The 60948-nt window shown below is 42.7% G+C and overlaps 2 protein-coding genes across 2 annotated transcripts; one reads left to right on the top strand and one right to left on the bottom strand.

Annotated features, from left to right (window-relative positions):
• Positions 1-3980: 3980 nt before the first annotated feature.
• On the top strand, positions 3981-12005 carry LOC142879561 (galanin receptor type 1-like). Its single transcript, XM_076012927.1, has 3 exons — positions 3981-4779; positions 4905-4970; positions 11336-12005. Exons 1-3 carry the CDS (start codon positions 4105-4107, stop codon positions 11654-11656), a joined length of 1062 nt encoding a protein of 353 aa, XP_075869042.1. The 5' UTR covers positions 3981-4104; the 3' UTR covers positions 11657-12005.
• Positions 12006-19927: 7922 nt separating this feature from the next.
• Positions 19928-30595, bottom strand: LOC142879559 (DEP domain-containing protein 1B-like). The gene is made up of 11 exons (XM_076012925.1): positions 30431-30595; positions 28491-28756; positions 28197-28341; positions 27468-27595; positions 27039-27169; positions 26907-26954; positions 26444-26584; positions 26173-26339; positions 24419-24595; positions 21852-22034; positions 19928-21763 (listed from the first exon to the last, which is right to left on the bottom strand). The coding sequence occupies exons 1-11, from the start codon at positions 30476-30478 to the stop codon at positions 21599-21601; spliced, it is 1599 nt and encodes a 532-aa protein (XP_075869040.1). The 5' UTR covers positions 30479-30595; the 3' UTR covers positions 19928-21598.
• Positions 30596-60948: the final 30353 nt, after the last annotated feature.

Genomic DNA, 60948 nt, shown 5'->3' with positions numbered 1-60948 from the left:
ACTTGAGTGATTGTCACTCAACCATTGGTTGACAATCATTTTTTGGGCCTCTACTAATACTACTAATTTGTCCACTACAGCCACTACGGTGGGGATGGGAAAGGACAGAAAATGTTGACCCAGGCCAAACCCCAAGAGTCAATAAAGGGTCATTAACCATGAAGAGCCCTTCCCTAATAAATCCACACAAGAACAACATGTACAGTAAATGGCGTATGCCTCTTTGGACTTTGAGAGCCAGGAGAAGGTTGATCTCCTGCGGTATCGACCACAGATTTTGTATTTTAAATGATCTTCCACACTTCCTCTACTTGTTTTGTATTTTTATTGTCATGTGTGCTGATCATGGACAGGTGACCATAATTAATTACTTTAAAATAAAAAAAATTGATGGATTCTTGTTTTGATGTATCCACTCTGCTTTCTGCCAGGCATCCTCCCGGCATTGTTCTGGGGCTGCTCTCATGGGCCCTGAAAGTTTAAAACCGTGGAATTATTCCATCTGGACGTATTCACTCCCACGCATTTCATCTCTGTCTGCCACTGCCGGCAGGGTTCGAAGAAGCAGAACCCGAGTAATATGTTCTCACTGAGCCGAGTCTAATGGGAGACAACCCGACATAAAGGATGTCAGTAGAGGGAGAGGAAAGGCAAACAAAAAGAAGAGAAGTGAAGGGCACCTCCTGACATACAGGCAATGCATGTCCACAGGAAAACATCAACCCATTCCCATCCTCTAATTCCTAAATGAAACATTGCTCACTCCTGCTTTAATCACTTGTACGTGGCCAGAAAAAATAATTTTCCAAGTCTGTTTTTAGATATGCCTCTTATTGGGTTTGCTTCATAATTATCCCAGCAAATACAAAACAAATCTAAAATGAAATCATAATTAATATTGGCTCCAATAGTTCATGGTTCATAAATTCACAGTGGGTGGTGTGTTTTATACACTTTGATATTGCTCAGAATAACTGGCAATGATAAAAAGGAAGAAGAAGAAGAAGAAGAAGAAGAAGAAGAAGAAGAAGAAGAAGAAGAAGAAGAAGAAGAAAGAAAAACAAAACAGCATCATGAGTAAAATCCCTGAAGTGACTTAAATGAATAAAGCACAACAACTAGTGTGACTGGCAGAAGTGGGTCTAAACCTCTTTCTTTGTTTTTCTTAAACAGTTAAACAGTCTTTTTTGACAAGTATAACATTGCAGGATTAGTAATAAACTGCAGTACAGCAGTTGGTGGGACAAAAAAAAAAAATCAAAGTGAGGTGGCAAGAAACACTGCCAAATCTCACAAATAATTGTAAAAAGTACTTAATAATTCTGACCAGAGATGTTGCTTTAGAAAGTCAGGCATGGTGCTAATTTGTTGTACTGTGTAAAAAGTAACAACAGTAATGAAATTATAAAAAAAAAAAATAAAAAAAAATGATGCTAACCTGCCAACTGGTTCAGGTCATCAACTCGCGCTTGACTGATACAAGTGAAATGCTCCACTCTCTACAGCCGCCTCTCAAATTTCCTCTATAATTTGGCTGTCAAGTTAAACTCCTCCCTCAATCCTCCCTCTGCTATATGTCAATGCACCGTTGCTCTGCATTAGCATTCAGCACTGCACTTGTCATTTCAGCCCCACCCCCACCCCAGCATCCACCTGCAGGCTCCAAGGTTATGTGTGAGTTCCTTGTCACTCCAATACATGTTAACGACAGGGCTCAAACACGGTTGTGTTACATTGTTATGTAACTTATGTGCAAACTATTTATCATCTAGGCACAATTTTGAGGTTGTAGTCTTGTCAGCAATTACTTTGGCCCAAATTTGCCAAAGCAGAAAGACTAATCAGTTGTTCGTGTCCCAACAAAGTTGCAAAGTGAAAATGAAATGAGGGAAGAGTGCCTGAGTCAGACGTGCGCTAACAGGTGTTAATGGCTTTTTGTAGCAGAGCACTTATCCAGCAAAAGCATGAGCGCAAACACATTTTTCATAAACCTGTGCACTAATTTCCCACCTTTCATCTGACACTTTAGAGATTAGATTATGAATAGACTGAGATGATTTGAAAGACAGTTGCACAGCTGTCCCAGTAACGCGGCTTCGTGATTGCGGAGATATTATTGCTGTATTAGTCTGATGGGTTTTTTGGTGAGCTGTGTTGAGATAAGCTTTTCCTTTTCAGTGAAAAACATCTGAAAAGTTCAGACAGGGAAACATCATCAGCAACTGTTCTGCTTGGATCCCAAATGATCCCTTTACTCCACTGGGAAATCAGCTCAAATGGGGGGGGGGGGGTAAAAAAATAAGCTCACAATTTGTTGGCAACAGATAAAATGTTGTTTCAAAGGTCCATATTAGCTTTTTTTTTCTTTCTTATGTTTAACAAAATGTGTCTCTGGTATGTCAGTGAACTTTCCAGTGGAAGAGTCCACACTTGGCTGTTTTAATTCCTCTTGTTTTCTGCAAACAAGTGCTTGTTTATGTCAAATCCTAAGAAAGAAACATTTCTCATCCTCCTGTTTTCACAAGCTGTTCCAGAATTATTTCTACCTATAGATCAATATAGAAGCACGGGTTACAAAATTGGAATTCTTATGAAAATGTTTCTGTAAGACAAACACAAATTTTTGGTACTTTTGTGTTTTTGATGTTACAAGAACGCAGGGAAGGACTGAAAGACATATTTTTGGTGGGGTGTTGTCTCAGGAGAAGCCGATCTTTTATTTAGAAATATCCAACTCATTTTTCTAGTTCTTGAGGTTGCTTAGTAGGAACAGCGGTTGGTTTCTATGCACTGGCCACTTTATTATGTACAATGTTCAACTGCTTGTAAACACATATAGCTAATCAGTCACTGGCAAAAAAAAAAGGAATGTTTCGCTTACAATAAGGGCAATATTTGGAAAATGGCAAAGTAAGGACTGGCTACATAAAATGCAAATGCTGGCACGCACACAAGAACAATAATACATATTGATTAACCAAAGCAGTGTATAATTGTGTATAATCGCATCTTATCATCCACAACACAAAGATTATGACATACTTATGAATTAGGTTACCATTAATATTCCAAAGTCCATATACCCTCACTGGCCACTTGATTAGGTGCAATGTTCAACTGCGTGTGAACACAAATAGCAACGTCATTCAATCACACTGCAGCCACTCAAACACGTTTGAGGATTGAAGACTTGTTGAAGTTCAAAGCGAGCACCAGGAAGGAGAAGAAAGAGACTTTAGACATGCATGGTTGGTGGTTGACTGATTGGTCTGAGTATTTTACAAACCCCAGATAATAAATGTAATAAATCAAATAAAAATGAAATGATTATTTTATCATCAAAATGACCTAAATATTGGCGTTTATGATACATATCTAACCTTAAGCAGGGTTTCAAACTCTCTCACACACTTTGTTTTCCCTTCATGACATGTTCATTCATTCATTCTTTTGCCATCCTGGGTCCGTCATTGTCTTAACTGAGAATCAAACTCAATCAAGACAATCATGGCAAGACTGCAGACTGCTGTTAATTGCCAAACGTTTTCTGTTCATTCAAGGCTGAATCGACCCCCGACAGGCGCCCTGGAACCGAAAACATGGAGTCAATAACCATATAGAGATGCGCTACGTTTTTGTTTTTTGTTTTTTTGTTTTGTTTTTTTTCCTTCAAACGCGTCTCGGGAGGGGTTGAGTTCGGGGTTCTGACGTTAGTAGCGGAGCCCAGCCCCTGATAAAAACGCGGGGCGGGAGAAGTCCAGCCGCAGAGGAAAACGGCTACAGGCTGGATGAGCTCTGCCAGTGCGCAGAAGCATCAGGTGCGCGCAAGAGAGCTCCTCCAGCTGCAGAGAGCTGCGCGCAGCGCGCAAGAAGCGCCGGGTGAGCGAACACTGATCAGGACTTTGGAGCACAGGTGAAGTGAAGTGAAAAGATTTTTTGGTTGTCTTTCTCTCTCTCTCTCTCTTTTTTTTTTTTTTTTGTTAAGAAGAAGAATGGATAAAAGCGCTGACAGACGCGCAGAGAAGGCGCACTTACTCCCCTAAGGTGATCTCGGGCAAAGTTTGAAGTTGAGCACAAAGAGCAGCGGGTCAGGGTGGGGCAGCAATGAATGTGTCAGAGAGCGACTGGCAGGCGGGGGAGCAGTGGAACCTGAGCGGAGTCCAGCGGCAGCGGGAGGAGAACGAGAAACTTTTGTTCGGCATCGGCACGGATAATTTCATCACGCTGCTCGTCTTCGGGCTCATCTTTACGCTCGGCGTGCTGGGCAACTCCATGGTGATCACGGTGCTGGCCAGGAGCAAACCGGGCAAGCCGAGGAGCACCACCAACATATTCATCCTCAACCTGAGCATAGCGGACCTGTCCTACCTTATCTTCTGCATCCCCTTCCAGTCCACCATCTACATGATGCCCACGTGGGTCCTGGGCGCGTTCATTTGCAAATTCATCCACTACTTCTTCACCGTGTCCATGCTGGTGAGCATCTTCACCCTCTCTGCCATGTCCGTGGACCGCTATGTGGCCATCGTGCATTCCAGAAAGTCCTCGTCCATCCGCGTGGCCAGGCACGCGTTGATCGGCGTGGTGATTATTTGGATATTGTCCCTAGCCATGGCCACGCCGGTCATGTACTACCAGAACATATTTCACGACGCGGAGAACCACACGTTCTGCTGGGAAGTGTGGCCGGATCATAACCAGAAGAAGTTGTACGTGGTGTGCACGTTCGTCTTTGGCTACGTGTTGCCCCTGCTGCTGATCACGTTCTGTTATGCCAAGGTGAGCGCCGTGGTTTCACATGATCAGTCATGCAAAAAGAAAAATAGAAAGAAAAATACATGTGAAAAAAAAAAAAAAAAAAAATCAAATCAAATATATGTTTCGTTTATTTCCATGCGTTTCAGGTTTTAAACCACTTGCACAAGAAACTGAGAAATATGTCCAAAAAGTCAGAGGCATCAAAGAAAAAGGTAGGTATGTCTTTTGTTTAGCCTGGGCACTGGAACGACGCCTATATATAGGAAACTTGTCTGGCTCCAATCAGCAACCTTGAATAAACACCGGAGAGCAGACGCAGGTCTGCCTCGCTCTTGTCTTGAGCTGTTGCTGGATAACACGGATTTAAGACCTGAAGTAAAGGGAGACGTATCCTTTGAATTTGCCCTTACACAATGTCAATATGCACATCTTCTAAGCAGAGGAAATTTAGTCTGTATTCTGACTAAACAAAAGCCTCAGCTTTTTTATTTTAATCCTCATACAAAGGTTCTTTTTTTTTTTTATGACTTTAAGCGTGTGTTCTGATTGGTTGTGATTGTTTCTATAACTGTCATGACGAGATTGATGGCAGTGTTTAATGGGTAGAGTAATGCTGGAGCCTTTTTCTTTGCGCCAGCATATGGTCCAGTTCAAAGTAGGGTGTGAGAGTGGTCCCGACCCGAGTGCTTCACTTTCTCACTTGCATTTCGTTGGACAAATATACTGAGGTCCATATTCTTTCTCTCTGTCTACACATGCTGCACAATTCCATCCAGTTATGCTGTTTTGCGGAAACTTCCACCTTGTCTGGTTATCGTAATGTATGTTAATGCTGAGATTAGAATCGGCTAAATTAGCTGTAAGGTACAGTGCCAGATAGAAGCACTCAGCCTCAATGTAGATGATTTGGCTTGAATTCATTTTTTTTTTTTTTGCCTTTATGTTTTTTGTCACCAGGGGGTGCACTATCAGTGACGGAACGGCAGTTTAAATGGTAGCAAAAATCTTCATTTCTGCTACCATACTATTACCATGGAATACTTTTTACTTCATCCAAAGCCAGATTAAAACAAACAAACAAACAAACGAACAAACAAAAACACTCAGGCATGTTAGCAGAGTTCAGAACGTGATCCGTCACTGATAGTTGTCCCCTTGGAGACATGACACATGAACAATTCTTCTAACAAAAGGCAACCCCTCTGGATGTAGGGTTGTATCCAGAATAAGTTTAGCTAAGTCATCATTCATTTGGGGCATGTGTCATGCTATTTGTAAGTTAATAACAGTGGTAGGGCAGCTGTTCTGATTGGCAGGAGGAGGGCGAGATTCACCTGTGCTAACACGCATTAGCGGCTGGCCTGGCTTTGTAACGAAGATAATAGAAGGGGCTTGAAATCAACGGACAGAGAGGGTGTGTGATGTGATGCTCTACCACAGATGAAATAACACCACTTGACCTTCACATACATATGTTTGATCACATTTTTATCATTATATCTGACAATGGTGAAAATGCCGTTTTGCTCATTTAAGTACAAATTCACTGTATCTTGAAGCCAATTGTAGAAAGTCAAGTCATCAATAACTTCCCTTTTTGAAACAAAAACCTTCTCAGGCAATTGAACCAACGAGCAGATTTAGTGCCTTGTTTTTCTGTCCACATTGTGATAAGAAAAACTGGTCATTTTCGCGTTCAGGCAAATGCGGAATGAGTCAAAGAAAAGGGAGCCGGATCAATTTTACTCCATTGTTATGTTGAAAATTATCCCGCAAAATGCATCTCTGAAGGAAATCCTTTGGGCTGTTTTTCCCTTTTCTTGTGTGTAATTAAAGTGATTGTGCTATTGCTCCAAATCAGTGATGTTGGACAGGCACTCTGAAAACTCTCTCCCAGGCAGCACCCTGAGACGCTGTCAAAGCCGTTCTCACCCTGCTGTTCGCAGCAGGAATTAACTCAGTGCTAATCACTCAAATCAAATCGATCTAATTCATGCAGTTTCAGTCGCGACCAGGCGGCCACTGTTGACTGACATTAACGTGAGACAATGGGGTACAACGAAAGAGCGCTTCAGCGCTACAACCCAGCAAGGTCTCAGAGGAAAGAAAAAAGATCTCCCGCGTCGTTGCCCGCAGCGAAATGGGGCGGAAAATTAAAAGCATAAAGCGGCATTTTAAAAATCGAAGCATGCTCGTGGGATGAGACCGGCCATCCGTTGTATCTGAGTATCTGCTTGTCCCAGATGCCTTTAAATATGCAAGCAGACGGAAAGTTCCAACCTTTGGATGTAGCTGAGCTGGCTGTTTTTCAGTCGTCGTGCTTAGCAATGCAAAAACTCTCCTGTTTGTCGGTTAATGTATTCCAAACATTAGAGGTTACCTGTCCAAATATGACACTTGGTGCTGTTTGAGACTTGTTTGAAAACACCGGGGAGCACAGCATCTAATGCAAAGGGTCCAGTATTAATATTCAGTGCCAATATTCAAATGAGTGGAGATCTCCTGCGGCCTTGGCAGAAATCAAAGAGAAAATTGGGAGTGATGGCGGGTGACGAATCAATAGTTAATGTCGTCCACAGCAGTCTCCTCACTATGTCTGTGCTGTGGCAGCTGGGAGAAGCGAGGTTACTCCCACTGCTGTTGTGAAACAACCTTTTCTTGTTTGCTTCTTATCGCCTATGGCCAGCCACAACTGGAATCCAACAGCCTGTCAAAGGCCCCTCAAATGAGACAAAAGGGCAGATTGGAAAATACAAAAAAGTCAGGAAGGAGGAGTGCGTCTCCCGTCTTTCTTCCGCGAATCCAAGACAATGTGCCACAGTCCCATTCAGGATAAATTTGTTTTGGAAATTCAAAGAGAAAATGAAATATTGATTGTGTGAGTTCATGGCTGCTGGCTCACAGTCTTGAGAATACCACAGCTTTGGAATTCATTTTGCTTGGCAAGCGGCAGTGTTTCAGTATGGGAAGTCTGGCGCGAACCGTTGCATTGCATGAGGCGCTTATTGAGCGTTCAGACGGAAACGCACAGCTGGTTGTGGAGAAGATGAGTTTGGCCAAGTCACCTTGAAATTAGCCTGACGGCGTCTGCAAGCTGCCTGCGGAAGGGATTTGCTGCGTTGCTCTCGGGATACATCTGCAGAGTCACTTAGCCTCAAATAATGTCCTTGCAGCTCCTTTCATACTAATGTCTTTTTTATCTTAACTGGCAGCCGCATCGCTTCAATGATCATCCATCTTGCCAGCATCCCTTACGTAGTATTTCTTCTTTAGAGGCACCCCAGTAGAATGACCTGTTGCTTTCTCTTCCAAGTGGCTGTCATAACACAGGAAGATGCCAAATCTCGCAACCACACACCTGCTCATGTCACATTTGGTGTCGGGTAACCTGCGGCCATTTAAGTTTTTCTTAAGCTGGTTATTTTAGTTTTTTGTAATCCAGAAAAAAAAGAAGAAGTTGAACTCCTAAACTGTCACTTTACCCCCCCGACTGATTTTGCTGCCGGGATGTGTAACCGCCTGCCATGGGGTGATGACATGTATGTAGCTAATGTTGCCACATGCACTCGCTGGGAACCTTGAGCCCACAGCAACAAATCTGATTGGCATCCCGCTTGGACGTAATAGCCAAATAGTTTGCCCAATCACCTTTCGCCTTTGAATTCCGAATTTGAGCATGTTGGGAAAACTCCCAGGGGATTTATGAAACGTTCCAGCTGGTGTGTCAGCTTTGAGCTTTAGAGGGCACTCATCGGCATCGGTCGTAAATTTGAAATTCAAATCCAACAGTGTCATCGTGAGATATGAGAACTCATTTTCTTTTGGTTTTTGAGCAAATTTATTTGGTTTTGAACATTCCCACGTGATAAAGGATTGCTTCGGACCAACCAGAGTGTCCAGTTTTCATGTCAGTGCATTATATTATTCTTTGTACATCACCTGAATGGGTGCACAGTTGTGGAGGATGTTGAGTTTTTTTTTTTTTTCTGTCAATCTCAACTGCAGCAGAACATTTCTGAGGGCAACACAAAGAGCTGTGTCTCACGTCATCCGTTACAAAGTGAGGAACGTTGCCTTTCACCTTGCTTTTTTCGTGGATTTTCTTTTTTTCTTTGACTGAATAATACTGTCCAAATGTGTCCGAAACTCCTCCGGCTTTGATGTTCGTGGCTTTGACGCATTAGGTCCCGATACCACAGCACTCAAAAATGAGCCGCATGGGGTTTAGTTATTCACAATGCGTTGGGTGACCATCCCACAGCTTCAGCGACACCGGGTAACAAAGAGAGGTGGTGCGGCGGACGGTCATGGATTTATTAGTTTTATCTTCCTGTGGGGATGCCGCTGTTTATATTAGTCTGACCGAGGGCTCTCAGGGGGTTGGCTGATGAAGATATGAGTGTATTATAGAGGCTATCCAAACAGGCATGACCACCATTCCCCCTCTGGAACTGTGGGAACCTTCCTCTTCTCGGCTTCTGTCTGAGTTGCTGTTTGTGCTCCCCCGCTGAGGCCGACCTGATATCTCGGGCTAATATTGACAATTCAAATTGGCTCTGGTTCAGCCACTCATGTTGATTTCCCGCATGATCAACACAGTTTTACTCCTTTGTCAACCTGAGGGTAGTGCCATCGGTCATTTGTATGATCTTCGCCAAACTATTAAACTTACATTTACAACCACATTTGCTCTGACGAAACAGGTCGATTGGTCAAGAGGCATCCCCATGAGTGCCGATGTGTAGTGTAAGATATTTTTACTGTCAGCTGGCCTGTAGAGCTTGCAGAAAAGCAATGTCACACTCCACTTCATGCTTTTACGCCCTAAGACAGCTGGGATAGACTCCAGCAGACCCCCGTGACCCTGAGCTCGGGACTAAGCGGGTATGGAAGATGAATGTGTTGCGTATGAATAGATGACGATGTCCCCTATATCCCTCTACATCTGTAACCACATTCAGTATTGCAGCACACCCTGCTATTGTTATCAGATGAATTGAAATGAAATATAATGCCATCTTTGCCTGACTCCCCCAGCATGGGCTGTGACCGCTGTAACTATGAGTGCAGGACAAGCTGGGACAGAGAACGCATGGACAGATGATAGTACACGACGGACTAATGTTGTCCAGCCTTGATCTGCAGTGAGAAGCAAGCAACTCAGAGTGGTCACCCAAATGTAACACTTGAGCGTCTCTCCATCCCGCAGAACCACATAGCGCCTCTGAAACTTGTTGGAGGCGTCATTATCTCTGGAGGGACACACAGAAACGTAGCTTCCCGTGCCTGGAAAGTCATATGTCGCTATTTCGCTTGTCATTTTGCTATTCCTCCAACAAAGCGTCGGGACATTTGATTTATGCATCTTTGTGCTGCAAATGCAAAAATGCATTTTTTTTTAATGCTCAACCAAAAGTTAAAAACACTATGAGTAGGCGGATAATATTGGTAAAAGTGAAGTTTCAGCTGGTACCCAGGGAGTAAATGTCATTAGGACAACGTGGGTCATGTTTATAATATTAACATGGATGCGTGTCACTATATAAGTTGTAAGTGTGTAATAATAAGTGTACCATTATGTTTTCTGTGTTGGGAGCTGACACAAAAATACTGTGGCGGTGCAATTCAGGCAGCACTTCATTAATCTCTCTTACTGATACGCTCCACTATGGCTCTGGGACTTTACTTACAGGCACACCCAAAGCGATAACTCCCACCGCTTTTCTCTAAGGGACAGCTCGGAAATAATCGCCGCCATTATTGCTTCACTAAGAAGTTGTTTTTCTTTCGAATTCAACTGACCCGTCGTTTTTTTAACCAATGAATTACAGCTGTGTCTCATTAATCTGCTTTTTTTTTGTTCAGCCAAAATGAATTGGAACTTGAACTTCAAATCGTTACCTTTAAATGTCAAAGAGCATCTGACTGTGAAAGAGTAATGGTGCCATGCAGACGTAAGACGCAAGTCTTGCCACTTAGCGACCATCCCTGGCGACGCCAGCAAAATGCCCAATAAGACCAGAGCCATGTCTAAATAAACTGGGCACGATCGTAACCACGTGTGAGTGGCGTATAAAAACATACATACATTATTAGCAGTGACATTAGGTACAAATGAAGTCCAAAAAACATTGGACTTTTCACAGAATCTGTGCCGGCCATGGTGAAAACCTCATTAGGGACATGTTTTTTTGGACATTGATGCAATACATAAGCTAATGCTTTGGCTTGCTATTGGATACAAAACTAGTGTTAACGAACTCCCCAGAGAAATTCTATACCTGTCATCAGTTGTTAAAAGTCAATAAACTAAACATTTCAGTTCGGCTGAGACAATGTAGGTGATTGGCTGTTGGACAAAAAAAAATTGGGGTATGTCCTGGATCTCTCCGTTTGAAATAATTGGAATCTTCCACTCAGTTGTTTAGTGGTAGAGCGTCCACCGTGAGACTGGTAGGTTGTGGGTTCAATCCCCAGCCGAGTCATACCAAAGACACTAAATTCTGTAAAGTCAGTCAATTTTACTTCTAGTTAACCTACAAAACTCTACTCTCTCCTCCTGACTCGTGGCTCCCAGACGGCTCAGACGGTCCTGGTGGTGGTGGTGGTCTTCTGCCTCTCCTGGCTCCCGCATCACATCGTCTACCTGTGGGTGGAGTTCGGGACCTTCCCGCTGAACCAGGCCTCCTTCGTGCTGCGGATCACCGCACACTGCCTCGCCTACAGCAACTCCTCGGTGAACCCGGTCATCTACGCCTTCCTGTCGGAGAACTTCCGGAAGGCCTACAAGCAGGTGTTCAAGTGCCAGATCGGCAGCAGCGACTCGCCGCTGAAGGACGTCAAGGAGATACGCAGCAAGGCGGAGACGCCGCCCTCCACCAACTGCACCAACGTGTGACTGGCGAGGTGGGCAGGGAGGTGGGCACGGAGGTCATAAAAAGGAATGTCGGCGACGAGCTCGCTGAAACTCGTTGCACTGACGCTGTGGAGAGGGTGAGTGGGGCTCCCCCCCCCCCTTTTTGTTGTTTTTTGCGAGGAAAACCAAGACTGCTCAGTTTTGCAGGTATGACTGTTCCACATCAGCGCTGTGCATCATTCCTGAAGGGAGGAAGCTGCTGCGGCTGCAGGACATTGTCAGTCCCTCTGTCTGTCTTTCCTGCTTCATGCTTTTTCATAAAGAAAATTCGAAACCAAAACAAAACCAATCAAAACAAAACAAACAAAAAATATATATTGTGTATATATATATATACATATATATATATATATATATATATATATATATATATATATATATATATACACTCGCTGACAGAAATGTATTGTTTTATTTATCGTATATTGCAGATTAAAACTGTGGCTCAATGCTTGAATAATATGTCACTGCTAAATGTATATAGTCTTCATGATGTCAATAGACAAGCATGTCCATTTTGAAATGGGTATTGCCAGTGGCCAAATGCACAAAAAACAAAAACAAAGCTATATATATATATTTTTTTTTTTTTTCCCGTGCAGGATACATTTGCAGAGAACTTTATCAAATCGACACAGCACGACTGTCATATACATGTACAAAAAGAACAGCCTGCCAGAGTGATGACACCAAAATGCAAAAATCGAAACTCTAAAGCATGAAAAAGTGTTCCGTTCTATTTTTACTGTGTGGTTTATTGTCTAATGAATATTACATCAGAATTCACTTTCCATCTGGCCCCCCCAAAAAGTCTCACTTTGGTTGGTTGAATATTTTATGATGTAATATCTCAAATCACTTTTGACTTTGAACAACAAGGAATTTGGCAAAACTATGGCAGAAAGATGTCAATTAGAGGGAGTAACCTTTTTGGAGCATGGTGTGAAGAACATTAGCGTGAGCCGCCAGTCACAAAGTGATGAGCAGTAAATGTTTGTTTGACATATCGTATTGGGATAAATGAACTGACCTCATAGGGGGCGATGTACTGAGTTAGTTTACCAAAGGGCTTCTTTTAAACCCATCAGGTGTCAATGTAATGTTGTATATTTTAACACAAAATATCATTTCATCAGTCTAACATCAATCGAAAAAGTCAAAGAAAGAGTGAACAAGAAAAAGACAATGTTATGAGATCGAGCTGTGTCGAATAATCTGTGTGGCCTGCAGACTTACGTACTCCTAAATCAACTAAATAAACATTAACAAACAACAAATTTGGACCTTGTGTAATGGAGAATTTGAATTGGCAAATTCAGCAGCACTGAAATAAAAAATACAACTGCCTCAGGGGTTTCATTTTATCTCCTCTGAAGTTAAATTCACATAGCAAAGTACACGCCACCATTTCTGTTCGTGCATCTTTTGAGTAAGAATTTTCTGACCGAAAAAAAACAAAAAACAACAGTGTGTGAAAACATGGTGTTCCCGGTCGGAACAGGTTCTGAAATGGCGCCTAAATGAGGCAGAATGAGAGCTTTTCATATTAAGTAACATGCTTTGGGTTAAAAGACCTACTCTTGTAATATCACGTTATATACCTGGATGATAAATGAATGTAACTCTGAATTTGACACCTGCACCCGCAAGGCCCTAAACGAAATACCTGCGATAATGTGTTGACCTTTTTAACAGATTAAGTGCCAGATGGGTGAATTTGATGTTGTCTGTGCAACTTGGAAAGCATCAACCCAGCAGCTTCACCTTGGCATCCATTTACATCATTTACTATATTGGACAATATGGAAGCCTGCAAAACTTGGATGGAGAAGGGACGTTGTTGACAAGACAGCCTACTTGACTTTCAGTCTGACTTGGACTTCCTGTGGAGGGAGCGTGGCTGTTAACAGGGGTTCATCATTGCAATCAGCTCTCCTCCCTGTCAGCCAGGGTATCTGCGTGGACGTGGTCGTGAAGGATTCTGAGTGTGCAGAGTTCAGCCGAGTACTGACTGAATAGATTGAATATTATCATTATTTCTACAAAGAATGGACTTTCAGTATAAAATGTAAATGCTGTTGTATTGCTGGAGCCGTGAAGAGCACATGAACAATAATACATATTTTGTAATCTGACCATGCATCTTATATTTGCGTAAAACTCTTCATAAGAACCCACAGATTACTATGTGCTTAAGCATGATGTCATTAATATCCCAAAGACCATAAATACTCACTTGCCACTTTATTAGGTACAATCTTCAATTGCTTGTTAACACAAATAGTTGATTAGCCAATCACATGGCGGCCACTCTGGAACTATAATGTGATTTTCACACTGCAACAACTGTGTGTTGGGTTTACAGATAAAAAGAAAAAGAAAAACAACACAGGAAATAACCTGTGAGTCGCAACTTTAACTCAAACAACCACTGGCTACGACCAAGGTGTGTAGAGCACCATCCCTGAATGTACAACATGCCCACCCACTTTACTAGATACTATGTACTAAGCTGTACCCAACAAGTACAAGTTCAACAGGTGATATGTCTGTGCAGTGTTGAATTTCACTGTAGGTAACAAGATGGGAAAATGGCAAAACAGCTAGGATTCCTGTTTAGAATGGGCAACATAGGATTGTATAATGTAATTGTAGAGCACTACTTCATTCATAGTTTTAAATACTGTTATAGTTCAGGAACAAATCTTACTCTTTGAGGGGTATGCTAAGGTTGTTGGAAGCGACAAAAGTTGGCGCTCGTGCTTAAATCTAATTATTCTGTCTTATGTTCTGGTGCTGAAGCAAAGTTATCCAGCTTGTCTTATGACCGTGCTATTACCTTGTCTTGCAATACCTCTTTTACCCTCGCGAGGCAGCAGCGTGTTTGTAGGCTGTAAAGTTTGTGGATTTCAGGTTAACAGATGCTCTAACCTGACAGCATGATACAGTTACTTAAAAACAGTTTGCCTTCATACGCTTCATCGTCGTTCAACTTTAATCACCTTTGATAAATTGCACTTTATTCACATTCCACCATGACACATGTATCGACGATTCCCTTGTTTCAGTCTCCTCCTAGTGCGTGTTTGCCTTCACCACTTCACCCGTCTCGTAAACCACCCCTGGATGGAAGCGGCCTTTGTCGCGGCAGTGCTCAGCGGCCTCATCCGTGTTTTCGCATATGATGTTGACAAAAGCTCATGATGTAACAGCCGGCGCTTTATGACGGCACTGACCCAGGGTCGGGTTAAAGTGTTGTGTCACATGTGCTTAATTACACAGTCAACATCATGATGAGCGGCATTAACCTACTTTCCTTGCCAACATTGCAGGCCTCTTATCATAAAACAAGCGCTCTTAAAACGAAAACAAAAGATCATTACGACACCTTGATGTTTGAATGTACGAAGGAGTTTAAAGGGAAAGTTTATTTAAAAAAAAGAAGAAAAAAAAAGAAAAGCATTTTGATCACATTTTGTATTTTCATTCATCACTTACCACGTCAAAAAAAAAGCAAAAACCAAACGTCGTGGAGGTGCATTATGCTATTTCTTTAGCTCTTTATTTATATAGGAATATGTGGACACCACACTACCATACAGGAAGCAACCAAATGAACCAACTTGCCATCTTCACAATTCCAGTTAATGCCAGCAGAGTGTCTGCCTTGAGACTGGGAGGTTGTGGGTTTGATCCCTGGCTGGGTCATACCAAAGACTATAAAAATGGCCTCATTGCCTCATTGCTTGGTATCAAGGGTTGGCAGGACTTGAACTTAATCGGATACTACTAATTTCCACAATCCATAATTAACTGTTCCAAAAACAAAAAAGACTACTGTAATATCTGAATAACAAAAGGGAGTAGTTACAACGACATAACAAGGACATAAGATCAAAAGAATAACGTCCTGTTCCGGACGTCTTTATGTACGTTTCTGTTAGTTGAAAACAAGGTAACTCATTTAGTGATGACAATGTTTGTACTGAAAATACATCAAGGTAAAAGCTGAAAGTTTTATCAGCGAGTCAAACATGCACTTCACATACATTTTTTAAGTTACAAAAAAAAACTCTGAATATCAAATATATCTGTGTGCTTCTGATTTACAGTAGCATTTGTCTGACATCCTTGTGACTCATGAGAAGTTGGTTCCAGTCGAAATCTGGCTCTTGATTCCCATTCCTTTTAAGCACAGTCATAAAAAAAAAAAAAAAAAAAAAAGGGATTTTATTAATGATGTATTTATGATATGAAACCATTTGTACAGCTTGGCAGTGTGTAGTCACGTTGTGAGTGTGTCTTTTTCAGCCCTCGTTTGCCGTATTATTCAGACATGCAATCCAAACCAAAGCAGAGTTTGGAAAAAAAAAAACCAACATAAAAAAAAACAACGCGTGTGTGATTACACTTTCTGTGTTATGAGGTGCTTGATATGTGGTTTCATATTTTAAAATGTATCAAGGCTTTTGATTGTATCTTTATGCAGTGGAAATTAAACTACCATAATAAACTCTCCAGCATCTCATCGCTCTTTATTTCATAAAAACAAAACAACTTTGCGTGATCTCAAACTTGCTGTGCTGTTGCAGATTGAAAACAGCCCTCACTGTTATAAATGGAAATTTATGGTTTCTTTGCTGGTATTATTTTTTTCTTCCGAAGGTTAAAATATTCAAGTAGCGTTTCAAGTCTTAGGACAAGGACAGTGAAAAGACTGACGCTGGCAATGTTTTCTGCATAAAATCGACTCTGAGGAGAAAAACAAGTCTTGTTATCTTATTGAGGCCCAGTGGAATTTGCAAGAAGATGTATTTTTCATTGCAGTCCGATTGTTCTGGTGTTTTCAAAGGCAGGAGACTGACGGGAATGTCAACTGTGTAAGCTACACCACCAGCCAGCTTGCCCAAAAGAAAATCACCATGTCCACAGCTGTGTCCACATGCACGCACACACACACACACACACACACACAGGCTGTGAAGTAAAGAACGGCTTCACTAATTGCCTGTGACAACACACTGAAATTGATCTAGGTTGAATATTAAAGGGTTGAATACTTGCAAGCAGAACATTTCCCACATCCAACCTACATTTGGAAAGGGGAGGCCCACTCTGAAAACAAGACAAAACAAAACAAAAAAAAAACAGGCCTGTGATTGGACAAATCATGTCCATTATATTCAAAATGGACCAGACAGATTATTCACTGTCCGCATACGGCATACTGCTACAAAGCGAGTTTGCAGCAGTATGATACTTCCAGTTGGTGTGAGGGGCAACACATATTTCGCCATAACTGTTCCTCGCAACACAATGCAGACTGTGGTTGAATTTCTGATTCTGCTGTTGGTCTTAATGAGTCATTGCAGCCATCACATTTTTTGCTTTAGCCGTGTTGCAAGAAAAGCCTCCTGTGGTGCTGCGAAGTTCATCTCCGGTTTATTTGCACCGTATTACACACCCGTCACACACCGTGCTTCTTCCTCTGACGAGTGGATGGGAACGTTCCCTAAATCTGTTGATTGAGAAAAGAAAAAGACAGAAATGTCCAACAACAAGATACCTTTTTGAAACAAATGACGAAAAAGACGTGGGAACAACGTCCTTCATCACTTTGGTGGCGCGGGTGCTACAAGCTATTGCTAAAGTGTCATTCTTTGTTTCCATTTTCATCAAAAATTGCTTTTCTGTCCAGAGTCAGTAGCTTGTTACCGAAGCTGCGAGTCCTTTCTGAGAACAGCACCATGGAATCAGCAGGGTCTTACCAAAACTGGACACCGTGGCCCCACAAAGCCCCATGACAAAAAAAAAAAAAAGACTCGCCAGGTGGAATGTTTCTCGAATTGGTGGGATTTTTGTGAGCGATTCCAAATGAGTCCAGTCAGAGTGGAAGGATCCCTATGGCAACACTGGAAATGTGCCAACTCAGGTAAACTGTGATTTACGGACATGTTTAAAGTTTTGCCAAAGGCCCACGGGGTAGACATGGACTTTCAAGTGCTGTTTTTGTTGTTGCTGTTGTTCTTAATCTTCTTAATGATGAAAAATGAGTTTCCAGCAGTACTGTGGGTGGCTCCCAAGCTTGCAGTAATTTCCTTTTATTGTGTGACGGCTAAACCCAGGCTGTGGCTGCGCCCTCTTCGCCCTCAAATGACTGGTCATCGTGTAGCACTCCAACCAGCTGCTAAAGATTCAATATTCAAGACCTTTATTTGACTAAATTTGTTCTGCTGCTGTAGCTTTCAAAACAACAACAACAAGAGAATGAAATTTACAAGCGCAGCAGTCCCAGAGAATTATAATCTTAGTTATTGCAGTGTATTCATTTTGGATTATTGTTTTATCATTAATAATATTTTATGATAATTATTATTCTTTACGAAATATTATTTATTTGTTTTAAGTCAGTCCCAGAAAGGAATTGTTCCTACCTGTAACGTGTGTCTAGGGGGACATTTTATGTTGAAGGAATATATCTGGGAGCTCGACATGTGTTGATGAAAAAGTGCCAAGTTCTGGCTACTAGCTACTCGCTCGCTACGACAAAACCCACTGCAGCTCGATTAATACCCATGCTCTGTAGCAGCAAATTTGCAGCTTTGTATTCAAGGCCAGGTTCAAGACCACCACTGGGGACCCCTGATGGTGGACTTAATCCTTCTCGCCTCCACTCCTCTCCTAATTACGCCTAAATGGAACATGCAGAGAGCCCCTCGCACACCCACAGGTGAGAATATGAACTGACAGCAGAGCTCAGCTCTCCGTGACTGTCCACCACTGAACCACAAGGTCACTCCTTATTTTCCTCCGACTGTCCTCCCCATCTTCAAACAGAGTTGATGTGACATTTGTTGCTGAATGCCCAGCTCTCCCCCACCCCCCCCACCCACCCCCCTGCAAATCGACTGCTGACAGAGTTAATGTTGGTCTCTCCTGCACCGCACGATCATATCAACTATTCAGACTCATGAGCAGGACTCCAGGCCAGAGCTGGGGATCGATAAAGCCGGCAGTTTTGTTGAAAGGCTTGTCTCAGTAAAGGAGTTAGGCAGCGCAGATCAGAGATGGGCTAGAAACAAGTTGACGTGGAAATCCAGAGAGAGGACGGTCAATCTGGATAATAGCTGTAGAGGCAGGAGAGAGCAGCTGGTGCCTGGCAAAAACTCTTAATGCTTTGACGCTTTTGTCTTGCTGCTGGAATTCTGCTCAGTCTTCTACATGTTTGATGACAGCCTCAGATGGCGGTGTTGTCACTGACCTTTGTGACATCCCAAAATGCCAATTCCCAGAACATTTGGGCTTGAAAGGTCCAGTGTGAAACATTTGGCTTGATTCTTGAGTTTTATATTGGTAAAAGCTTTACATATTGCCCATAAATGCATTCATAAAAGTGTATCCTCGGAGTACAAAAAAAGTCATTTGGTTTTCCCATATATAACTTCCATATAAGGACATACATGGAGTAATGTGGATCTTGCTCCTTGTTAGCTGCCATCTTACACCGTAATCTTTTAAGGAAGCCTGCCTGACGGTGGCCTAATTCCGAAACATGTCAGACGGGCTTCCTAAAACTTTTTACGCACTGGATCATCATCCTGAAGGAACGAGTGGAACTGGTGAGGGGATTGTAAACCTCCATCTAACTCAAACTGCCACCCAGTTCACATTTCTTCCATAAGATATTGATAGACTGTGAACAAAGAGTGACCCGCGAAGGCAGTGTGACTGAGAAACATCACAATGCACAACGACACTATATGCACTTCACTTTTTGTAATCGGGGACTTCTAGCCATAGAAACGATGACTGGACGTAAAAAGTTGAGACCGGCAGAACTTCTCTCTCCACCCACATGTGCACCTTCACAATGTGAACCGTCTCCTTGACAAATCATGCAGGTGCCAGCTGCTGACTCGCACCTCTTTTGCTGCGTCACATTAAAAGCACGGCTCCCCGCTGATGACAGCTGTACCCCTCGGGGACACCTTAAACACTGCGTTCCGTCTTCCTAATTGGCTGCCATTAGTGAAAGTCTTTGCTTGCACACAGCGAGAAAAGTAATTGGCTGTTGTATTACCACTGGGTAAAAGTTTGACCTCATGCAGGTGGATTCTGACAGCAAAACTGAATCTTCTATAGTAATTATACATTTAGATGTTGTCAAAAAAAAAAAAAAAGACCTTTGAATGTTTGCTAATTAAACATTTCCCCACAAGACATACCAAGAGGTTCAAGAACACAAGAAACACATTTTCACGTTAGAACTTTTATAAGAAAATCAGCATCGTCAAAAACTATTTCACTTTTTTTTTTCCAGCATTCAGCAGCGATTCAAGTGTAACAGTTATTCCAGCATTAGGTAAGTGAGATCATTAAGAAAAGTCAACTCATCGAAACATTGTAACATAATCAATGCAAAAGTAGAATACAGGAAGATACATAGATATCTGAACAAATGTACAGTGCGTAAAACAAAAACTAACGAGACAGAAGAGCAGGTGACAGGAAATGACAAGAAACATTAAAATAAAGGTTGTTTTTAAGACATTAGATGTGAGATATGTACCCATCAAGAAATATATCCAAAATAAAGAAAAGAAATCCAGCAACATGTGAAATGAGTTGTCAGAGTGCAGACACAAGTCAAGTACAGTGGTGTTGGGGCTCCATAAAAGAAAAGATCTAACTGTTTTCTTTTTTTGTTGTTGAAAAAAACAAAAAACAAAAAACAAAAAAACTTTCTTTTTCCATTCCTGAGAGAAAGATTGACTACATCCAAGTTATAACACTTGAGTTCAGCTGTGCTACACTTTAGATTAGTTTGTAACTTAAAAAAAATATAAAAAGAAATGTGGACATCATTGAGTCAAGCCCATCAAGAGCATTTAAAAAAAATATACATAAACGTTTACTTATAAAACGGCAGATATGTTTACTGAAATATTGCGTTGATATAGAATGCCCCAAAAAAGTATGCGCAGAAATGATGAGGAAGCTGCAATACTAATTTGCTGTGCGAGTGTCACACATTTTTGAAAATATACAATCACCTTAAAGAAATGTAACCTCCTCCAATGTCAGATGGTATTTAAAACAGGATATGATTTGATCATTTGCTCCTCAAATCGTTACATCATTCATGAAATGCCATCACATCAAATCAAAGTAAAGCACAAAAATAGGGATGTCAGCCAGCTAAGATCCTTGCTTTTTAGACCATGATGATAAAATTAGGAAATTTTCATAAGAGTAGAGTCACGCGCACGCAGTCATTAATGAAATACTTGATTACAGTTATGCCTGGAATGCAAAAAATTTCAGATCATTTTTTTTAAACCAAGAGCAAAGACTGCGGAATAAATCACCCAAAGCTCAGTACAATAAGCTCGTGGTGAAGTAATACTACATGTCTAGTAGTGTTAAGGCTCTGTTTATGAAGAGAAAGGAGAGCCAATCTGCCCAGTTTGATAAAAAATGCATGGTTCTGAAAAACCACCAGTGCAGCATTCTGTCACAGAACAATATATCACTACCATTTCATCCTGTTGGACAAGTGCATGAGGCAAGTGAATACTTACATTTGTAAAAAAAAAAAAAAAAACCCAAAAAAACGTTGTTTTGAACATTACAGCTAGAAAACTTTAGAATTTGGTAGTTATTATTGTTTCCTATATTTTTAATCTAACATTAGATTAAACTGTTTATTCAAAGGGTCATTTCAGCAACTTAACCAAAGACTCTTGGTTCAGTACCAGTGAGAAAGTCTCATTATTATATCCAGATAACGTGTTATCTTGCTTTACCAGCGCTACACACAGTGCTACTAATTAAAACTCAGTATCAAAGATTAATTTGGGCTGTTGACAGTTCGCAGCCACAGTAATGACGCAGTGCCCCGGTTTGTGAGTAAGTGGTCGCACGTCAGGCTCTGAAACTCCAGCTCCTCTGGAAGGGCTGCAGCGGTTTCTTGAAGTTGAACAACTTGAGAGGAGGTTTGAACCGGAACGTCTTCTCCGGCACGGCGGCAGCTTTGCTCTCCTCGGTGGGGAAACGCTGTTGGTAAACCTCCGGGTAGGATCTCTGGAACTGAAACGGACGACACATTCAGAACGCTGTCATTCTCATCTCTAAGCAGCGGCCACCCCCGGAGACACAAAGCTGATAGGACGTTCACCTGCTTGAGCCTTTTCTTCTTGTCCTTGGCAGGAAGTTCCTTGTCTGCGATAAGTCCCTCCAGCAGCTCAGGCAGGGGCGTCTGGGTTCCGATCACTCGCTGCTCCTCAGACTCCAGCTTGCGGATCTGTTTGCAAAAGGCTGGAGACGAGCTAAAGTCTGTGTCTGATCCAGCGTATTTGATCTGAAGGAGAACACAAGAGAGACACCAAATCAAAAATAAATAAATAAATATATATATATATATATGTATACATCTTTGATATGGAAATGACACTTCAGGCTTTGAAAAGTACTTTTAAAGGTTAAGGTTAGAGATTTTGAAGGAGAAACAGCGACACCAAGTGGTTGCACTTTAGATTGCAGTGTCTTTCACTCTCTATCCCCCTCCTGAGCGTCCCAGTGAACTACGGTTGCCTGCACACCCAAACCTGGATACTTGGACCTGCTCCTTCTTGTTCTTCGTTGGTTCATTTGAAAACGCGAGTGTTCATCCTAAATACAAAACGCTCTGTCAGGCAGGCTGGATTGTCCACACTGGGCTTCCTTAGAAATAAGGCGCACAAAACGGCAACTAACTGGGAGCAAGACCCTTATGCTCTATTTATATTGTTAAGAACTGTTCTATCGGTAGGAAAACCATATAACTTTTATTGTACTGCGAGTATACATTTTTATTAATGTGTATATGGACAGTATATTAAGATTTTACCGATATAAAACTCATAAATCAAGCCAAATATTACACACTGCACCTTTGAAATTAATATGCATTTTACACCATTTCACAAATGATCTGATGAAAAGGAAATTTATGAAAAAATAACTAGCAACAAAGGTCTTTCAATTTACGACTTTAAATATTTAAATGTGTAATTCAATGTGGTTGCAGTTAAAACTGTAAGTAAGTAGTATAAACTAAGTGAGTAAGTAACAGCATATACTTGTTGGTGCGCAGGAAATCAATACCACCATGTTTCACAATGAGTTAAGTGGCCACGACAAGTAAAACACACTGCGCACAGAGGAATGAAACCCTCCAGGGTACGCCAGGAGAACAGGAGGGAAATCCGAGGCACGACAACACTCGGCAATTTGCAGTTGTATTTCTGAATAGCTGCTCTACCCTCAATACCTCCGACTGCCCCATGCTTAAATCAAAAAGCTGAGTATCACTCTGAATGACAGAAAGAAATATGGGCCCATTTCTCATATTTCTCACTACACTGTGTCATGCAGTAATGGTGAAGAAAGAAAGAAACACAGAAATGCCCGGCTCTGGCATGTCTGTGGATTAGCCATTATTAAATACAGCATTAGACATGCCACTTAATTTTATGACACTGATGATTAAAATAATTCCGCGTTAATGCGACAATTAGGAGACGTCTTATCTCCTGAGGAAAATGTGTTTCTTTGCATCATCACATTGCGATAATGCTGCTAAAAAGCAGCTTTCATCTCAAAAAGCAGTTTCGGTAACAGAAGAAAGGTTGTTTGCCAGATGGGGCGATAAACACGCAATTAAATGGAGGCTTTTTGGAGAGCCTTGGGCAGATGCAGGAGAAGCGACATGCTCTCACATTAACGCAACAATGACACGGCTTTCCACATTTTATGCTCCTTTAATTAAAATCAAAACTAAGCAGCTACTTTATGGCATGTGTGCAGAATTATCGAGAACAATTTGGCATACTGATTGCAGGAGGTAGTAGGTGTGGCATGCGCTGCAGACAAAGTGTTGCAACTCAGGTTGCCAGCGAACTACGTCTCAGCCAAAGTTGCCATTAGTTTAGGCAGGATTTAGTGTCGTTTACCACCTTGTCATAAGCGTAAGACACCAAGAGACTGCTAATAGCGTGGCTTGCACACCTGTTGCACAGTAGAAATTTTCAAGTCGTTGGGAGACAATTTTGACAGATTAAAATTAAAAGTTCCGGTGTGTAAAATGTTTAAGGAAGCCTGGTAGCCCGCCTGACTGAGCGTTTCGTATTCAGTGCACTGTTATGTATATTCTTATACATGGAGCACCAATACGAAAAACATAAATTAAGCCACATTTTACACACTGGACCTTTGACTTCAAGATTTGCTTTTATTTATTCTTGAAGGATAACTTTGCAAAGGAAAGGAGAGATTTCTCTTATTAAGAAAAATTCACTGTATGAATGTTTTCTTCCTACGACGTGAGAAGAGTCCATCCTTTACTGACTGCTTGGTTTGCTGCTCCACCTTTCAGAAGGTTTGAAGTGGAAATATGCCTTTTGTGATGTCACAAAGCCGGACCGAGAGACGACACATTGCCCCTTTCCAAACATGTGGAAGGCAGAACAAAGCACCAGCTGTAATGGGAGGCTGGTAATAGAGAACTCCATATGCTTTTTTTTGTATTTTTTGGGAGGATTATTACTTGCATAATACTGCTCCATTCAATGCCACGAAGAATGCAAAAAAAAAAAAAAATCCTACACACACAACTACAATAAATAAAAAAAAATAAAAAAAACATAACACAAACTGTTCCATCCATTAACGCCCTCCAGTGGCATAAAAAAAAAAGGTGCTGACCTGGACCCTTTTAAGGTGGGACAGATGCTCGTCAACCTGGCAACGCAGTTTGGAGGGGACCTGGAAAATGGTGCTGTGGTGCTCCATCATGAAGGTCACAAGTTTGGTGGCGAGCAGCTCGTCCAGATCCATCTCGTCGGCCGAGCCGAGAACACAGGGTGAGAACATCTGGACCATCTATGCCGAGGCCACACGGAGAAGAAGCATTTAGAGGTAATCACGGCGCACAAGTGTAATCAACACGGGTACGAAATGAATGAGGCGGTAATCAACTAGGAGCACTTCAATGGCCTACATCAAAAAGAACTCTGTTCAAAAGGAGGCACATATCCAAAAAGAGTTAGAATAGTTTTTGTTTTTTTTGATCATGTGGAATTTCTCTGCAAAGCACCAGCAAAGATATATATATTTTTTTTTATCTCAAGTACCTGCACTTTCTATATAAATGCGTGCAAGGCAAGAAGCGCGACTCTGCACAATAGCCCTCCCTTCCATTAGATTCAATGACCTTGCTGGGGGCGAGATATATTATCAGTGCGGCGGGACTGTGTTCTTTTGAGGGTTCAAGTGAGTGCTTTAAAAAGAAACGCGGAGGCCTGGAGCTGCTTTCATTTGCAGACATCTAAGAGGTGTGTATTCAAAGTAATCTAATGGGCCCAAGAGTGGATGGAAGGTAAAATACGATTTGCTGGAAGGAAGGGAAAATGACGCAAGGGCCCAACTTTGTGTACCAACCGACTCAGACTGGGCGAGGTAAATAAGGTTAGCATGGGATTAGTTTGGACACTGGCAGGCAACTTATTTATTCATTTAAATGATGATATAATAACACGTAACAGGCTACAAAAACATAAGGGTGAAATGAAAAAGTCTGGACGCTTGTCATTTTAACTGAAGCCGAATAAAATTCAACTGTTTGCTCTTTGCTGGAAAATGCAACGCCTCAATTTTCTTCCTAGGCAAACTGCCAAGGCAACACCGTCCACAGTGGCTTAGGCAGAGAGTAAAATCGCCCCTAGTAACATTAGGAAAAAGAACAAGGGTAATTCTCCAGGACGCACGCGCCAAGCAGCGCTGCAAGAACAAGCTGGTTTTGAACCAATTTGTCGAGGCTGCGACGGCGGCATTCTAAAGGTCTCATTGTCATCAGCAAGTGTGGGGGACGAGTAGGCGGCAAAGATCCAGGAGAGGGTGAGAGTGCAGCTGATTCCTGCCGCTTTAATGCTTCTCCTTTATGGTGCCGGCACTAGCCACCTGAGTAGGTAGCAATTATGCACTTAATACTGTAGATGTTTTCAAATTTAGCAGAGTCAATAATGGCCCGCTGACCATGTCATGTTTCAAAGTGTAAATAAATACATTCTGCGGTACACTCAAATTAATTGCAGAGTCAAAACGATTTTTTTTGCACTGAGTGTAACTCACAGTGCAATCTGATAGAAGTCCCTCTTTGTGTTGAAGTGTTCCTTCGTGTTTGCATTGTGTTGGACAGCAGAACATTTTTGAGAACAGCAAATGTGTTCTCACATCTACCTGGGCTTTGAATATTTAGCAATAACTGAGCAAACAGCAAATTTTGTGTCGAGTTTAGTGAGTGTTTGCCCTTACAAAATAAAATACACAATATTTTTTCAACAGTTTTAAACAATACCATATGCTGTGTTAAAGCATTGCCGCTTGGTTAAGTGGACGTTAACTGCAAGGCCCGGACAGGAGTACCAGAGAGGAAGTACAGGGAGTCCAAGCTACTGTACCAGTGTGCGGGTTGCGATGGAGTCGTTGAGCGGAGGAAGGTGGGGGTTCTGGCAGACTCGGGCCATCAGGCGCAGCAGGAGCTGAAGTCGTCGCCTGTTGGGCGGCGGCAGCAAGAGGCAGCTGACTTGAAGAGCCTCAGTGGCCACGTCCTGCTCCTGGAGCAGGCCTACGGAGACGGAGGGGAAAGCGATTCGCGAGGAGAACAATCTCAAATCCGAGGGGGAAAACACGCGGCGAGTCGCTGCTAGAGCCGCACCCTGCGCCACTCACTCAGAATGTTGACGAAGACTTCATATAGATGGAAAGTCAGCAGGGGTTCCTTGAGTCTCTGGAAGTAGTCCCCCACTGTTTTGAGAACGTCCCGCTCAAACCCTGGGTAGACCGGCTGCCTGCTCTCATTACCATTTGGCCCTTAAGCACAAGAGAAATCCAGAATTTTGTTTTGGAGCGTTACAGTGAATTCTTCATAGGAATCACAACAACACAAACAGTTGATGCGGAACAGCAGACATGCAAGCCATTTGAAAAACGTGGCGCACACGCCACAAAAAAAAAAAAAAAAAAAAAAAAAAAAAAAATCAATTCCAGCTTGAGTTGACCCTGGATTGTGTTATTTGCCGAGGGCCCCGTGTGTTTTACAAAATACCAGCATCGACTGCATGTGACATGAGCCAGCGAGCAGACCGTGATGGTTTCCGCATGGTGCCCCGTGTGAGTAAAACTGCATACTTACAATTGGCGAGGCACTTCATTGCCGACACCACCCAGTAAGGCATGTCCTCTGGTGATGCAAAGGCAGATAGCGTGAGTCACGACATTCTACCAGAAGACAGATGAACTGTTTCCCTGTTGGAGCAAGACACACCTGCTTTGTTCTCCAAGACGACTATTCCCGACTTATTGACGCTGAACACGTTGTGGACGATGTGCTTGCCGCTCACGTGGGTCAGATTTAAAACTCCGTCAAATGAGTCGAGGCCCAGTACCCGCTGCAAACTGAGGAGAAGTGTAAATGAATCATTCAGAAAAAAAACAAATAGTGTTGGTTTACAAGATTTAACATCAGTATTCATAGGCAAAGAGCAAACATTTGAATCTGCAGGTTGCGTTGAAGTGTGGCTGCAGCTTTCCACATCCTGGCTGACAAGACTGTTATGTCCAAAGTGGCAACATAATTTATGAGTACAGCTCTAGAGTGTCTTAAACTACACTTTTAACATCAAAGATACTTTTTTTTTCTAAAAAGTTTTGATATTAAACACACCTGAGGCATTCAAACAAAACATTTACATACTGCGCAACTGTCATTGACTTCCAGATGTGGTCCACTTGTTTCGATGTGATCTCCTTCCTCCGAATAAGCTTGCACTCGTGCACATCCCCAATGGCGACGCTGTGCCTTTTGTTCCACAAATCCGAGGTCTTCAGAAAAAAAAGAAAAAAGAAAAAAACGAAAAGGGAGACTTGGGGGGAAAAGTTCCTACACACTCACACCAAGCCAATAGAAACTTCTAGAAAATATTGGAATGCGGGATATTTCAGGAATATACTCGCTTGAGGCAAATTTCAGTGTAACTACCTGCAAGCGTTGCACCAGTGTTGCGGTGGGACTGCTGTCAGTATCCACAAAATTGTTGATGTGCTGATCTTCATCTGTAGTTGAACTCTTAAAAAAAACTCTACAGTCTCTCCGTTGTTGCGGAACAGCCTCGAGTAGGTTTGACTATAATTTACGAACAGGCACCTGGACTCTAATAAGCTGAAATTAAGGGAGCCTCGACATTACGATTCACCATGGCAACAGAGTACGTAATGAGGTCTGCGCGCTTTATGCCTCTCAGTCTCAAAGTAAAAAACACTTCCGCGTCCACAGAGTGAGTCTGTAAAGATTTCTCCTGGTACACAACCCTGCGGGGTTTTCATCACGCAGCAGGAATTCATGCAAAGTCGACCTTACTTAATTAAAGCGCAGCAAGATTTGTAAGCATAGCCGGAACGGCATTAACGTATTGTTTGTTCTCACCAGGACGGAAGACCTTGAGGGTGCAATGTTTTCCCGCTGAGGCAGTTCTTCATAGTCATCCCAGCGAATGAGCCTGGGCAAATCACTGCCGACCTTTAGAAGAGGCCTGGTTGGGAAGGACTTGAGGGGAGACTGCGAGGGAAACCTGAGAGCAAAGACACCACAACTTGGTAACAGTGGCCTCACACTCACTTATCACTCAACATTACACAAACTACGCAGTCATTCTTTGTCTCATACAAACCCCCGGCTTATAGCGTGAACTGGTTTATGACGACACACAAAATATCACACCTGTACAGATGACCGTTGTCTTCAAATTCCTCCGTTCCATGCCGTCCTTTGATGTCTTCCACGACATGAGCCTTTAGGAACTTCCTCAGGAGCTGTAGAGTCTGGTAGCGAGTCACCTCAGGACCAAAGTTGTGGTTGCGTCTCAAGAGATCATGGAGGTAGTCCAACGCCTCGGATCCCGTGAAGCTCCAGTCGTAGCAGCGGAAATGTGCCCAGTGCCTCCTGAGCGGCATGCCTCCTCGGAAAAGTTTAATCGTTTCATTCCACTGCAAAAAAACGGGGAGACATGCACAGTGGTGTGACAGACGATACACAGCCTTAAGGTACGAGGAACAGACTCGCAATAAACCGTTGCTGTTTTTAGGGTTCAGTCAAGTGTTTGCGATACGTAGTTTTCTATGAGGTTGTGATAGAAAAACCCTTTCTATATGTTTGAATCCTCAAAAAATGCTTGTGTAAAATATTTAATTGTATCTTTTTAGAGACAAAATCGGCTCATTTGAAACCCGTGAAGAATGAGGAATGTCATTAAAAGAATCAAAATGCACTTGAAAGAGATGCTGCTCTTGGGCAAATAGGAAAAATTACAATAACAATGGCCCCGTCACATCGTATCCAACTTTTAATTAAAAAGAGTAATCTTATCTTGAGACAAACGCAATTTACTGTAAACCCTTCCGGACATCAAAAATGTCTACACATAATGTGATACGTAGGTAGGATAAAAAAAATAAATAAAAAAAACAACAAAAACGGAAAACACCTAAAAGGTGAGAAATACTCTGTAACATTTCAGTATCATCTGCTTTTCTCCTCTCGTATTTCTGCAGAGTAGCTTGGAAAGAACTGCTGTGAATTCACCGAGGACAAGCAGCTTTTCTACAGGGACATTTTGACATTAAGCACAAGGTGCTTGTGGCAGTGGCAATGACAAAGGCTGATTGTGTTTGGCAGGAATTTCAAGGTCCACCTGTTGCATGACTACTATGTATCAGAGCACAAAGAAAGGAGAGCTTGAATTTATAGCCATGAAAAAAAAAAATGACAGAACACATTTTCTTTGCAAGGATAAATACAAAAACCGTAAACATAAAAACAAAATGTTGCTATTCTATACGCACACCTTATAGGTGACAGAAGTCACTCAGCTCTTTCATTGCAATCCTGTGTACACATAAAAAAAGCAAGAAAAAAAAGAAGCTGTGACGCAAAAATAAATAAATGAATAAATCAAATGGATGGATGGGTGACCATAATGAACTCCGATATTTCATGTTGCAAAACAGATATCGGAAATGCAAATAAATGACAGTTAAAAGGGGTCAGGGTTCCAAGCCACAGCCAGAGCTGTGCATTAGTACAACCTCGGTAAACTATAATGTGTAGAAGGAATTAAATGCATTTCTGAAAGGGCATTTCATCAGGGCACATGGAGGCAGTAAATGTTTTCAGATTTGGTGGGCTCTGGCATTAACCTTGATGTAGCCACTGGGTGACATATAACGAGGCGGCAATAAATGGCATGCTAATGCACCGTGCCGACGTAATAACAACAAGCATGCTGGGCGGATATTTACTTTTAACAACACTGCCAGCATATTCGGGACAATAGTTTAATTTGACAAACACTAAAGTGTGCTTTTTGAGCCTCGCTATTTCCGCTATTAGAAACTCAACGCACGCGCAGCCGACTGACGCATCAGAAACTAACTGAACTTTAAACTTCTCCTCGTCATTGTGGGAAAAATCGGGGGGGGATATAACAGAGGGGTGATAATGGAAAACACAGATTGTGACCAAGTTACTAAAACACAGTGAAGAGGTGAAAATTAACTGAACATATTGCTAATGAAACTACTACTACTTTTACATGACTGGGTTAACACCGTAACTTCAAAAGTTAGCACAGCTCTGCCATGAAACTAGCGCATATTTCTCACCAGTTTGGTCGCCCTGTACGGTCCCGTTCCGATAACTTCTCCCTCCATTCTATAACCTTAAGATGAACTCACGCTTGCGAAAACATTGAAACTTTTAATCTATTCTTCGGGAGAGGGTGACAGCAAGCGGTGCGTGGTGATGTTGCCAGAGAGACGTTGATGCCAACTTTGAATCTCCGCGTCACGTCATTTAAACGACGTGATTGGACGGCTACTCGCGCACGTGACCACAAGGGTGCCACCCACTGAACGTTCCAGAGATTGCAGCCTGTGTTGGCCACGCACTAGGTAAACGTTCGAATTTAACACAGCATGTAACCGGTTGCACAACATTTTACAACGTCGCCAATAGTATATGGAATTTATTTAATCATCATTGCATTAATGAGGCTTATAGTAAAATGTCAATTCTTTATGTGGGGAGGGAGACTTTATATATCTACTACAAACAGCCTCAAACAAAATGTAAAATATTTTAGCTGGGCACTAAAAACAATATTCCTTGATGATGAAGGATTTGTTGTACCTTAAACATGATATGAGGGGAACAGAAACAGAAAGGTGGCTCCCTGTAAGGTAGTCACAACGGTTATAATTCAGAAAGGAGGTTGGGGAAAGGAGTTCAGAGTTTGTTAACCCTGAAATGACATAAACTCCATGTTGTCTCCTCCTGCAACAGTGGTAACTTGACCTGCAGTGGCTTGAGTCAGTTACTATGGCAACTTGTCAAAAGTCAACAAAGTCTTTGAATCCAACCTGGTTAGCAGCAGGTTGTTGTCAAGAAAGCCGTTTTCCCAAATATATATATATATATATAGTGTGTGACCACTGGGTGACAATCGTTTTACAAAAAATCAAAATCATTTTATTTCTGATAAAATAAATAAATAATAATAATAAAAAAATATTTTGTATCTCTTTTAATGGAAACTGGGAATACATAAAGATGACAGTAAATACTACCTGAAGTCTACACGATGAGGTCTGCCCAAGCCTCAGCTGTCTGAACTCTGGCGGGGGGTGTTGGTGGAGCGGTATCAGCCAGTGCCCTTTGACATCACAAAATAGCCTAAGAACCTGTCTTGTTTCAAGTGGAGCAATTAAAAGAAGGATGGAGTGACAGGCTGGAGACATATTGTCAGAAAATATTAGCATTGCAATTTCAACGCTGTTTGCATAATGTGTGCAAATGCATGTATTTTATTTTATTTATTCATTTTCTTACTAACAGAGTAAAAAGTTCCTTCTGCCAAAAAACCCTTAGAATAGAATACTGTGACAACTAGTAAGACTTTCCATAGAGAAGTTGGAGCTCGGAGCTGTGCTCAGAGTTACATACTTTAAGAGTTGCACACTGCAAGACTGTTGACTAATGGTGTGCACAAATGTTTTGCAAATTTAAATATTTCCAATATCTTATTTTATTTACTTTTAGCCAACACAATGCATTGTATTTGCTGTACGACAGCTTTGTCTTGAACCCAGGTGGTCCCTTGACAAAAGGAAAAGTATTCAAATACACTTAAAGAATTTGACTGATATGACTCATATGAAGAGAGAGAAATATTTGAACAAAGACACACTGGACAGATGGGGATGGATTTGAATGAAGGGTCAGCTGTGACAATGTTCCAAATCCAGGAAGACAAATAGTACCTGTTGATCCTTGGTATGAAATGCAAATGTTCACTCACAGATGTCTCCAGAGGATTATTCTCTATGGCAACTAATGGCCGCAGGCAGGCCCATAAACACTGCGTGCTCCTACACAGGCTATATACCTCCATGCACAGAATTGTGTATAGAGTATTGGAGTGGGCACAGAGCCTCCTCAGCCTGGCTGAGTGAGACAGCGGGCAGAGTTTTTCTTCCTCCGAAAACACAACATTCGCTTGACTCAATACATATGTATATATGTAAGTTTACATTTTTACAGAGTAGCAGATCTACATTTTAATAAGTTAGAACTGTAATCTCGTACAGCAACAGATGATTTTGATGAGACATTCACCATTAAATATGTGGCAACGTTACTGGTGTTGTCTGGGAAGGTTCAGTCATCCAGGTCCTCTCAATGTAGAGGGGTTAAGTTTGGGGCAACTGGACTTGTTCTTGCGATCTTGAAGACTTCACAGAACTGAAAACGCCTCTCATCCGAAAGGCTTCTTCAGTTCTGAGAAAAGGTTAAAAAAAAAAAAAAAAAAGGTCAAACATATCTGCATCTGTCTAGCGTGTCCTTGTTCAAATATTTCTCTCTCTTCATACGAATGATCATTCAATACTGAGAGTAGTGTTTCAGTTAAACAAAAACCTTCTCCTGAAAGACCTTCATTGGCCCTGTCAATCACACAAACTGTAAACTACCGGCAAAAGCTGGAATTCGGTCTAGTTGTTGAACTGTTTCGTAGCCAAGGTACTGCAGCGAGTAAACAACAGCTGTGAAGTCATAAACGGTGTCCGCAAAGCTGTATTCGACATCAGCACGGCTGTAATCTTAATGGGGAGCACTGCGGCCGCTAGCGCATGTCAGCACAACCTTGAGAGTGATATCCCTCTATCTGTCTATCCATTCATCCACCCATCCATCCATCTGCTATCACTCAGGGTCGAGGGGGTGCTTGAGTCTATCACAGCTGTCTTGGGGCAAAGGCAGTTTCATTGCAGAGCCAACCCAAAAGAGCTGCCAATTAGCCAAATGTGCATGTTTTTGGGTCATCTGTGTCTTTGGACCAAAAACGCAGAGGAGAACAAGCAGACACAACACAGAGGGTCTCAGACTCAAAGCCTCCGGCTGTGAGGTGACAGTGCAAACCATTAGCAATTTTTCTCATTATGTCGCTGCCATACTTTTAAGTTGAGTTTTCTTCTTGCTGTGGATTTGAATTTATTTTTATTTTTTAAACTTTCATCTCCGTTCGTCCATGGTCACTTCATCAGTGCAAGCTGAGCACCGTCTTTTAAAAAGAATAAAATCAAGACTCAACCTTCAAAATAAAAGAGGAATACTGGCGATGACGTGGATGTTTTCAAACCATAGCACCAGAAGGAATTGTTGTGTGAATAGAAGAATTGAGTGGAGGTCACGGAGGTATAATGTTTAATTGTTTCAATCGTGACCCATGTTCATGTCACCTGCAGAACCTGGGTGAATCAAGGTCAACATCTCTTGTCCTTTTTCACTCCTGGGCATAAAATGTGATCGTAAAACTCCTCCATCGAGCCAGTTCTAATCAATTTGCTCGGATCCTCTAAAGCTATCAATTGTCTGCATCTGAGTCTATTCTTCACTGAACTATTTGACACCCCATAAAATAATATTTCAGTGTGCCATTGTCCTGCTCCTTCCTGTCGGCTCCATTATATCCATTAGGTAAAATGAGGCCAGTCTTAATTAGAATCCTGTCTTCTTTCTTCCTGATTCTTGTTGTCATGGAGACTGGACAACTTTTCCAGATCAACATCTGGTTTGAAGTCAAATTAGGCCTAATCAGGTTGACTGTCTCTTTGTCAGCTCTCTGTGCACATCTTCATCTCGCCGGGGCATAAAAGCAACCGTTTCTATTTATGGAACTTAATTCTGCAGCGACGGAGACCTTCCTGAACTAATGGTTGGTGGAGCTATAAGCATCACACACACACACACACACACACACACACACACACACACACACACACACACACATTTCCAAGCAAAGCCCTTGGATTTATCAGCGCAATTATTGTAGCTCATTCAAAGCAGCAAAAATGTATCTCTTGGTGGTTTCAATGACCTACAGAATTAGATGAGCCTGTGATAAAACATATAGAGGGAGGTAATTAATCTTTTTCATCCGCCCCTTCAAATAATACGAGCTTTACCCTAAAAAGGGAGAACAGATCAGATGCTCATTGTGCAGAATGGTTAGTGTGGAGCCAGATCAGAAATGTAATCAGCTGGCAAGGCTACGTTTGAACTACAAATGGATGTTAATTTGTGTGATTCAGTAAAAAACGCTGTCTCCTTTTGTACTAAGGGTAACCTATCCTGATGTGATCTCTTATTCAACTTCATGATGTGAGACCAAACTTTCCGTATTACAACGGAGAAGGACACTGTTCACACGAGGTTAGCAGAGAAAGACAAGGCACATATGATTATCATTCAAGTCAACGATAACATTAAGATTTGCTAACTTTCTCTAGAGACATGGTTAACATTAGATAAAGAAAAAAAAAGGTGTCGTCTTAATGACTGAGGTGGACGCTGAGGAAGTTCCACAGACGGCGCTTTAGTGACCTCTGGTGGTCCAACTCAAAAGAAAAATAATTGAAGGCAAGATTGATTTACGATTGATTACGGTACACACAATTAAATTCTGACCAAGCCCCGAGGCCGTCCAGGACTTGAGTCTGAAACACCTTTCTCTTCAAAGACAATAGTAATTCCTATGCACCTGTGAGCTAAGATAAGACTTTTAGTTTCTGAGGATTTTTTTTTTCTCAGTGGAAAAGGGATTTCTTTTCACGGAAAGAAAATTCTACATTTTTCAGCTCTTCATATGTAAATATGTTCACTTAAAGAATAAACTGTATTGCTGCTTAAACAGTCAAATCGGTAGAACATACATTCAATGGTCGTTTTATCTGGCTCAGCTAGCTTGTACCAGGTTATATATAATATGGCAGGTCCAACAAACCTGCTCTGAAAACTTTAACAAGACATTTTCCTCCACACAACTGCAGCTCATATTTTATCATATATTTTTCTCTTTTCAGGACCATTGTTTAGATTAGCAACAACAATGACATGATCAAAGTCACTTAAATCCCCTTACTTGCCCATTCCGATGCTGACTTTGTACTTCAGCAAGTCATCTTCAACGTATACATGCCTAAATGCATTCAGTCGGTGCCATGTGATTGAACTGTAATTGCATTACCAAGTAACTTGACACCCATACCTAAAAAAAAAGAGAGAAAAAGACAAAGGCCTGTGTGCAGGAACAAAATATATTTATATTTTTTTCAAACTATAGTAAATATCACTTGAGTAACATACACCACTTTAGTGACATACCAAGTTATTTAATGGTAACAAGTGTCTATACAGACCTTCTTCCTTTTTAGATGAGGGACTGAAGTACAGTGACCAAAAAAAGTCATTTTTGTGGCACTTCTTGATATTACTGCAGAGCTTTGTGGAGAAGAGGAGGCTGAACCCTTCGTTCCCAGAGTAACATTTCAAATGACTGAAATGCACACATTTTCTTAAACTGTAGTTTTCACCATGAGTGCTTTGTAGCCTTTCTTTTGTTATATTAGGTAACATTTAATAAATATGACCACTACCAACTAGACAACTAGCTATTTTGCCATTCTGCTTTATTCCATTCAACTGGCATTTTATTCTTGAACCCCTTTTTGAACAAATTCAAACTGTCTGCCTCTCCCAATCAACGTTGGCTCGAAGGCAGAGGACAAATTTCACATCCTTCCGGTTTGGACAGTCAGTGGGACTTTAAGTGAGACAAATACACGTGATGTTTGTATTCCCCCACTTGGTGGCAGCATTGCGACTTGATAGAACGAATGGAGCAAAATGACTGCTGCAAAGAGAACAAGAGGAACGAATTTTGCATTATAAATACACGTTTTCATGCTGGTGCTAATGCTAATGCATGGTAATGCTAATATACACCAACGCAATACGTATTTCTGTTCGTCTATTCAGGTGACTGTTGATGTAATTAGCTTTCTGCAAAGTGAGCCTAACTTCGCACTATTCCAGACTCAGTTATATTTGTTTGGTTTGTTGCTGTTTTTTTTTTTATTTTATTGCTACAGAAGAGAAACAATGCGGAAGTAACGTACATACACTCTTCAAGGCAGCCAAATTCCTGATATGCGGGTTGCGGATTCTTCCCTCCCATCTGAATCGTTTTCAGCCGAAAAGGGTGTAACCACTTAATGTCCTATTAGGAGACAAGTGGAGGCTTCCGTCAGTCTTGTAAGTGAAACAGGAAGCTTCTACGAGCTTGTCAGCATTGATAGCCTCAGCCTGGATTCTAAACTGATAACAGAATGAGACAACATTTTCTCTGTTCAAGTGCTAAGATTTCATTAATTTAAGCCAAACACAAAATATTTTCTCCCTCTCCACTTGTAACCTGTAAATGTGACAGACTGAATGCTGCTACTATCGAAATTACAATTTTTGTCCTTTTTGCCCCAGGTTGCCCCCCCTCAGACCTATGTGAATGGAACAGATTTGTGTCATTTACACAAACAAAAGCTTCTCAGCTCAATATGAAAACACAGCAAGTTTACGGATGCTGCCAGTTTTGTTTTGTTGGAATACAATTCTTGGCAATTCACGAAAAAAAAAAAGCACGGGGCAAATGAGTCAAAACAGCTGTGGTTTGCCTCCAGCCCCGCAGTGACACACAACAGCGGCCTTTATTCCCGCGGAACAGCCACAAACGCAAAACTTATCGAGAAAGTTCACACACTGTTTTTATTTCTTGAGAAGTGCTCATTTAGTTATTTTCCGTTGACTGGATTTTCGAGAGTGGCCTTTATTTCTACAAGATTAAAATTCACCAAGAAGAAGAAGGAGGGGTAAAAAAAACAACTCAATGGAGTGAAATAGGAAAAAAAAAACAAAAAAACAGGAAGAGCCCCGCACAGTCAGCCAGAAGGTATAGAATGCCATTTGTGTTTCATTATTTATGGTGAAGCCATGCAGCTCTTTTAACAGACTTGTCCTTCCCCCCGTGTTGCTGGGAATTATGCACTGCCTGTAGTGGGGCTGCCACGCTCCACTGCCCCCTAAATCAACAGTTCTCGCATAGGCGAGCATCTTTTTTTTTTTTTTTTTAACACAATGTGCCAGGGCCCGTTTTGATGACATCATCACCGCTGTCACTCTCATTGTGGACCGACCCCTCTGGGTGAAGGAGCGTCACGGACTGCTACACATGTGTGTCTGGCGCCCCCCACCAACCCCCGCCGCTGAAGTGTCCGCCGTTATAAGTCCCCGCAGCGTTGCTCCGCGGCTGCAGATTATTCGTGATGGCTTCATCTTAATCACATTCAGTTTAATTTTCTTTTATCGCCACGCTGCCATGCCACGCTGGCTGTGAAATATTCCACAAGTGGGTGCCTCTTTGGGCACAGGCATCTGCCCAGAGCAGGAAAACACGGACGCAGTCGTGCACTTGCAAAGTCTACATTTGTGCAATTAACCATAAACGAAGACATATATTCAAATGATGGCACATAGTCAGGAGGAAGCGGGTATGGGAGATGAATGAATGCATGCCGCATAGTGAGCTCTGCTTTATAATGCGAAAGACTGAACAGCACTGACTCACAGGGGATTTAAGAATCAAACTGCTATTACTCATTCAGATTCAAACAGATATAAAACCTCTTGGAATTTCTTCCCCAAATTAAAATACCACGCATACATGTGGCATTGGGTTTGAGTGGTGTTCGAAGTTCTGAGAAGGCAGAGGAGACTTGAGAGTGAAGTCAGAACAGAGACGGGGAGAATGAAGGTGGTTCTGTGAGACCATGTCAGCACAAAAGCCGGGAATGAAGAGCAACAGGAGCCTGATGGAGTCCGACCAGAAGTTAACAGAAGGTCTGGCAAAGAGTGAACCACTGAGGGGAACTATCTTTTGTGCTGCAATGGTGTAGGTGGCTTGATTGCTTAATTGGGAACAGGTGAGTGATTAAAGCAGGTGTGCAGGATGATTGTCCTTAGCTCCGCCCACCAGGAATCTGTCCCAGTTCAGGGCTATTTGTTGACCAATCGCGTCGCGTCTGGCACCAGCAGACACTCCCAAAGCAGCCCCCACTTTACTTTACTTACAAGGCTGCACAGATATAGATATTTAGGATATTAGCAGACGAGTGGATGGAGTTATAACAGGTGGACGACGTACATTTGGTCACCCAAAGCTTGCAGCAATTGTGTGATTTACCTGCTTCCATGTGTGAGAGTGTAAAACATTCACGGTGAGAAGATCTCATCAGGTATAGAAGTGCAGTTCACTTCTTAACTAATACATGGAGTACAGTATGTATTCTTTTGAAACTGGCCTCTTCATCATAATGCAAAATGTACCATTTTAAAAACTTTTTAAAGATGATAACAAAAAGTAATACTACTACTACTACTACTACTACTACTACTGCTACGACTACGACTAGTACTACTACTACTAATAGGCCCAAATGTATTGTAATTTAACTAAAAAAAAAAGCGCTGAATCCTGAGCAGCACACACGCATATTGCACGATTCTGCTGTCTGACCTCAGTGGGGAGCGTCCCTGCAGAGCAGCAGTTCATACGGTGTTAAAGCCCGCAGACGCTCTTCATTGGTCTTTGAACACTTTTGACCTTGCTGTGTGATTCCAGACACACTCAAGAGAAACATGGCTTTTTCAGACATGGCAGTGGGCCAAAATAAATAACCTGTCCTCAGAGTGTCGGCGGAACCGCAAGAAACCCTAAACCGCGGACCCGGCCCAGTGGCACTCACTCACAGGGCTATCAGCGAATGACTTGCTGAAATTTTAATTGTCCGAATGCATCATGTGGTTTGGAAACAAAATCAAATCAGGGCGGATCAGCCTTCCTCTTTGACACCCGTCCAGGGGAGAGTAGCATTTTTGATTAGGGTTTCATTTATTTATTTTAGCTGGCTCTGATTGCACGGTCGGGTTACACCAACTTGGGGGACAAACAGATGACATTGTATGGATAGGTAATTCAAGAGTCTGCATGCTTCGATCCTGACAGATAAGAGGGAGATAAGGGACAGGTGTCTCGTACAATAGAGGACACCCATCCAGAAATTCAATCGCTGGAGCTTAGTCAGAAATATTGTCCATGAAACAACGCTATGGACATCAATACCCAGCTTGGCTTAGGAGCTTCACCGTCTCATCACCATCTTCGTGTCAATAAAATATTTCTTTTTTTTTTCCTTTTTTTTTTTTTTTTCGAAATGTTTTGGTTTTAGGTTCAGTTAAAATGAAACTGAGATCAAAACTGAGGTTATTAAACTTCACAACTATCTATCTTTTTTTTAAATTATTTATTTGATTTGTGTCTGTACTGCATGGCAGTTTGATTTAGTAGCCACAGATATTTTTCTGCTCTTGTCCCACCAAAATCTAACTTTTCTGCTGTGTCAAGTCACACCCCAGCCAGTCAATAAACTAAACTAAAATAAACTAATATAAAAATACAGTGCAAGAGGATAAGATGACCTCTGGGCTTTGTGCATGCACATTTACTTGGTAATCATTTCAAATTTTGCCTGGAATGTATGGCTGGCTTTCTCCTTTCTCCTTGGAGCCTTAAAGTTAAAGCATTTTTGAACTGTGGGGGTCTGCACATAAGCAAATATTGTGGAAAAAGGTGATGACAAGAACATATTGAAAGTGCACACATTTAAAAATGTTCAGACATTTAACGGATTTCTTAAAGAGGTTTGACTAATATGTGAATTAAATGTTTTCATTGATGTGGACTATCATTTCTATTCACAGATAAAATAAAAGTGAGTGTCATATGTCATCCTGCCTTATGGTCCCGGCCACTAATAATTGGACATTGGATATTCATTACAAGACTCTATATCATGACATAAAGGCTACGTCTGGTCCAATTAAAAATGCATAAGGAGTAATGGGGCTTTATGAATAACTTAGCGGAAGCTCTTTCAAATGCAGGAGCATTCGGACAGCAACAGACGTGCACAATCTAGAGGCAGCGGTGGATGCAGAAGGACGGGCGTGGCATCATCAGGATGGGCTGATGGATTTTAACGCGCAAGTACAAAAGGCAAAATGTTTTTATAGTTAAATAATTTCTTCAGCAATTCATTCATTCAATTATATGATGTTTTTATTCTAATAGGATGGGCTGTCTGTCAACCTGGGTGGGCCAGACCCACTCATAGATCAGCCCCTGTAAATATACATATACATACAGTATATACATATATACACATATATTTTTCAAAGTACCTTTAAGAATCATGAAAATCGATTTTTTTTTTTTAAACATGGAAATTGTAAGCCTTCAAAGTGACTTTAGTATTTTATCTTAGAGGAGTTATTTAACATTTGTATAAAAAGATGAAAAACAAAGGAAAAAAAATACACCCTAAACTGGCTTAAAGAGAATTATTAAGACTGAAGTACCGATCTAGATGCCATATTTTGCTGTATAGCATTATCTCAAGTGTGTTTATGCCATTCTTGGCAATACTGAGTCAGGTGTACTGTAGTTGCCCAGCAGATGTCAGTTTTGTATAAGAAGAGGTGTTGGTGCCATGATGCCGCTAGTCTCCTCAGCCTCTCATCCTGTCCAAACTGGCCACAAACACACACAGAAACCACTGCAGGTCCGTCGCCAACTGACTGGCTCAGAATCAAGTGGCTGCACTGCTTTGTTTGTTTTAAACGTCCTCACAACAATCAAAACTCTTGCCACATAGATTCCCTTGAATCTCGGTAAAATAACCTCAAGTCAAGGCAATGAGGCTGTGTTGTGTGATGAGGCTGTACTGAGACCTGCTCTGTGATCATAGTTTGGGAGTTACTGGACCAGAATTTTATGCAAGGTGATCTTACTTATCAAATGTCCAAACTCACTCCAATGCGAAGGGGCAAATCTTTTTGTTTATGTGTATTACCACAGGCAGTGCACAGAGCCTTCTTTCATAGCAGCAGCATACATGGACTTACCTGACCTTTTAAACAAACAAAAAAACCAGATCTGTGTTCTTGGCTTTTAAATTTGTACCAATAAAATACATTTCGACACACTCATCCCCACAGTATGTTAAATTCATCCCTCCGAGTCTTGACATGTTTTTTTGACAGGGTTTATTTTCAGAGCACTCAGCTGTCAGCGTCACCTGTGCCACCACTTTATTTTGAAAAGGCACTGCAACGGCCACCGTGTCTCGAGTGATTTACCTGGCGACCGTCATCAAGATGATAAAAACCAAAAGCTTCTTTCAAGCTGCATTCAGATTTCACTGCTCATGTTGTTTTGTACATAAATGTGATTGGATTAAAAAAACAAACAAAAAAGATAAATTAAACGATCAACAATCAAAAGTATTTGCTTCAGCCCAAACTTTTCCTTTATTTATTGCCTTTATCCACAAGCAGAACCCAAGCTCTGGAACCCACTGCTATCATAAAAACAACAACAACAGCGAAAAACACATTGACACGAAACTGTGGACCACCACGATGTGAGTTACTTCAGATAAGCTTTTATTGACTGAAGATGTTTATTGGTTATAAACTAAAGTTTACCGCTGCAGTTATTACACCATTGTGTTTTCTCTTCGCCATAACGGTAAGGCAGTTGTTCCAATTTAAGATAAGGATAATAGTGACATGGAGCAGTTTGAGAAGAAGAGAGGAACGGAGGGAGACCTTTTAAAAAAGTAGACATGGTATCTATTTTCTGTAAATTCCTCACATCTGAAATGTTGCCATAAAGTCTCAAAATGTCTAAAACTTGGTGTGTGTGTGTGTTTGCTACAGAATTCTGTTTTATTGGTTTATTAACTTTCAGTAAGAACATGAACTCTGCTGCATCATTCTTCATCTCATATAGGGTGTTATAGCCACCAAACTTGCCAACACACCACTGTCGTTGCCACGTACATCAGTTAAGGTACCAAATTCAAAAAACAAACAAAATAAAAAAGTCGCACTAATATTTTTTAAAGGTTTCTGAACATAAACAATCTCACTGTCATTCATTTTTCATACAGTCTCCCTAACTAACACAATGTGACGGGATAGCGTTCGCTGAAGTGGGTTTACACACCAGCATTTTTTTTTAAGGACTCAAGGAAGCTCTTTCCAACCCAAAGGTGCCTGTGGTCTGACTTGACTCCCGCGCCGACAGAGTTGCAGCCTCCCATTTTGGAATTGGAACTGTAGAAAATCACAGCCAGCGCCCCACAAAGTGCTACCGAATGGAAGCTGGGTGTTCTTATAAAATTTCAAAGAATGGTAACCAGAAGCACAACTTTAAAGCCAAAGCAACCCTGCGCCCCCCACAATATTTGAAAGCACACCATCCCCTACTTGTGGGATGTACAGCCACAACAAGTGCTTGTGTAACGTTTCCTGGAAGACACAACAAAACGACCCACAGGAAATCGTCCCTGATTAGAGTCAAGGGGAAACTTACTCAAAAAGAATTCCTGGTCTGGCCTAATCTGTGGAGTGTAGGTGTTAAAAATTGGTAGACGCTGTGCTCATGTCTGAGGTCTCTTTGAACAGGCGATGAGGAAATTGTGCATTTGTTGAGAACAGTGCAGCATAATAAAAGGGCATAGCCAGCCAAATGATCTTACATCAAAAAAATGCAAACAGCAATAGAAGAGATTAGATATCTTAACTCTATTAGAAAAGCAACAGGCAGTTTGGTTCCATCGCTGTGAAGTGTTAAAGTGTCCCGCAAACAGCGTAGCTGAGTCTCTGTTTCCTCTGAACAGGTGGCGCATCCGCTCAGTCCAACAGCTTGTGTGATGATGCTGCTGGAAACAAACACAGATGCAAAAAAAAAAACAAAAAAACGTCAGCCCGACTATCCTACTTCTTTTCTTTTTAACTCTCTCTTCTGAAGTCTTCAGTTGCAGCTGCAATGTCTTTTATAACACCAACTTGTCTGTAATTGTCCTAGTATTTCCACACTGTAGCTCTCTGTATTCTCTTCCAGTCTGCCCGAGCTTTTGGCTATTTGTGAGTGCGGCCGAGGAGTCGGTGGGAGAGACTGAAGCAGCGTCGCGCTCTGCGGACGCCGCGCAGAGCCCCCGGAGCCACGGGGAGAACACATATATCACTTGACCGCGTGTCAGGGCGATTACTGGATAAAGATCACAATATGACACTTTTCCTTTTCTGTCCTGGCTCAGTGAACAGGAGGAAAGCTCCCGCAGCCCCGCATGCCCCATGTCCTGGTTATTGATCACACGTCTCGCCTCCCTTTCAGGTGGCAAAAATCCACCTGCCCTTTTCTCTTCAGCTGTCATTTTGAGGAGCGCAGATTTTTTTTGCTAACGATAATCCATATGCAATCAAGCCGACAGGGACGGCTCCTCGTCCCCGCATTCCACTCTTTGTTTTCCACCCCGCTCCTCCGTGGAGCGACCTTGCACAATTGATGAAAGCGGGACATTCTGCAGGAAGCAGCATATTTAGCCTGCTGTTTACAGCCTCCTGCAAAGAAACACCTGCTTAAACCGATGGTTTGTTGGCTCCTTCTGCATGCTTGAAGGCTGCAGGGAGATGTAAGAGGGTGACTCCACCTGACTAACTGCTGGCCCAAGTGTTTGTCTGCTTTGTGATGTCACAAAGGGCTATTCGCCCAAAATAAAATTATTTTTCTAAATAGTTGACTAAAAAATGAAGTGGGTGGATTGTTCTCCTTTATGGTGAGTTTGTGTGAATTCAATCTGTGTACTTTTATTTTTAAATGACCATTTTTATCCCATAATAAATTTCACTTTACGCAGCTTGTTTGCTTTATTTCTAATTATTTTTGCACATTCTTTACTTGGCAAAATCTCTCGGAAGAAGGCTTTGGTTCCTCACAATTATATCAATATTATATCCCTATAGCTACATGAATCACTGACCTGAATTAAGAGACTAATACAGACTGTATATTGGCTAAGTACGAGCTCATCTGCCCCTCCCTCCTCACATTGCTGTCTATGGCTGTTTGGCTCTTCAAGCCAAACATATGCTTTTGTGAAAGCTTTTTTATTTTTTATTTAAAACTTGCAATTGCTTTTCATTTTAAAGATCCCCAAAACAAAAGTAGATTTGATTGCATGACAATTACATATTAACAACTGTTTTCTTTCCACCCGCCTTTGTTTCGTTGCTTGACAACACTTACACTCTGACGTTTCAATATTTAGCCACAGTGGGGATTGAGGTAACAAATCAATGAATAGTCAGGCTGTGACTTTTAACACCTTTGTTTTCATACGTATATTTTTTTGTTTCTTTTTTCGGTAAATTTGATAAAAAAATAAGCTGTGCAATGAGTTCTGCAACACATGGATTTACATGCATACCAGTTACATCGCCTGGGTGCACCACCTAAAATCAATTCCAGATTTGATGTTTCTATTAAGGCAATATAAAAAAAAAAGCGTAATGCAAACCCAGCAGAGGTGTTGTGTTTTTCTTCCCTGTCGGTGTCCTGTTTCACGGTAACACTGACGGGGAGCAGTGTGGAATTATTGCCCTTAATCTTTCCTGTGCGTGCATTTCCAGAAGAAATCGATAGCGCAAACAAAAGCATTTTTGTGTATATGCGGTTATCAGGTCATGAGCTACAGTTCGCCATACTTCATTTGAGCAACATGCTGAGGCTTCCAGTGGGGCCTGCACCCCACACCTCCCATCCAACCCTGGCCTCTTTCCCGCGGGGAGATTATGGGAATCATAAATAATACGTGCTAATGAGATATGAATTGATTACTCGTGGGGGGAAAAGCTTGACGCTCTCGATCCATCACCCTAAATGATGTTTAACAATAGATTACCAGCCAATAATTCCTCCGATATGAGATTAAATAAAATAGCGGGGCGCTTTTCAGCAGTTGACGTTGCCTCCCGCTCCGTCTCCTTCCCCACCACCGACGGCTGGAAATAAATCTGCTCAATTACTGTACCATCAATCCGTTTTTTCACCGCTAAGGACATTATTATTTCATTTAGAGCGTGTTCATGCATCATAGATTATTTCATTTTACTCAGTCAATACGGAGAAGTGCAGTATTTTATGTTATCCACTGGGGCTCGCGGTGAAGTGCGGGTGTTTAATGGGGCGCACGTCTGCAAGAGGAGGGGCTGGGGTGGGATTGGGGGGTTGACTCTGTTGTAAATGAGAGAAACACCTAGGCGCAGTGAGGGAAAGCTCAGATGTATATATGCAACACACACATATTCCGTTTTAGGCGGTAGGCCGACATGTATATTTTGTCTTCGCTATCCTCAGGCAGCTGACAGACAATGAGAAAAAGGTTCTCCTTCAAACCTGTGATCAATTGAAACCGCATTAGCCGTGCCTATAAGATGATTTGGAACATCACTTCAATCCCAAAGAACAATGAAAATTGGATAACACACATGCTCACTGGGCTCTAACTTAGCTGCAAATCATGTTAAGGTTTTCAGTGGAGCCAAAGTTGGGATTGGTTATTTCTCCTCTAACGACATCAAGTTGTACCTCTGAGGGTTTACTTGTGATGATCTGTGTTAATGTGTGTTCTTATCGCTTTTCTATGGCTCAAAGACACAAAGGCCGGGGAAACAAACAAACGTAGAAAGGAAACCAAATTCTAAATAAAAGGTTTCGATCATTGGCTGTTGTCTTGCAATGTGCCAGGAAGCACTTTCACCCCATGGATCCATTTTCACAGGTCAAAGACAGGAAAAGGGAAGGGTTTTATTTATTTATTTATCTATTTTTTAATAAATACAAACTTTAAAATAGTTGTTAATTGTGTATAATAAAGTCTGTCTCAATTGGAAAAAAAAAATCTAAAAGAATACTGCAACCCTTTTTCCTGATAAAACAATCTTTCAAGCACTCAAATGTATCACCATGACAATGTGTTGCCAAGACTCCACACATTTGACAGGAACTTGGTGGAGGATTTCAATGAAATAAACTGATCAGCATAACTATTACATGACACAACTATTTTGATTTATCCCTGAAAACACCTAAAATACCTATATGTGCCTGTTGTTAGCAATATAACAGGAGTGGTATTCCAGTGAGCAGATTGGTGGTGCACTCTAGCCTCACAACAAGAGGGTCACAGGTGCAATGTTCACCCTGTGGCTGCATGGATTCTATCCAGGTACTCTGACTCCCACTCATAGTCCAAAGTTGAGTGGAGACTAAACTGTCCGTAGGTGTGAATGTGGATAGTTGTTTCTGGCGACTTGTCAATTTTGCAATACAAGACAAAAGTGTCCTGATGCATCATTAAGAAATTATGATTTCAAATGATAGGCCTCGTGTTTTTTTTCTTTCAGTTGCCATAAAGTGGAAGTTGGAACCACTTACCATCATCCCATACAGATCAAGTAAAGTGGAAGTGGTAGATGCTGTACTGCCAGCTAGTTTTCAAGCAGGTTTTTCAAGAAATTTAGAAGTTTTTCGAAGTTGAGGTGTTTCCATTACCAGTTTTTTTATTGTGATATTTAGGTTTTGTGCAATTCTAGGGTAATGGAAACACAGCTAGCGTCTTCAAACCTCTCCGACAACTTTTTACACACTGTCTGTTCCCCGGTTCCACATGATGCTGGAGTCTCCTTACACCTTGGCTTTGCAAAAACCCTCCCTCATCCCCTTCCATCCTCTCTTCCCAACGGCTGTCCAATCCCCCTTCACCTCCCCGCCTGGCCTCCAGTGGGCCCGGAGTTAGTGGGCTTGTCTGGAGTTGGGGGAGGGAGGGGGGAGTGGGGTTTGGATTGGGAAGAAGTGGCTGTCACCGTGTCTGATTAATGACCCGTCGGTGGCATGTCCAGCCACATTAGGGCCCCATGTATCTACCAGCGTCCACGCGGGGCGAAGGGCTTTGTTCTGGGAGGAAATGGTGTCAGCTGCCCACGGCCGTTTGACTATAAAAAGAAAGAAAAAAAAGATTTACTGTCATAAAAGGGGAGATTAAAGCCCACAATGGCAACATTGATTTTTTTTCCCTTGCTCAACAAAAAAAAAAAAATCACATTTGGGAAAAGCCATTCCAGGTCTAGGAGAGAGATATGATCAGCTTATTTAGGAAGGATAATATGGAGTCTTCTCCCAGAATGAACTTTGAAAGAAGTAAATTGTAAATATTGATTTCTGAAATGAAGTGTCAATCTCGCTTGAGCCCAGATTATTCCTATCATCTGGCCGAAACCCCCAGCAAAACCATGAATTCAAAAGTGCTGACAAAGTGGAGTGTATAGGATTTCTGTTAGGAGCAGTCGGCGGCGCTTTACTGCTTGGCCGGCCTGAGTCCTCGCCCCCCTCCCGCTCCCCATGCCGGTAATGGCTGTTCAATTTTATCAGATAACGGAGGAGATCTCATCAGAGGCGAAAAATGAAATGAACTGTGACTCCGAATCAGGATCCCTGCTCTTATCCCAGCAAAAATCATCGGCGCGGGGGCCCAGGGCTTTCCATTATTTCAGGTCACTTCATTACGGCCCTGCACACAGGACCCAATTGCTACAAACAAAGCAGGCCCTTCCTGTCTCACCCAGGGGTCGAATGTGAGGGGCAGTTTGATAGGCTCTTGACGTGTCCAGGGTTATCCCATTACCACTTAAGAGGGTTGCTGAAAGGCAGCAAATCTCGCCCACTTGTTTGTTATCCTTTTCTCAACCTTTTGTATCATGAGAGGTTTTATTGCTCACCTCCTCTTCCTCTTGCTGGAAAATAATTCATCTTTTCCAGTTTGGCTCCGAAATTGATTTTTTTTCTTCCTTCCCTGTCTTTCATCACATGGCCGACGCGGACGGTGCAGTAGTTAGGAAATGATGCGCAAAGTCTGTGAAGTTATTCTTTGCCAGGTGTGCACATGAATGAGTTTCTTTCCCGAAAAAGACCAATTAGAAAGAAATCAAGACGTGTTTTGCGTTACAATTTCTCGCTGCTTGCCATTGTGAATTTCTAACAATGAATGATATGAGGGTTTTTTTTCTTCTTTTTTTTTCATCCAGGATTCTGTGGCCCCAGCATTGATCTCTGGGAGGAGAATGGTCAATACACATGGGGGTGGGAGAGCGGCTGCTTGAAAAATGACATCTGTCCATGAAAGGGGGATTAGTAACAGAGCAAAGAGACAGGCCAACTGTGTCCATACAAAGACTCATGATCATGTTCAATATTAAAAAAAAAAAAAAAAAAAATCCTCATTCCTTTCAAATATTTCAGATATTTTTGATTTGTTTTTCTTTCTTTCTAGAATTGATGTGATACTGTATATTAAAATAAGTCTGACAGATCTGCATATTTTAAGGTAACTAATCAGTTACTTACTAATATGTCATCAGTTTTCTTTTTCTTTCACTCAATCTTCTCAAAATACTTGGTTGAGGGATCTGCTAGAACTTAGCACAGATAAACTGAAATCAAATTATTGGTCCATTCTTAGATTCTGGTAGAACTGAGAAGTGGAGTTGGCAGAGAGTTTAACATGTGTCTTGACTAAGGAGACTGGCCATCATGTCCTGAATTAAGTAAAGCATTGTTAGTCGTTTTGTGTTCTGGTGAACGATGGTCTTTGCATCTCTATAAATGATGTCAACCTTTGGATTTTTAACCCAAATGCAACATTTTTTTTAAATAGTTGACCCAAAGACATATTAAACGACCGTGTTGTGCATTGGGTCATTTGCACATGACCATGAGGGCAGATAAAGTTACATTGCACCACATCTATTGGTTTAAAAGCTAAAAATTAGGATTCTGCTCTTCTCATACCGTCCACTGTTCTTCCCCCTCCAGAGGAAAAAAGTCTAGTGCGGTTCCCCGTGTTTGAAAGACACATGCCACGCAGGAGTCCCCGAAGAGGTCAGCTTTCACTCCCTAAAATTGGCCTGCGCTCTGCTATCTCTGCGGACGCTCCAGTGTGGCCGTGCAGAGGACATTTACAAGCAAAAAGAAAATGGTCCTATTCCCTCCTCTTATCTCGCTCTCTCAGAGTAACACAAAGTTGACATTAATAGAAAATAAAAAAAAAATAAAAAAAAAAGGGAAGAGGAATGGGGGGGAGGTTGAAGAAAGAAAAAAAAGTCTTGAAACAAAGTTGAAGCCTTCGGTCACGTTTCAGAGCACAGGGGCAATTTAAAAGGCTGAAATGTGGAATTAGAGAGGATTTGATGCGTTTCAAATTGAACGGAGGGGGACACCGTCGGTGGCGTTCGCACCTTCAGGCGTTATTTAAGTAATGTCTTGTGGCACGTTTGAGGCGTGGGAGGCAAGGGCATAGAAATGAGGGATTTATGCAGACGCCTCTGCCGCTGCCGCCGCGGTTTTATCTCTTTCCTCTCGGTCGGTCCGAGCGGCCGGGCGGAAGAAACCCCCCACCCCAAAAAAACAAAAAAAACAAAAAACAAAAACAAGCAGACATACAAGCAGATTCGGATCATACAGAGAATGTGTGTTTGAGCTATCTGGATATTCTCTCCAAACATCTAAATCAAGTTGTTCTCAACGGACCTCATCCCGCCACCTTATCGAAAACACAGGCGGCGCCAGATAACTTGATTTGCTTAAGGAACGGAGGAGATATTAACAGCGGCTCGGACTGCGGCAGTGGCCTCCTCCTCCTCCTCCTCCTCCTCCACCACCTCCTCCTGCCGCTGGTATTAAACCCATCCAGCACTTCATTATACCGCCGCTCTCTGGAGAGCCCCGGCGTACTGTCTCTCTTTATCTCCCCCTTTCGCTCCCTCCTTCCCTCTCCCCGGTGATACGAGCATCCCGGCCGAGCAGGACAAGAGCGTCATCAACATGCGCGCCGCGCCGGTGTCATGCAGATAGCCCCTGTTGTTGGTAATGGAGGGAACAGCGATCGATAGGGGAGCGGGAGATGGCCGCGGCACGGCCGAGGCCTCTGTTTGGCTAGCCCTAATCCTGATGAGTAATGTTGCTGTCATAATAGCGGCGGATAATTTAATGCTGACACTTAACTCTGTGATGAATGGCCCGTCACCCGCCGGGGAGGGGTGAGAGGGGCGAGGCGGGCAGGGGAGGCCGAGGCAGAGTTTTGAAATATTAATTTCATTCCAGATTCGCAGGCGGGCGGCATTAAAGAGTTCCGAAATGGTCAGCCAGTCCCGTCACGGATCGGACGAAGCGGGGGGCGCGGCGGGGGGGGGGGGGGGGGGGATCCGTTTTCGTTTTCTTTCGGGTGTTTGACAAGCAAGCAGACGTAATGAGAACGTCTGAAGGCCTCCAGCAAAAAGGGAACTATTTTGAGAAAATGCTCTTGGCCACTTTGTATTATTATTAGGAGAGTGACACCGGCGGATGTGAGGGGAATTTTTGATTTATTTGAGGAAAAAGAAAAGTTTGATTTTGAGGTGGAGCTCCCTCCCTCCGCACTGTCCTTGGCAACTTTCTCCTTGTTTAAATGTGGCCTGCACGGCAGCAGGAAACTGCCCGGCGGTGCAATTTTTTCTGCTTTCATATGCCTGTTTATCATCCTGTGTCTGCGGTTTCCTTTTTTTTTTTTTAAAACGTATTTGCATTCATTGATGCAAAAAAAACGGAAAAAAAAAACTTTAAGACTTTACAGCGCAGATGTATGTTTCTTTATGGAACTTTGGCCCTTAGCGATGTGGTAACGCCGTTTGGATATTGTCGCATCTGCACGTTTGATTGTGGCTCCAAAGTACATTCATGTCGAAGCACCTAGTTGGGAGTTTATAACCGCGTTTATTTGTCCTCCCCTTTACAGTCCGGCTAAGTTGTTTTGGAGGGTTTGGGATGTTTCCTTACCTCTTTTGAAGACAAGTCCTTAGGTGATGCGCCATCTTGCCACCGAGCAACTTTTTGGCGTAGTTGGGAGTTTAGTTCACCCACGGCCGCTAGCGCAGACTCGCCTTCATAGCCGTCTTATCTTCAAAGCTGTCCGCACAGGGATCGCAACAATTAATCCCAGCCGGAGCTTTAAACAACACGTCTCGACGCGGTGGTGTGGTGGTTAGTGCTGCTTGAAGGTTCAACCTCCAATCCCTTGCTAAGAGCCTCCAAAAAGCAAGTTTGCATCACGGCTATACCAGAAGCTAACATGCTTGTACAATATGTTGATAGGGAAGTGAATCTGACTGTTTTTTTTTTTTTCCTTTTTGAATCCCAGAAACTGTAAAACACAGATATCTTAGGCAGCATCTCACTCGTCGACGGATGGCTTGCCACCGAATGCACCGTGGAGGATCTGAGGAAACAAATTCGCCCACACGTCGCCACGTACACCAGAGCCAGTGGCGTCATACGTTTTCAGGTTTGCCCAAACAACTCTTATATTTCTGCTCAAATAAACTTAATTACTGTATCACATAAATAAACACCAACTGCGCCATTTAAAAGACAGTTTGTGCAGTCTTATAACTTCCTCTGGGGAACATAGTAAAACATACTCAGGCAGCTGGAGAAAATGAGTGCAGCAGATTTTTTGTCGCCACCCCCCCCCTTTCCTCATATAAATGCCTTTTTATGCCTCGCCAATGAATGTCTCCAGGGGAACTCGATGCCATATCGTGACAGAGCCGCACTGTTTGCCAGCAATAACAGTGCTGTAGATACAAAACGTGATTTTCAGTGTCTGCTCATTAAAGAATATTTTTTTTTATATATTTGTTGATTCTCGAAGCTCCGCGGCCACGTCTTTACGACTCGTCTGTAAGTGGCTCGAAGAGCAATTGTGATATAATGTTTTGATTAAACACTTTTATTTTTCTAAATGCTTCTGAAATATTTAATTGCCTCCTTTTTATTTCCGGGAATGCAGGAAAGTGCAATTTCTCGCTTTTTACGTTGCAAGGCAATTCACAGATAGCTGCAGCGGAATAAAAAAAATTCTTATCATCTGCAGGGGTGTTTTGAGCCTGTATGATTTCCTACTGTAGCGAACCCACCGCCAGTCCATTTACAGTACCTTCACGTCGAGATGTTTCGATACTTAAACTGTTTGCCCGCCCACACCGGGACGCTGCGTACAGAAACTTAAATTGATTTAATCCGCGACTTTCTTATCTCTAAATGTTTCGGAAGAGGGTAGCATTATGATTTATTACTTCAAAGCCATAAAGTCTCTTGTTGACATAAAAAAAAGGCAAAGGAACTCACTCACTCCTTATCCGGGCGCCGTCTATCTCTGAGGCTCCCCTCAGCTCGGCCCAGAGGTGCTCTTCCCTGCGACTCAAAAGAAGGGGGCATTTTGATTTTGTTGACAGAGCTTGTGAAAGGAAATAATGGAAAAAGATAAAAAAAAACTCCAATTATGATTCCGCCCCCCCCCCCCCCCCTCTCTCTCTCTTTGGCAAGGCCTTCCTTCCGTATGACAGATGCCATGATAAATGACATATTTGGAAGTCGGTGGTTGCCGAAGATTCAACGATTTCTTCAGCGACAAATGGGCTAACTTGACCTTTTTTTCCCCCGCTCCCATCCCGTGATACGCAACTGTTTGGTCCCCCAATGCACCTGCTGTTTGTGATGCAGAAAACGATATAAAGTGATGGAGAGAAGTGGTTCATCTCTAGATATATTCTTTATCTTAATATTCCAAATGCTACACTATCTCCCAGCCCATGGCGCGGCTCCTCCGGTCTCCGAGTCGACGTTGTCCCCCCGCGTGTGTGACGCGCAGCCGGTGCAGAAATCGTCTTCTGCCCCTCCTTGGATTTGTGTCCATCGTTACCCGCTCAGACCTAAACACTAATGTAGCTAAGCCGGAATGGACTGACGCAGGCCATTTGACCTTGGGTGGCTTATTTGCTCCAGTGAGACAGCCTAAATATTTACCTGTCATTGTTGATGATACTCCAGGCTTCATTGCCCTTAATGGTTTTGATGGAGAGGCAGGGCTTTGCGGCGGCAGGGGTGATGGAATTGCGAAATTAAGAGGAGAGAATTGGGCTATATATTTAGGACACTGCAGGCTTAATTCTGTGTCTTATAATACAACTGCCTTAATCTGTAAAAGGAGCAAGATGGAAGAGTAGCGGGGAATTGCAATGAAAAACAATGTGTCAACTGTTGGAGTTTAACCTTGACAAGGTCTGGAGTGCTGGAGAGGGAAAGTGGAGAGGCGCAGGTCCCAAACACAGTCCTGCTACTGTGGCTCCACACACAAACGCATCACTATCACTCTTCTGCAACACCAACGCTTGTGTTCATTCACATCAACTGTATTATAATCAGTGCCAATGTGTATTATATGTTAATTTCCAGCCCAGCAGGTGTTCTGATAGTTAGTGCAGAATAGCAACTACTGGGATATAAGTGCTGTGATTAAACTAGAAGATTGTTTGTTTTCCCTATAACAAACTGATTGCATTTAAGACACAACTATATTTTTCATTTTATTTTGCAATCTTTAGCGTATTGCTTTTTTAAAATTGTGTTTAAATTGAATTGTTTTCTTTTGAACTAGATGGGGGCAGGGGGAACAAAATAACATCGATATCAGAAGCACATTACTGCAGTTTGCAAAATGCTATCAAGCTTTGACAAGTACATATTATGCAAAGATACAAATTAATATTTTGGCGTAAATTTATCAAAGCTTTGGTCCATTTTCCCACTCAGTGTGAACGTTCCAGTCTTACTTTCACTAACAAAGAGACTTAAATGTTCTTCTTTAGCTAAACACGTAGTACACATTCTTTCTTGTTTAATTTGATTAAACATTTAGAGTAGAACTTTATGAGTGCCGAACATAATCAAACTTGTGTTGTGAGTAATTGTTAATTCATAGTGAAGTTCACACACAAAGGTTCACACAGAAACCACTGGGAATGTCCCATGAACATGTCCAGCCAATGGATGGCAATGAGGCGTGAATAGCAGCACATGAATCTGCGGTACAGACAGAAAGTGTCTGTCTGTGCTCACACTGGTGTCACTTTGTAGGCATATTCTTCTACTCTACACTATAGCACATTCTGGCACCATGTAAAACAACTTACACTACCATGGACATCCATCTGACCATCGGTGGGATTCTTTCAAACTGTGTAACTCCAGAATAGTCCCATAGATTTGAAGGTCTAGATTGAAACGGATGACCTTTCAACTGAACTCGCCCTTTGACCAAATGAAGAGAACGATGCTTCCTGCACCGGCAGACCTTGTCATCATCACCGAAGTCGCTCACACATAGATGCAAATCATCCTCACGCTCGATTTGCTCACTCCAGCAGGTGCCCAGCAGCAGGTAGTCAGCGGGGGGAAAGAGCTGCACTCGCCAGGTCTTAACAAACCTCCTCCTCCTCCTCCTCCTCCTGCAGCCACTGAAGTCTGCTGCTTTGAGTCTCATAGCCAAGCACCAGAGGGATTGCTGATCCCCATTTCAGATAACAGCCCTCAATCTCTTATCATTTACAGCTGTCCACCAGTAAACAACAAAACCGAAACAAAACAAAACAAAGGAAAATGATAGAAACGGATGAAAAGGTGGGGCGGGAAAGTCAAAACCTCTGAGGTTTCGCCCCCCTTCCCACGCCGGCGTTTGACCTCCTTATGACGATAGCCATCAAAATCATAACTGTTTACACTGCCGGCCGGCAGAAGTTTTCAATTTCCAGGTTGATTTGTTTTTCCCCCGCGCTTTTATCTTTTCGACAAAGAAGCGAGGGAGAAAGCCGCGGCTCTTTTCATTAAACTTCTGATTGCTCTTCAAGTGAAAGCTGCTGAGTTGTAAAGGCGGGGAGTGGGAAAGGTGAGGAGTAGAACTGCCCTCCCGCAGCTATTACTGCGTCGGGTTATGTAGAACTGGCCCGGCGTGATCTTCATCCAGATGCACGGCACAACACGGACCATTCAGCGTACCATCTGGTTAATATAATAAGGTGAAGTAATGCATTTTTAACCCTCTCTAATTGGCCAAGTCATTTCATTATTATAAATATTAGGTATCTGTAATGGGGAACACTAATTCCTTTGACTAGACTAAAGATTCCCGCCTTCAAATAAGCATGCTAATCTAATTAGAAAGCTAGCGGAGCCGAACGACTACATTTTCTCATACTTAGCGTTGGAGGGCCGGGGCTTTGTGGAGCAGATGTGCTGTGAAATTAATTTCCTCTGGTGTAACCGGAGACGCTTCCCTTCGCCGTGGCTGTTATGAAATTTCCATTTCACAGATGATAACCTATTATCACTTTATTCAAGGGAAACATGTTAATGGCCAGGAGGAGGCCTGAATTATTCATATTTGCTCATTTCTATTCCGCGGCGCAGCCCCGCTCTTTTCATGCACTGAGAGAGGGCTAATGTAAACATGACCAGAATCCTTGTAAATTGGCTTGTAGAGGAGGCTGTTAGCATAGTGCCTGGGGACTGATGCTAGACGGGGATAACAGCTGATATCTGTAAAGTACAGGCTGCGTGCATGTGTGTGTGTGTGAGGGAGTGCGTGTATGTGTGCGTGCGCTAGCTAAGGTGCGCGCGTCTGTGTGTGTGTGTGTGTGTGTGTGGGCAAGAAAACAAGACGTGTGTGTGGCACCGAGAGGGGGTGAATGGATGAGTGAGGGTGTGCATGTGTGGAAATGTGTGTCAACAGTGTAATAGAGGTGCTAGCAGCTGGTAATGGAAGCTAATTGGGCCAAGAAGCTGTTAGCCGCAGTGCTAAGTGTGTCACAGTCGGTTGTCGGCGTTGAGCGCACGGAGGCCGGACCCAGGTGATCCGGACATCAACTCGCATTCGCCGCCGCACACATTTGAATCATTCATAAGCTCCGTGAACAGAAGGGAGGCCTGGGAAAGCTAATTCCATGGAGGAGCCATCTCGCTCGATGTGTCTAATGAAATAAAATGTTTCCTGCTCGCGTCACACAAAAGCGTCTTATTTATTTGTGCTTTGGTTGGTGCTGGTGGGCTCAAAGTGCTTCAGCATGGCAGGACAGGAAGCAGCTCATTCACAAATAATGAGCCGTCCTGTCCCAGTGACGTGGACGCCCGTTCATTCACTAAATAGGTCTGAGCCCCAGAGGACACCAGTGTTTTGCACAAAAGAGAAGCCTAATGTGTATTTATCTGTACGTGCATTTCCGCTTCCGCGCATTTTAAACTTGCGTTTGAGTGCAACCACATGGCTGCGCTCTTCAAGGGTCGAGATGTAGCTTAAAACCACAACTTTTCAGATCATACTTCACAACTTGCCAAACATCCCAATAACTGTTTTCATTTTTAAACGTAATGTATTACAATTAGTTTGGCATTTTTGTAAAAAAAAAAAAAAGAGTAATTTTATGCTAAATCATGTAAGGTTAACAAAACAAACAAATAAACAAAACAAAAAAATTATTATTATTATTATTATTATTATTATTATTATTATTATTATTATTATTATTATCATCATCATATTTGAGTGTAATACACTATAATGAAAGATCGTGCATAATTAAAGTTGATTAAAACAAATGCAAAGATATAGATAACAGAGGAGAGGAATACAAATAACTTTTCTGACCGAGCAGGTTTACGAAGATCCATGCTCGCTGCGTGTCACAGGGGGAGCGATGCAGTCTGTCTGGAGCGGAGCATTAAGTCCCAGACTGTTTTATGAGAGAAATTAAGAGCGGGGGAGACATGGGCCGCATGTCTTCCAGAAGTTAAATTGAGTCCCGTTCTTACTTTTACAGCCAATAATGAGATTATATTTGAGCTGAGCTGTGGCCCGTTCTCTTTAGCCACGGCCGCCATCGTTGCGGATTGTCTTCGGTGCAAATCCATCCCTCCCATGGGAATCTGCCTCGTGGAAGCTCGCGTCCCCTCTGCTTTACATAATGCCGGTGGCGTCATAAGCATTGATCACTGAATCCATCGTGGACCGGGCACTGGCTGGTCTCGAAAAACAAAACAGTCATTGTCAGATATGGAGCTTTATTTATTTATTTATTTATTTATTTATTTATTTGAAATCAAGGACGTTTATGATTCTGTGATTCGATTCTCAAGCGTCTTGCAAAGCGAGTCGCAGGGAGAATGTGCACGAGCGACAGACTATTTACATATTCAGTGATCACTAGGTGGCAGTATAGTATACTATAATTGCATATGTACATATTGCAGGGTATCGTCGCGCCTCCATCACTTGTCCCTCAATCACAGGGAAGCGTTTGATAAGATTGAAGCCCGGCCATTTGGATGCCTTCTTCGTCGTCCATCAAAAAAGCTCTTTCCCACAGTTGACTCGTATCGAAAACATCATCATATTTTTTATTTTTTTGTATTATTCCGTTTGAATTTCTTAAAAAAACATTTTTTTTTTTTAAATCACCATCATCAGTACTGCTAACATTACTAGTGTTGTGATGCACTAGTTTTAGTCGTAATCCTACTAGTTTTCTTAACAATTGTGGAACTATAATAATAAAAGTATAATAAAAACACAAATATTGTTATTATATCTTAATATAATCCTACAAAAACTTTGATCGTTTTATATTTGCATTACATGAACGTTATATTTATATTAATGCGCATATATGTCCTATACTGCCATCATGATGATGATCACGAAATACCAGGTAGTCATGTGGTCTGGGGAGAAGAAAATGCATTTTAACCGTACTTTACTGGGCTGATTTAAAAAAAAAAAAAAAGAAACAAAGAATTAAACACAGAAATCATAGCGATGTCTTGGAAGAGGAGGAGGAGCAGAGTTAAAAATCAAAGAGGAGAGCGAGCGATGGAGAGAAAAATAAAACTTGTCTAATAAAGTGAGCGTGTGACCGCAATCTTTTTTGAGGACCTCTCTATTATGCTGCTGCTTAACGCGATCCATAGCAATCCAAAGCCTTATCAATATCAATTTACTCATATCAATAAAGATCAGGCTCCCCCTGGATCACTTCTCACTGGCATCTGTCTGACATTGTAGGCCCCTCATCACCCCAGACGCCCCCCCACCCCTCCTCCTCTTCACGGACACACACACACACACACACACACACACACACACACACACACACACACTGCAGGCCCGCAGCCCTTGACTTTGGCGTCAATAAGGCCGGCCGTCTTTGCGAGAGTATCGACAGTTATCAAAAAAATGCCCTTGATGTAATTTCATGCCTGTCGACACTCAACGGCCATATGCTAAGGATTATGGGATGGCGGCGTGTGAGGCGCTCCAAAGGCTGGGGGTCTCGGTCACTTTATGGGAGCCTTTAATGGCCCTCGCTGCCGGCGCTCCGGTCGCGGTGGCCAAGTCCCGCGGAGTGTCCACTGGGGGCTTCCACCCTCCCGCCTCCACCACCACCACCACCACCTTAACTCAAGGCAAAGTGTTCCGCAGTGTCACAGCATATGTCGAGTCGCTGTGTTTGAGTCTTTAAATGTCATAAGTCTCTCGTTTGCGTTTTTAGGGGGAGGCACAAGTGCCCAGTGAAACGGAGGGCAGTGGGCAGGCGGGGAGTGCTTCTGCTCCGTTTGGTCCCTTTCTTTAACAGCCCGTCGTTTAAGGCGGAGGCGGTGAAACGTCCGGACTTGTTGGAGAGGTCAAGGTGGCCGATGGTCACTCCCGCACGTTCCTCACATCTTGTCTCTGTGAATTGAAAGATGCGCGCCGTTGAAGTGACGCCCATTTTTCAAACTTTTACCTCACACCTCCAGTGTCTGTATCTGTGATGGAACACGCTATTTAGCCCCGTGTTTGCAACGACCCACAAACAAACTGCCTGCCGGAGACCCTCCACTTGCGCGGATGGAAATATTTGTGACGTCACAAAGGGATCGTTCCCCAATCTGTTTCAAAGACAGAATGAGCGGAGGACGGTGGACGTTTCTCATTTTGGTGCTAAAGAGGAAGATGGTGAAGTGGAACACAAGCATTCATTTCTCTTCTATTTATACATTAAAACTTAACGACTGTGTCCGCATTTGCGCAAATGTTACTGTACACAGACCCCTAACGAACATGAATACAAATCACGGCGTGGTCTTCGGCGTGACGTTCGTCTTGAGCGTTGTACATGGAGGAATTTCCATAAGCTCCAACTGCAGCTCCTCTCTCTGCATGTGTAACCGAACTAACACCTCGCAGTGATTTTTTTTGCATGTTTGCATCCATTTGCTGCCTCGAATTTAATCAGTCCTCGCACGCACGCACGCACGCACACACACACACACACGTGCATCCGCGCACACAACCCCCCCCCCCGCCTGCCGCGCTTTGTTTTTCGCTTGCCGACGGCGGCGGCGGCGCCTTCGGCTGCTTTGCAAGCATGTGCACATCCTGATCTCTCATAATATTAGTTAAAATCAATGTGCTGCTTTTTTAATTATTGCTCATGGTACAAAGCGGGGAAGGCTCATTTAAGGGGGGATCGATATGGGAGAGCGATTGGTGGACGGCCGAGCTGTACATCAGGCGGCTTGATGTGAAAATCATTGGGGCCTGCGCGGGCTGCGGCTCACGCTGATCATCCTGGTTAGCCCCCCAGCTGGCTGCAGGGCCCCGGTAATGGGTGAACCCTCCGTGAACCAGCATCCTTAGCCTCCGCTGCACCCCTCGGAGCCGCGCACGCAGCCGCACCGCCCCCCCCCCCACCACCACCACCACCACCACACACCCACCCACCCCTCGGGCGGTGCAGGGTATCGAAGAACACATCATAAAGTCCCTAACAAACAGCATAAATAAAAAAAAAAAAAAGTGAGGAAAATTCAAGTGTGTTTCTTCTTCTTCTTCTTCTTCCTCCTTCGCTCTCTGCCCCCCTCGCCATCCGCCGCCCCCCCCTCCTCTCGACGGTCTGTGCCTGTGCTTATTCCCTTTATATTTGAGCCCTCACTCGCGCCGCTCTTCCTCCTTTCCCCCAGATACACCCGGCGCATTGTTCCCGCATGTGCACTTCTATTATCTCTGCTATCTGTCCCTCTGACCGCGACCGGGCCTGACTGCAGGCTTGCTCCGCTCTGCTCCGTGGGCTTTAAAGAGGTTAATAACTTGGGCCTGCGGACATTATTTAAGGGTGGCCAGAGGAAATGTAACGCTCCCCTGTTTCTGTTGCTTGAGATTCACCTTTGACCCCCCGGAATCGTCTCTCTCTCTACCTCCCTCCTTCCCTCCCCCCTCTGCCGCCCCCCCGTCATGACACGCTCTCATCCTCATATCCACCTCATCCCGCTCCTCTCTTCCCTACACTCTTTTTTCGGAGGAAAAGGCAGATCCGGACCTCCTTCGTCATGCGGTTTGGGCCCTCCGGCGCTAAACTGATACAAATGACGTTAATCTGGGAAAGTGTGAACGGCAGCGTTTTGCGGCCTCGCGCCGTTATTTGTCACCATTTCTGTCTCCGCAATGGCTCCATTTTGCACGGGCGCGCGGAGGAGGGGGAGAAGAAAAGGTAAAAGCCCAAATAATTGTTTTCATCGTTAGCTCCGTACACACATTCATCATGCAGTTTGTATATCAGCAGCCACGGGAAAGATTTACACAGGCCAATAAGACGCCATTATGAGGGTATTAATCCCTATCAGCGCGGATCCATGTGCAATTGGCATGCAGAGGGAGCCGCGCTGCTCATGCAACTCCTCCAATACCTGTTATCCTTATTATGGCGAAGCCACTAAAGCAGCAGTTTGAAACAGATGCTGCAGCGGAAGTGGACGATGGACGCTTCGCTCTGAGGCTCGAAGGTCCTCCGGCGATCCCATCTTTCCTTCCCTCCATCGCTCGCTCAGCTTTTCTGAAAGGGCGAAAACACACTGTGGGGAATCAGCATT

Source organism: Nelusetta ayraudi, unplaced genomic scaffold, assembly GCF_046127955.1.
Source record: "Nelusetta ayraudi isolate G7.1 ecotype Tasmania unplaced genomic scaffold, CSIRO-AGI_Nayr_v1 ptg000136l, whole genome shotgun sequence".
NCBI classification, from domain to species: domain Eukaryota; kingdom Metazoa; phylum Chordata; class Actinopteri; order Tetraodontiformes; family Monacanthidae; genus Nelusetta; species Nelusetta ayraudi.
The sequence above is the reverse complement of the archived record's forward strand: the minus strand, read 5'-3'. Positions and strand labels throughout refer to the sequence as shown.

Bases quoted from the DNA above. Each gene is read 5' to 3' on its own strand.
- LOC142879561 (XM_076012927.1), top strand. From the start codon at position 4,105: ATGAATGTGTCAGAGAGCGACTGGCAGGCGGGGGAGCAGTGGAACCTG. The intron at 4,780-4,904 runs GTGAGCGCCGTG...CATGCGTTTCAG, and splicing joins TCACGTTCTGTTATGCCAAG to GTTTTAAACCACTTGCACAA. The intron at 4,971-11,335 runs GTAGGTATGTCT...CGTGGCTCCCAG, and splicing joins CAGAGGCATCAAAGAAAAAG to ACGGCTCAGACGGTCCTGGT.
- LOC142879559 (XM_076012925.1), bottom strand. From the start codon at position 30,478: ATGGAGGGAGAAGTTATCGGAACGGGACCGTACAGGGCGACCAAACTG. The intron at 28,757-30,430 runs GTGAGAAATATG...GTTTTTTTGCAG, and splicing joins CGTACAGGGCGACCAAACTG to TGGAATGAAACGATTAAACT. The intron at 27,170-27,467 runs GTATGTAAATGT...ACTTCTCCTCAG, and splicing joins AAGTCAATGACAGTTGCGCA to TTTGCAGCGGGTACTGGGCC.